The 64,337-nt window shown below is 42.4% G+C and overlaps 2 protein-coding genes across 3 annotated transcripts; one reads left to right on the forward strand and one right to left on the reverse strand.

The window, feature by feature from the left end:
- Positions 1–7,474: 7,474 nt before the first annotated feature.
- On the forward strand, positions 7,475–40,729 carry LOC133453122 (serine/threonine-protein kinase tousled-like 1-B). Of its 2 annotated transcripts, none has more exons than XM_061733000.1 (20): positions 7,475–7,925; positions 12,222–12,343; positions 14,250–14,318; positions 17,952–18,027; positions 18,117–18,160; positions 18,241–18,330; positions 22,022–22,102; positions 22,195–22,287; positions 22,417–22,527; positions 25,516–25,652; positions 25,749–25,940; positions 28,334–28,400; positions 30,349–30,446; positions 30,960–31,133; positions 32,894–32,983; positions 34,746–34,915; positions 36,069–36,204; positions 37,610–37,721; positions 37,827–37,934; positions 39,300–40,729. In XM_061733000.1, the coding sequence occupies exons 1-20, from the start codon at positions 7,790–7,792 to the stop codon at positions 39,447–39,449; spliced, it is 2,256 nt and encodes a 751-aa protein (XP_061588984.1). In that variant the 5' UTR covers positions 7,475–7,789; the 3' UTR covers positions 39,450–40,729. The 2 variants fall into 2 exon arrangements, with proteins under 2 accessions (XP_061588984.1, XP_061588985.1); XM_061733001.1 differs by having other exon boundaries at positions 18,247–18,330.
- Positions 40,730–43,522: 2,793 nt separating this feature from the next.
- Positions 43,523–59,286, reverse strand: LOC133453124 (Golgi reassembly-stacking protein 2-like). Its single transcript, XM_061733002.1, has 10 exons — positions 58,920–59,286; positions 55,906–55,986; positions 55,608–55,811; positions 54,556–54,642; positions 54,321–54,451; positions 53,053–53,185; positions 50,836–50,956; positions 50,652–50,756; positions 47,206–47,334; positions 43,523–44,682 (listed from the first exon to the last, which is right to left on the reverse strand). The coding sequence occupies exons 1-10, from the start codon at positions 58,980–58,982 to the stop codon at positions 44,405–44,407; spliced, it is 1,332 nt and encodes a 443-aa protein (XP_061588986.1). The 5' UTR covers positions 58,983–59,286; the 3' UTR covers positions 43,523–44,404.
- Between the last annotated feature and the right edge of the window lie 5,051 nt (positions 59,287–64,337).

Raw genomic sequence — 64,337 nt, forward strand, 5'->3', positions numbered from 1 at the left:
AGGTAATCACAGGTGTGGACATTGCAATCACTGTAACAATATGATAAATGCCAATTATTTTACTGATGTGACATCGGGTCATACATTTGACATAAATACATTTATTAATTGCAATACCTCTTATGTTATTTACAGACTTGAGTGCCCTTGTGGATGCTTCTACATTGGGAGAACAAAGCGTAAATTGAAGGCAAGATTGGCAGAACATAAACATGCCATTAGAACTGGTAATCCACAGTACCCCATGGCTGTTCACTACAAAGATGTAAGTCACGGTAGTTGTGACTCCTTAAAAATATCCGGCATAGAACACATTGAAGACTCTATCAGGGGAGGAGATAGACTCAAAAGACTCCTGCAAAGAGAGTCATTTTGGATTTACACATTAAAGGCCACTCATTATCCAGGGTTGAATGGAGAACTTGACTTTTCTCCTTTTCTGTGAGTGTATTACTTATTCTTTGACTATTAGTGTGTTTTGTTGGCCTTTAAGATTGACTCTGACGGTTCCTTAGTTTCTTTTTAGGCTCAATACCTATTTTGTATGCATTTTTGATTTATTTAATTGACTATAGGCAATGTTTAAATGTGCAATGTTGATTTATTTACTGTGATTTTGTTTTTTTCTTTCAGTACAGAGCCTCTCACCCTCTGCTTGTTATTGGCAGGTCTTGCTGTTCAGGTCATGTGACCTCCTACCTGCTCACACTGAGCAGCTGTTTGAAATCACCTATTTAATTGTGAATTGAGCTGTCTGACAAACATTTCTCTTTTGTCCTGACGAAGGCCAGTTTGGCTGAAACGCGTAGACACGCTTTTAAGAGACTAGCCATGCTATAATAAAGGCATTTTATTAACCTTACCCTCATGAGTGCCTCAGTTCTCTGTTTTCAACAATTTATGGATCTCCCTTGACTGAAGAGCACCTGAGGGATACTATTTTTGCTAATACCCAAGCAGCACTCCATGCACCGCGTTCCTGTCTATATAAATAATGATAATGTGATAATCCATGTATATATCACGACCTCGGATCCCCTTGACTTTGCATGGTACAATATCTGTGGTGCCCACACGGAATTATACCGCTTTCCGTGTTGGTACCACGGAAAATAGTGGTGAGAGGTCGTGGGCATTTCACGGATTTTTGTGAGATCAGGTTGCAAAAATAAGAACTTAATAGGGATTGGTCGTCTTGACGTCATCACCTGGCGGAGACGCCATATTAGATGCTAGCTTAGCAGCTCTTCGGACCACTGCGCACTGTGTACAGACATGCTCCCTCTTCGTTTTGTCTTAGCCTACCGGTACTTGTAATCGTTACTGTGAAGAACCAGAGCGGCCTCCCCACGTACAAGGGGACAAGGCAAAACTGGACCTGGGTGATGAGGTGTAAAAAAAACTTTGCAGATCGTAGAATGCCAAAAAAAATAAGGCTTTTTATTCCATGTAAAAAAAAAACCCCACAGACATACAGGCGGAGGGCAAAAATCAATATTCTTTAAAAAAAAAAAAGGCACAATGGGGCATAGCCTCTCAACAAGCTTCCTCCATTCAGCAGAGCCCTCTTCTGGTATGCAGCTGCTGTTTATAAACCAAGGCAGGGTGGAGAGGTTGATTGGACACAGGTGTGCCACAATCAGCAGAACCAGGCACACCTGTGTTCTGCTCCCCCGCAGACCACGCCCAATCCTCCACTCTGCCACACACATTAAAAAAAAAGTCTGGTGATGGTGAGAAGGGGAGGGGTTGCTCACTTTCTCACAGTTACTTTCCGTTATTCTGTAAACCATGGTATCCCGTTGCTGTGTTGTGGGGTGCAGCAGCTCCACACATAACAGATGTGGGGAAATGATCCCTAATGGTAAACATTCACACAGACCGGGGTCGGATCATTCACACGGGTTTTATTCCCACTTCTCCAGGTAAACTGCGTTTACCTGGAGAGTTTCTGAAGAGAGTTTCTGAAGAATATAAAAAAGTAAGAGTAATACAAAACATGTACTGTATATTGTACTATTATACTAATTTATTAGTGTTTTATTAGTATTTATTAATGGCTATCATAGCTCTCCTCTCTGGTGGTATATATATATATATATATATATATATATATATATATATATATATATATATATACATACACATATATATATATATATATATATATATATATATACACATATATATGTTTATGGTGCTGATTCAGAGATTCAGAGTCGTCGGTCACTGCAGAACTGCCACAGTCGTTTTCCCATCGGATAGACTGAAAATTAAAACTAAAATGACACTTGCTTCTTTGCTTAATTATACTGCCCTCGCACTCACGGCCACCGCCCCCCATAAGCATATCAGAAATGACACCACCCACGACTTCCTATGTACAACCATTCAAAAGTTATAGCAGAAAAAAGGGACAACCAATCAGAAGAAGGGGCGGGGCTAATTAAGGCCAAAGAAGCTCAAGGACTCATTACAGAGTCCCATGACACCACCCACGACTCTCTATGTCAAAACATTCAAATGTTATAGCAGGAAATAGGAACAACCAATCAGAAGAAGGGGCGGGGCTAATTTTCACCAATTATGGTCAAGGACTCAATACCGAGTCCGATGACACCACCCACGACTCTTTGGCCGCGTTCAGACTGCAGGCAAATCTGATTCATATCTGATTCCTTCTCATATCCGATTTTCAGGGCTGACTGTCCACACTGTTTTTAGCAAGTGTCCAAATCGGATCTGGCTCTGTTGTGAAGTCATGTAATTGCGACATCAAAAACAATAACAATATGGAGCAGGCTCACATGCTATTCCATACCTGTAAATCTGGGCATACACTGTGCAATATTTTAAATAGTTTGAGACTGCCCCATCTCACTCTAACCCTCCCGTCGGACCTCTGTGTACTGGAACTCGAGGCTGGTTTTGGGGCAGGGGAGGGCTGTGCTCCCCCAAACGTGCGTCCTGCCCACCCGATCAAAGGTTATGGGGATCCTTTATTTTTTTATAATTTTATTTTTTTAAATATATAAAAAAAATCCCAAAATATCTGTACCGTTTCTGATTGGGTCGGCACTGCGCATCATTTTTAGACATAACAATGAACGCATACAAAGTTGTGTCTCGGCGGAGGGACCCGACGTCCCAGCAAAATGAGAAACAGAGAAAAGTGTTCAGAACAAAACCACCAGCAAACTAACAAACCAACCAACAAAGCTCAGAGTTAACAAAACGAACCAGCAATGAACAACTGGCAGCCCCGCTCTTTAACCTCCTGATGAGCTGACGGGCTGCAGGTTCAGACTCACAGCGTGACTGAAGGCTGATTTATGGTTCCGTGTTACACCAACGCAGAGCCTACGGCGTAGGGTACCGCACCGTACGTGGAAATGCGGTCTTTTTTTCTGCTATTAAAACATGATTTGTAATGTGAATTTGCAGCACTTAAACTACAAATAATAGTTTTTGACGTGACATCAGAGATTGTACATGCTCTCTGTGAAAGGATGAGTAGCTCCACAACTGGAAATGGGCAGGTGGTTTGGAGCGTCTGGGACAGTCATATCCGATCTGAGTGTTTGGAGCTGTTCAGACTGCCTAAATGTGATATGAATGCGATATGAAACTACCTCCCGGAGGTGGTTTCGATCTGGTTTGCAAAAATCGGATCCCATGCGGTTTGGGACTCTTCAGACTTCAAAAGAGTCATCCAGTTTCAATCTGGATGGGCTAAAAATCAGATATTGGCTGGCAGTCTGAACGCGGCCTTTATGTCAAACCTTTCAAAAGTTATGGCAGAGAAAAGTATTCTAGAGGGCGCTGTTGAGCCGTTAGGCCACGCCCATTAATGCAAACCATGACATATCAAATTTATCGCCAGGCCTGGCTTAGGTGCAAAATTTGGTGACTTTTGGAGAACTATCAAATATGAACCAATCAGATGAAGGGGAGGCGCGCTTTTTGGTGTCTAGCGTCGCCACGGTAACACTTTTGAAAGAGAAAAGTAATGCGCGTAGTCACAGGATGGAGACGCACATTTTGATGTATAACACATCTGGGTTCACGATACGGTTCGGGCCGTATTCATTCTCGAAGGAATGGCATATATTGCTCCAAAATTACGCGATTAATTCAGAATGTTCAAAATGGCCGACTTCCTGTTCGGTTTCGGGCATGACGCCAATAGACTTTTCTTTAAGTTGCGACATGATACAGGTGTGTACCGCTTTTCGTGCATGTACGTCAAACCGTATCGTGGGGCTTGAGGCACAAAATTTTCAAGGGGGCGCTGTTGAGCCATTTTGCCACGCCCATTAATGCAAACCATTAAATATCAAATTTTTCGCCAGGCCTGGCTTGCGTGCAAAATTTGGTGACTTTTTGGCCACGTTTAGGGGGCAAAAAGGCCTTCCTTTTGTCAGAAGAATAATAATAATTAAAGCTGCAAGCAGCGATGAACGGGCCCTCGCACTCACGGCCACCGCCCCCATAAGCATATCAGAAATGACACCACCCACAACTTCCTATGTTAAACCATTCAAAAGTTATAGCAGAAAAAAGGGACAACCAATCAGAAGAAGAGCAGGGCTAATTCAGGCCAAAGAAGGTCAAGGACTCAATACAGCGTCCAATGACGCCACCCACGACTCTTTATGTCAAACCTTTCCAAAGTTATGGCAGAGAAAAGTATTCTAGGGGGCGCTGTTGAGCCGTTAGGCCACGCCCATTAATGCAAACCATGAAATATCAAATTTATCGCCAGGCCTGGCTTGCATGCAAAATTTGGTGACTTTTGGAGAACTATCAAATATGGACCAATCAGATGAAGGGGAGGCGCGCTTTTTGGCATCTAGCGTCGTCACGGTAACACTTTTGAAAGAGAAAAGTAATGCGCATAGTCGCAAGATGGAGACGCACATTTTGATGTATCACACCTGGGTGCACGTTACGGTTCGGGCCGTATTAATTGCCGAAGGAATGGCATAAATTGCGCCAAATTTACACAATTATTTCAAAATGGCTGACTTCCTGTTCGGTTTCGGCCATGGCGCCAAGAGACTTTTCTTAAGTTGCGACATGATACAGGTGTGTACCGATTTTTGTGCATGTACGTCAAACCGTATTATGGGGCTTGAGGCACAAAGTTTTCTGGGGGGCGCTGTTGAGCCATTTTGCCACGCCCATTAATACAAACCATGAAATATCAAATTTATCGCCAGGCCTGCCTTGCATGCAAAATTTGGTGACTTTTGGGGAACTATCAAATATGGACCAATCAGATGAAGGGTGCCGCGCTTTTTGGTGTCTAGCGTCGCCACGGTAACACTTTTGAAAGAGAAAAGTAATGCGCGTAGTCGCAGGATGGAGACGCACATTTTGATGTATAACACATCTGGTTTCACGATACGGTTCGGGCCGTATTAATTCTCGAAGGAATGGCATATATTGCTCCAAAATTACGTGATTAATTAAGAATGTTCAAAATGGCCGTCTTCCTGTTCGGTTTCGGCCATGGCGCCAAGAGACTTTTCTTTAAGTAGCGACATGATAAAGATGTGTACCGATTTTCGTTCATGTACGTCAAACCGTATTATGGGGCTTGAGGCGCAAAGTTTTTTCTGTCGGAACCAATCAGATGAAGGGTGGGCTGGCTTTTTGGCGTCTAGCGTCGCCACGGTAATGCTTTTGAAAGAGAAAAGTAATGCGTGGTGTCAGAGGATGGAGACGCACATTTTGATGTATAACACACCTGGGTGCACGTTACGGTTCGGGCCGTATTAACTGCCGAAGGAATGGCATAAATTTCGCCAAAATGACACGGCAAATTCAAAATGGCCGACATCCTGTTCGGTTTCGGGCATGACCCCAAGAGACATTTCTTTAAGTTGTCCCATGATACAGGTGTGTACCGATGTTCGTGCATGTACGTCAAACCGTATCGTGGGGCTTGAGGCACAAAGTTTTCAAGGGGGCGCTGTTGAGCCATTTTGCCACGCCCATTAATGCAAACCATTAAATATCAAATTTTTCGCCAGGCCTGACTTGCATGCAAAATTTGGTGACTTTTTGGGCACGTTTAGGGGGGCAAAAAGGCCTTCCTTTCGTCAGAAAAATAACGCGAAGAATTCCTACAGATACAATAGGGCCTTCGCACTGAAGGTGCTCGGGCCCTAAAAATTCCTACAGATACAATAGGGCCTTCGCACTGAAGGTGCTCGGGCCCTAAAAATGTCATACATTCTGGATTCATTACAAATCAAAATATTGCAAGCCTTTTATTATTTTAATATTGCTGATCATGGCTTACAGCTTAAGAAAACTCAAATACAGATGTGGGTAGTAACGAGTTCCATTTACTCCGTTACATTTACTTGAGTAAGTTTTGGGAAATGTTGTACTTTTAGGAGTAGTTTTGAATCACTATACTTTTTACTTTTACTTGAGTAGATTTGTGAAGAAGAAACTGTTACTCTTCCTCCGCTACATTAGGCTACGTTGAGCTGTTACTTTTCTTTTATCCCTTTTATCCGCGTACACGTCAATCTCATGACATCACTGAGTGATTCTTTGGGAAAAAATGTTTGTTTTTGCATGTTTTGTCACATTTACACAGACTCAAACACACACAGAGTTTCTATGAGTTCATGTTTGTTCTAGTTCTGCCTGGTTAAAAAAGAAAAGTACAAAGGCTTGAAATTTTGTGCTACTTGTGCTTAATTTATTTCTTTATTCTGTTATTATTTTATTTATTAAAGTACTTGAATTTACTTTAAGATTATTTTAATTTAAGCTATTTTTTATTAATTTTAATTTTAATTAATTGATTTATTATTTTATTGATTTAATTTGCCTGAAGATGATTATTTTGTACTTTTGTCTGTTTGAATGGTTGTGTTAAAAAAATAAATCAGACGTTACTCAACAGTTACTCAGTACTTGAGTAGTTTTTTCACCAAGTACTTTTTCACTTTTACTCAAGTGATTATTTGGATGACTACTTTTTACTTCTATTTGAGTCATATTATTCTGAAGTAACAGTACTTTTACTTGAGTACAATTTTTGGCTACTCTACCCACCTCGGCTCAAATATCCTATCTAGAAAAATTAGAATATTCTGGGAATCTTAATCTTAAACTGTAAGCCATAATCAGAAATATTAAAATAATAAAAGGCTTGCAATATTTCAGTTGATTTGTAATGAATCCAGAATGTATGACATTTTTGTTTTTTTAAATTGCATTACAGAAAACAAAGAACTTTATCACAATATTCTAATTTTCTGAGACAGTCCTGTATAGGTATACATATTTGCTTATGTGTTGTGAGCTTGTAATGTTTCAGATGCAAGCTTATGTTTCCTCAAAGGAATTTGTAAATTAAAATGTTAAATAAAGTTAAAAAAAGAAAAAAGGTAATGCGTGATCTTCCGCCAGCCCTCGCCGTAAGTCTCGCGAGAGCCTCACCTCCTCCACCAGTCAGAAGCTCCGCTCCGTGAACTGGATGCTGACAGTTCTCCGCGCGGCGGTGCGGTCACCATGCAAAGGTTAGCCGGGACCCGCTCTACGAGGCCGCCCCCCCTGCCCCTCCTGCCCCCCCGCCGCCCCAGCAGCAGCAGCAGAAGCAGCCGCAGCAGCGGCGGGAACAGCCGCCCGGAGCGGGTCTAGCAGCAGCAGGAAACACGGACTACTGGTCGTTCACTGGCTGCTCGCAGCGACGCAGGTGTCGGAGAGGATGGACTTGTTCCCGGGGGTCCCCTCTCCTCCCTCCCCGCGCTGAAGCGGCCCCATGAGCGTCCGCAGCAGCGGTGGAGGTGGAGGTGGAGGAGGAGGAGGCGGGAGCTCCGAGCCGCCATCTTGGTCGCAGCAGCAGCTCTCCTCGGCGCCCGCGGCCCCGCAGCTGCTCCCGGCCAGGGCCAAGGAAGGTACGGGGGAGGGAGGAGAGACCCGGGGACACCCGGGGGACGGGCTGGTGGTGGGGGGTCTGGGTCTGGGTCTGGGTCTGGGGGGGCTGGATCATTCAGGAAAAATGGATGTCGAGGTGACCGATGCCGATGGATCGGCAGCCCGACGTCAGCTGTCAGTTCCGCTGGAGCAGAGCAGAGAAACATGGAGGAACATGGAGGAGACTGGAGCACACTAGAGCAGACTGGAGCATACTAGATAAGAGAAACATGGAGGAGACTAGAGCAGAGAAATATGGAGGAACATGGAGCACACTAGAGCAGACTGGAGCATACTAGATAAGAGAAACATGGAGGAGACTAGAGCAGAGAAATATGGAGGAACATGGAGCATACTAGAGCATACTGGAGCATACTAGAGCAGACTGGAGGAGACTGAAGCATACTAGAGCATACTGGAGCAGACTGAAGCACACTACAGCATACTGGAGCATACTACAGCACACTGGAGCATACTACAGCACACTGGAGCATACTACAGCACACTGGAGCATACTACAGCATACTGGAGCATACTAGAGCACACTGGAGCATACTAGAGCACACTGGAGCAGACTGGAGGATATTAGAGCAGACTGGAGCATACTGGAGCAGACTGGAGCATACTAGAGTAGACTGGAGCATACTAGAGTAGACTGGAGCATACTAGAGCAGACTGGAGCATACTAGAGCAGACTGGAGCATACTAGAGCAGACTGGAGCATACTAGAGTAGACTGGAGCATACTAGAGTAGACTGGAGCATACTAGAGCAGACTGGAGCAGACTGGAGCATACTGGAGCAGACTGGAGCATACTGGAGCATACTAGAGCATACTGGAGCAGACTGGAGCATACTAGAGCAGACTGGAGCATACTAGAGCAGACTGGAGCATACTGGAGCAGACTGGAGCATACTGGAGCAGACTGGAGCATACTAGAGCAGACTGGAGCATACTAGAGCAGACTGGAGCATACTGGAGCATACTAGAGTAGACTGGGGCATACTGGAGCATACTAGAGCAGACTGGAGCATACTAGAGTAGACTGGAGCATACTAGGTAGACCGGAGCATACTAGAGCATACTAGAGCATACTGGAGCATACTAGAGCATACCAGATCAGACTGGAGCATACCGGAGCAGACTGGAGGATACTGGAGCAGACTGGAGCATACTAGAGCAGACTGGAGCATACTAGAGCATACTAGAGCATACTAGAGCAGACTGGAGCATACCAGAGCAGACTGGGGCATACCAGAGCAGACTGGGGCATACTAGAGCATACCAGATCAGACTGGAGCAGATTGGACTATACTAGAGCAGACTGGAGCATACTAGAGTAGACTGGGGCATACTGGAGCATACTAGAGCAGGCTGGAGCATACTAGAGTAGACTGGAGCATACTAGCGCATACTAGAGCATACTGGAGCATACTAGAGCATACCAGATCAGACTGGAGCATACCGGAGCAGACTGGAGCATACTGGAGCAGACTGGAGCATACTAGAGCAGACTAGAGCATACTAGAGCAGACTGGAGCATACTAGAGCATACTAGAGCAGACTGGAGCAGATTGGACTATACTAGAGCAGACTGGAGCATACCAGAGCAGACTGGAGCGTACTGGAGCATACTAGATCAGAGCATACTAGAGCATACTGGAGATGACTGGAGCAGAGCAGACTAGAGCAGACTAGAGCAGACTGCAGCATACTAGAGCATACCAGAGCATACTAGATCAGACTGTAGCATACTAGATCAGAGCATACTAGAGCAGGCTGGAGCCGTGGGGGCGAGGCGACTGCTACTGTGGGGTTGCTGAGTCCTCGCCGGCCGATCAGTGTTTCTGGGGCAGTCTGTCACCCTACTGTCCTCCAGGAGACCCACAGCGTAGCTGCGTTGCTATGCCGACACAACCCGCTGTTATAAACTTTTACACGCACCCCGGACTAGTTGGGATTCGTCTATTTGCTATTATTTTTCTGTGCATCCTTGTTGTTGACAAAGTCCTTTACACTGTACTAAATGCTGTGATATGTCGCAGCAGCTGGTTGGGATGTCCCTTCATAACATGTTAAAATACTCTGATCCAGATGAGGATGACACGTTGGTTAGTGAACCAGTCTCTCCTTTGTCCTAAGATAACCTCACTTGGATGCGGCCCCTTTTTGTTTTTTGAAGAAGGGTTTCATAATGTCCACTCTACCTTTTAAGGCCTGCCCCTGCGTCAGGAGCTGTGCACAGATGACAGCTAGGAAATGTCCAATAAGGAAACAAACACTTGCAGCGGCAGCAGGAGGGAGCAGAGGAACCCATGTTGGTTCTCCACCAGCCTCCCATCAGCCAGCTCAAATGAGGAATGTTGCACACTTGTAAGAGTCATGCATATTGTGGGCTTGATTTACAGCTGGAAGGTCTGCCAGCAGGGCCTCTGAAATATACTGGCACAATTTAAATGTAAAACAAGGCCCTTGCACGGCCGAGTGGCCTGTCTCAGAAGTGTAAGAGCCACCGGTGCACATGTGTAGCATTACAATTAGACACACTGTCCCTGAAAGCCTGAAAGGCCAGTCTTTCTTTCTTTCTTTTTCTTTTTTTGGCAGCATAATTTTAGTTTGGGGCAAAATGCCTTTTGTCCTTGTGAAGGTTTTATTGATCTCTGTCCTTGAGGTGTCTTCAGTCTTTTGATCTCACATAGTTTTGAGGCCTGCGTAGCGCCGCGCAGTGAGAGCAAAATAATGCTGCGGATGGGCTTGTTGAATATTCTTGTGTGGACAGACGGGTAGAGGATGGACTCCCTTTGCTCAGCCTGGCCTCTCCTCTTCCCCACTTCCCCGTGGTACCGTGCCCCGTCTGCTTAGTTTAGGAATGCTGTTACTAATCTGCTGTACCTTCACTCGTGGCTTGAACGCACGTCCGTTGACTAACCAACTCCTCTTCAGTACAGTGTATACATTTTTGTCATGTTTTTATATTTGTCACCCCATATAAGTAATGCTATATACTGTGCTATAGAGGGAATGTGCATGACGTCACAGAGGCGACTTCACAGCGGGTTAGACCCACTGAGTGTCAGAAAGACTGAGTGTCAGAAAGACTGAGTGTCAGAAAGACTGAGTGTCAGAAAGACTGAGTGTCAGAAAGACTGAGTGTCAGAAAGACTGAGTGTCAGAAAGACTGAGTGTCAGAAAGACTGAGTGTCAGAAAGACTGAGTGTCAGAAAGACTGAGTGTCAGAAAGACTGAGTGTCAGAAAGACTGAGTGTCAGCGTAAACCTTCAGTTAGAGCAACTGGAAAACATCTAAAATGGGAAAGAGCTGTTGTGTGATCGACTGTACTCATAGATTTAGCAAGAAATCGGAGTTATCGTTTTACAGACTGCTGAAAAATAAGCTTAAGAGAGACAAATGGATCGCTGCAATTCACAGAAACAACTGGATTCCAGGCACCGAAACGTGGATTTGTGGTTCCTATTTTGTATCAGGTCAAATCCGGTCAAATCATAAAGTTCGGTGTCCTCATCATTTTAATTTCTCCAACAAATCCTGCCTTGAAGTCGGACCAAGTGTCAACACTTTTGTAAGCCTTCAAGCTTTGCTCCGTGCATTTCCCCGGCGTAGAAATTAAGTACATATGAATATCAGGAAACTGGATTCGTGGCCAAATATTAATGTCCGTGGACCACTGGTTCTTGGTAACTGTACCAAATATTAATGTCCATGGACCACTGGTTCTTGGTAACTGTACCAAATATTAATGTCCATGGACCACTGGTTCTTGGTAACTGTACCAAATATTAATGTCCACGGACCACTGGTTCTTGGTAACTGTACCAAATATTAATGTCCATGGACCACTGGTTCTTGGTAACTGTACCAAATATTAATGTCCATGGACCACTGGTTCTTGGTAACTGTACCAAATATTAATGTCCATGGACCACTGGTTCTTGGTAACTGTACCAAATATTAATGTCCATGGACCACTGGTTCTTGGGGTAACTGTACGGGTCACTGTCAAGTCCAACTGACGCTAATTTAAGCCCATAATTGACTGTTATCCCGTCTTCTCCACTTTTTTCAGCCTTTTTTGCTGATGTTTTGCCACTCAGTGTGAGTAAGGGGGCTGGTCCAGTGGGGAAGTGACGTCAATGCAGACCCTCTACTTATTATTTTTTGCCACAGGAATCTCCTAGTTGTGGTTCCTTGACCTCGTGTAGCAGTTTGTGGTGTTAACCTGGGTATCTGACCGTACCAAACCTTTGTCCTGGTGTCAGGCCCCATGGAGGAGCTGCACAGCCTGGACCCCCGGAGACAGGAGCTGCTGGAGGCCAGGTTTACAGGAGCTGTCAGCGGCAACACAGGAGGCAGCACTGGCAGCACCAGCGGAGGTGCTAAGGTAACGGCAGCACGCAGGGAAAACTCAAGGGTCCATTTTGAGAAATGTCATGCACAGCCAACGCCAAAATGAGATAAAACATCTATTAATACCTTCATGTGATCTCATTGTTGAGGATTGAAACCCAAGATGTTAATCTGAAACTATGTCCCATCAAGACTAGAAACATCCAGTGCTTGAATACTCATGATCCGAAGCAGGCCGTAAGCCCTGTGAGCTACTCGTTACTTTTTAATCAGCACATGTCAGAACCAACCATGTCACAAGTAGAAGCTCCTCTGTGCCAAGAAATAAAAAACCAAACCCATGTTCCCGTGGTGGAACAGAAGGTTAAAAGTTCCCTTTTCCTAAAAAGGATCCAGAGTTCCTGGAAGTGTGCATGTGTTGGAAGAGGGCCAGGTGACACACCTCATGAGCGAGGACCTGCATTCCTGACAGACATGGCAGGCAGGAAGTTAAACCCCCAGTGCTGCTTTCACCGTTGTACGTGTTTCCGGAAGTCACGGAAGTGCCCGCACGGCGAACAATAATAGAGATGCATTGATTTAGTGTCTTCTCTCGTCCCGCAAGAGAAATGTCCCAGACAAATCTATCTGATTTAACATGATTATTGTGGAGCTTGATGAATGATTGACAGTTCATAGGCACCTGAGCTAAAGTCAGATTCAAATCCATCATTGTCATCACACAAGCTTTTTCTCCTTTCACATGCATCAATTATGATTGAGGTTATAGCAACGAGAGTAGCTGTGAGTGGCTCAAATAATAAATAACATGAAATAAACAAAGTTAACAAATGAAACAAATGAATTTAACAAATGAAAATAGGCTTACCAAGTCAAATCTTACCAAGGCGAGTCAGTTTCGTTCAACTGTCCGACGTGCTTTCTCTTCAAGAGCTCCTGCATTACCAACGTGCTCCCATGAAAAGCAAGGTCAGCTTTGCAAACCGTGCAAGTCATCTTTTTATTCACCGTATTGAGGCTAAAATGCTGCCAAACTTTTGAAGTTTTGTTACATGAAGCTGCTGTACAGGACGCCGTCATTTTGTTTACCCGCTACCGCTCGGAAGAGATGCTATCGTGCATGTGCGACTCTCGGCAGAGAATGTATTGACGCCTCACTCCGTTGGAAAAACACGTCTGGCGACAATTGTCGACAATGGAATTAATTCATCGTCAACAATTTTGATTATCGATTTTTGTCAACAACGTCGACGAATCGTTGCATCCCTAGTTTACATGGGAAGTTTAATTGCTCATTAATTCAGAATTAAAGTTAAATCTAGACCTAATTCCGCATGAAAATGGCCATTCCGAATTAAACTTAATTCCGAAGTAAGTGGCTGGTTTATTCTGATTTTAAATCCGAATAGAATAATTCCAGATCATGTTTACACTCATTCCTCTTTAAATTAATTCCGGTCTTTCTTTCTGCTCGTTCCCTCGCCCGTCTGTCTCCATGACGCTTATATTCCACGCTGGGCTGGTTTTCCAAACAAAGTTTCAAGATGGCAGCACGCAGTAAACGCTGGTCAAGAGCAGAGAACATTTATTTAATAAATAGCTTGGAGGACCTGGAAATAATTAAAAGAACAGATGGAAACAGGAAACATAAAAATTGTGAGCTTTTCAAAGTTGTAGCGGCTAAGTTTGTTTTTCTTCCGGTAGTCGTAACTTCCGGTCCGTCCCCCCTATCCAATCAGAACCTTCCCAACCCCCAGACCTGTAGAGGAATTGGAGAAAGACGATCAAAAGTGTTTTCCATGTAAACCTCAATTCAGAATTGCATGTAAACTCGAAGGAAAATAGTTTAATTCTGAATGATTTAATTCGGTAATTAATTCCAAATTAAAAAACATCATGTAACCGTGGTCATTAATATGTTTACATCCTGGTCTGTGCAGGGTCTGGCCAACGAGTCGTCCAACCACAGCTATGGAAGTCTGGGCTCATCAAGTGACAAGGAGTCGGAGGTAAAATACACACAGACCCGGCTGTTCGGTTATTCCTTACATGAGGACAGGACACATGCTGGTTTATCACACCAATAACTGCTGCAAGTTAGGGCTGGGCGATATATCGGGATTTTAATATATATCGATATATTTTCAAACGCGATATGTACGAGACAATATTGTTTATATCGATTAAAAAAAATAAATATATATATATATATATATATATATATTAGGGGTGTCACGGTACACACAAGTCGCGGTTCGGTACGTACCTCGGTTTAGGGGTCACGGTTCGGTACGGGTTCGGTACAACGGGAAAAAAAATACAAAAAGTCCCAAATGTATAAGACAGGTTTTTTCTTCCTTTATTTTGATCATAGCATTTGAAAGTTAAAGTTTGTTCAATTGGCTACAAAACTAAAAAGCATCTCTTATTAAAGTGTAAAATAAATAGAATAAAACATTTAACTTGTGCATTAGTGTTTTTAATTTTACCACGGACTGGTTTATGTGAGCACGGGATGGGACATTGTAACGAGGCTCGAGCACTTTTAATAAATACTTGAACCCGGGCTCCTCTACTGCTGCATATGGGCAGAGCCGTCTGGGGGCGGAGCATTCTCCATGGGCCTTATGATAGTCATTTTAATGTTCAACAACATCCTACCCTCAAACAACATTTATTCTCACTTTTATTGAGCCAAGCCTATAGGCCTATGCTGCAGAAAGCAGAGTAAAGTCACACAAACTTGTTCAGAAGAACACACACACACACACACACACACACACACACACACCCACACACACACACACATACGCAGATAGTCACGGACTGACTCAGTTCCATCTTTGATACAGCTTAAATACAAAAAAAACATAACTGGTCTTAATTACACAATCTATTTAGATATATAGACACAGCGGTCTATAACATCATTTCTGAGCTCTATAACAGAGAATAGACTCGGCGGTCTCGTTGACAACAAGACAAGCACATTAAAATAGGCAGCTGGTCGAGGCTACACAACATTCTGATAAATAAATAATTTAAGAAGGTTACACTGACTCACCAACGGTAGTTGACTCTTCCATAACCCAAAATAATCCAGGTAACGTGGAAAACGGGGTAACATTCAAAACTTTGTACAAATTTAGTCCTCTTTTAAACTTTAGCGCTAATTTCCTTCACGGCAAGTTGCTGTGACTGTTAAGGCTGATTTATGGTACCGCGTTACACCAACGCAGCGCCTACGGCGAAGGTTGCGCGTCGCCGCATAACCTCGCCGTAGACTGCGCCGTACCCTACGGCGTATGCTCTGCGTCGCAGAACGCAGAACCATAAATCAGGCTTTACACCCAATCCGCGTTGGCACACGGCCCTGATGCGTTCAGGACAGTTGTAAATTAAGAATTAGAACATTTTATCGTTATTACAGCCTACAATTTATGATGATATATGAATTGCACATATATTTATTGATATGCACAGACTAGCACACATTTAGGTCTGTAATGGAACGTGACTGTTGATATTTATAAGGGGAAAAAAAAACGATGATTGATTTTTTTTTTTTTTTTTTTTTTTTTTTTTTTTTTTAACTCAGTCAGACGTATTCGCCGTATGACTGCGTGCACCGAACCGTGACCCCCGTGACGGGACGGGACGAATACAAATACCGTTACACCCCTAATATATATATATATATATATATATATATATATATATATATATATATATATATATACCGTATTTTCGCGACCATAAGGCGCACATAAAATTATTATTATTTTTTTTCTTAAATGTGCCGGGCGCCTTATGAAACGGTGCGCCGTGTCTATTACCTGAATTACGGTAATGTAAGGCCGGCCACCATGAGGACGGTAAAAAGAGAAGGGGGCGGGTGAAGCCCCCGTGAGTTGCGACGTGAATGAGACCATCCACTGAGCTGTTTAATGCGGAAACAGATGATGAAGACTTTTAAGGATTTGCTTGATGTGTAAAGTGAAATAAAATACAGTCATTATATATAAGTCATTATAACGGCGGATGAAAAGGGGTGGCTGGATGAAGGGACGATGATCAAGTGGCTGAGACGGGTCTGGAAATTCGGACTGCGCCGGGGAAAGACAGGGTCCGCTCCGGGGAGAGACAGGGTCCGCTCCGGGGAGAGACGGGTTCCGCTCCGGGGAGAGACGGGTTCCGCTCCGGGGAGAGACGGGTTCCGCTCCGGGGAGAGACGGGTTCCGCTCCGGGGAGAGACGGGTTCCGCTCCGGGGAAAGACGGGATGCGCTCCGGGGAAAGACGGGATGCGCTCCGGGGAAAGACGGGATGCGCTCCGGGGAAAGACAGGATGCGCTCCGGGGAAAGACAGGATGCGCTCCGGGGAAAGACGGGATGCGCTCCGGGGAAAGACGGGATGCGCTCCGGAGCGCATCCTGTCTTTCCCCGGGGCGCATCCTGTCTTTCGCCGGGGAAAGACGGGTTCCGCTCCGGGGGAAGACGGGATCCGCGCCGGGGAGAGACGGGACTTTGAAGGGTTTGATTAATGTAAAAACTGAAATAAAATACAATCAAACTAAGTTTTGCTCCACTCTATTTTTAAATAAGCACGCTTGTGTGTGTGTTCTGCAGGGGGTGTGTGTGTTTTGCGGCGCGCGTGTGTGTTTTGCGGCGCGCGTGTGTGAAGCTCCGTGTCTGTAGACTGCGCCTTTTGGGTCGGTGCGCCGTATGTGTGTTTTAAATCCAAAAATGACACACAAAAATGAGGATGCGCCTTTCCACACGGTGCGCCGAATGGTCGCGAAAATACGGTATATATATATTTTTTTTTATTTATTTATTTTTTCATGATTTTGATATAGCTTATTTTGTGACAAATTGACTTGAATGTTTTATTTGAGATTTGCACAAATGTTTTGTTATTTGCACAACTGTCAACCTCAGTGGAAAAGTCTGCCTGTTACTGTCTACATTGTATTAATTGCACAGTGTATTTTAATTTAATTGTTATGCAGGAAAGGGATATTTGTTTTATTTTATTCAAGAAGCATTTTTATTCTATATATGCAGGCAGTTTATTTTTATTTCTTTTGTTTTATACATTTTGATATTGTGCCGACCTCTGTTAATAAATGTACCTGTGTGACATTTGGCACGAGGCTTTGTATTAAAACTGACTGTTTTTTTAAGGGTTTGCCTCAGAAAAAAATGAAGCTAACAGAGATGCTAACAGAGATGCTATGCTATAATGCTTTGAGGGAAACCCCAATTATGGCACAGAAAAAATATCGATATATATCGAGTATCGCCATTCAGCTAGAAAATATCAAGATATGACTTTTGGTCCATATCGCCCAGCCCTACTGCAAGTGTTGTTCCACTTACGTGCGTCTAGTCAGTACTTCCTCTTTGCAAAGCCCACTCTTGTGTCTGTCTCTCCCTCTGCCTCCTCCTCTTCCTCCCCCGGCTTCGTAGGGCTCTGATTTGAAAAAAGGGAGCTCCCCTGCCTACTCAGTACGTACTCTTTCTTCCTGCCCAACTGCAGCGCTGGTTTCTGCTCCGTTAGGTAAAACACGGGGGACTGATGCTCCTTTTTCTCTTCCTTTTTTCCCCTCCCTTCCTTCTCTTGTTTCAAATCGACTCACAGACCCCGGAGAAGAAGCACTCTGAATCGTCCAGGGGGAGGAAAAGGAAAGCCGATACCTATTCTGAGAGTAGTCAAGGTATGTTTGATGCCTGCGCTGAACCCGTGTGATTCAGGCTGATATAATTTGCTGTGGACTCACTCAGACGTTACTTCATGTTTTTGTAGGGAAGACTTCCATACGTGCTGCCAAAATCAGTGACTATTTTGACGTGAGTACCATTGCGATGGCCCTTTTGATGTTACTGTGTTCAAACTGAATCAGACTCTTAAATTTGAGCGCTCTGCAAAGTTCCAGGGTGGGAATGGTTCCAGTCCGGTCCGAGGCCTCCCGTCAGCTCGCCGCTCTCCGCAGAACTCACACTCCGCTCCAGGTTCAATCGTGAGTATTTCAGGGCAGGTGGAATCTAGAGATGCACCGATCAGGATTCTGATCACCGATCTCCAAAATCAGTATCTGCTGATCACCGATCACAGCGTGAAATCCATAGATTTGTCAATAGTGTTGTCTTATGTACAACACTGTCATTTTATTATTAGGTATAAAAATTAGGAGATGAGAAAGTATCATGAATTGACTAACTAATTATGTACAACATGTGCACCAACCAAGCCCTAAAAGTCGTGCGTTTTGTTTTTTGTCTTTGCTTCTTGTCTAGATACCTCTGTTACTTGTCCAATATATCCATTCTTTCTCAATGTTTGAATCTAAATTACTAGTTTTGTTTTGTATAAAACCTCCTGAGTCGAGGTTCATAAAAGGGTAAGCATAATAAGCCTTGGCTTCAGCCTATACCTTTTCGGTGCCATTTAAAATATTGGACTATTTTTATGTTGTATTATGTTGTATCCAAATGGACCGAAATAAAAACTCAAAATCAAAAAAAAAAAAATCAATCATCAACACAGACAACAGCAGACATGTCACTCTCTAAAAGTTGATACAAGTTGTAAACTATAAACCTTAGTTTTCTTGTGGAAAGAGGAATTAAATCTTAAAATAAAAATGAATTATGAATTAAGGTTTGCTAAAGCGGATGTTATCGTCAGGGCCGTTGCTAGGAATTCTGGGCCCCCTTAAAGAATATTGCCGTGGGCCCCTTTTTTTTTATTGCTGTAACAACAACAGATCTAACAAAACTTGTTTTGTTGTTTTTGGCTACTCAAATGTCGCACTAACACATCTTTACAAGACCACATTGAATACATCATGATAACGTAACGGACGTTCGTTTGATGCTCATAATTACTGATTAGGCTAAAAAAATAATTACTGATTAGGCTTGAATGCGTCATAATACAATCCACTGCAGACAGAGACAGTCACTGTAGTAGCAACGTTATTAGTAACGTTCAGTTAGTGACTTTTTTTATTCATGACTGGTCCAGTCCTGAGTGTAGCCCAGCCGGATGAGCTAGTTAGCTGCAGCTGCGGCTCATCAAGGTAAGATAATAGTTTCAACCAGGGCCGGTTCTAGTAAATGATGACTAAGCTGCATCTCAGATCAGAGGGGGTGCACATGCCTGGCACCTTATTCAACACTAAATTATGCATTTTCCCATAATTTCAAGCGGAATGATAATAGCAAAACAAGAATATTTAAAGTGTATTTTAAATGCTATATTCCAGCAATATTGCTGCAGAACAAAGAAAATGCTACATTTAGTCTGGGCTACCTCACCCATCAGACAATCTAGCAACAGTTGTTTCTCACCCTGAAAATAAAACATAGAAATTCAAACTAATTTTATCTATACAGCTCAAAACCATCACTAAACATGACAGTCATTTCAAGTAGAATGATACCAGTCAAACAATAATATTTAAAGTGTCTTTCGAGTGCATTTTTGCAGCAATATTGCTGCAGAACAAAGAAAATGGTACATTTAGTCTGGGCTACCTCACCCATCAGACAATCTAGCAACAGAAAATAAAACATAGCAACACAAATAAATATAACCATAAATATACAGGACTGTCTCAGAAAATTAGAATATTGTGATAAAGTCCTTTATTTTCTGTAATGCAAAAATGTCATACATTCTGGATTCATTACAAATCAACTGAAATATTCCAAGCCTTTTATTATTTTAATATTGCTGATCATGGTTTACAGCTTAAGAAAACTCAAATATCCTATCTCAAAAAATTAATATAGCCTGGGAATCTTAATCTTAAACTGTAAGCCATAATCAGCAATATTTAAATAATAAAAGGCTTGCAATATTTCAGTTGATTTGTAATGAATTCAGAATGTATTTTTGTTTTTTTAATTGCATTACAGAAAATAAAGGACTTTATCACAATATTCTAATTTTTTGAGACAGTCCTGTAAACTTGCTGGCGTGGTTGTGCTTGAACCACTTCTGAATATCCATGGTTACTTTGTTAACGGAGCAGCAGAGAGCAGCGTCTTGCTGCTGGAGGTAACTGCTGGAAGCAAATGAGTGGCGGACACTGGCAGATTTATGGTTCCGCGTTGCACCAACGCAGAACATACGGCGCAGGGACGCGAACGTACAGTGCGCGTCGCCGCGTACCTTACGCCGTTCTTTTCGTCTTTTCAACTGAGCATGCAGACAAACACATAAACTGAAGAACAGTTTTATGTCCTGGGCCCCTGCTCTGCTGCTCTTATTTCGGGCCTCCTTTTCTAACCTTTTCTGGTTCCCGGATTTGTGCTTTTTGGGGGGCATGATAACTTTCCACCATCCAGCTGTCTACACATCTAGTCCAGTCTCACGTTCGCGCAGCGCGCTGCTCACTCGCACAGAGCTGGGTGGACCAAACCATTTTTAAGAAGGGAAGGGGGAAAGGGAATTATTGAAGTGATTTAAATTAGAGAATATTGTGTGACTGGTGGCTCTGTTTGAATTTAGATTAATTAGTATGCGTATATATTGTGTATTATGTATGCATAATCATTTTTTCATAGGTTACTGGGGGGCCCTGTGTGGGCCCTTGTGGGCTGTGGGCCCTTATAATTGTCACCACCTTTCCCCCCTATACGACGGCGCTGGTTATCGTTAGCGATAACATCCGCTGCGTGTGAGGAAACTCTTGTGAGTGAAACAAAACTTTTCACACTAAAACTCCACGTCACTCGTGAAGCGACTGACACGACTGTCGTCCTACATGAGGCTTTGGACTGTATATATTCTGGTAAAACTCCAGCAGGATTTCATCAGTGAAATATTTTTTACAACCCGGCAGCATGTACCGGGATCCAAGCAGTAGGGGTGGGTTAAAAATATCGATATATCGATATTTTATCGATATGCATGTGTAGGAACGATTATCGATTCATAAATCCAAGTATCAATTTAAATTTTTTTTTTTTTTTTTTTTTTTTTAAATCCCGATTTTTTTTACCCCCCAGTGCTCCTACCTAAGTCAGTCCTGGGCATTGCTCCATCTACCAACCCCGGGAGGCCCTGCACTGAGCTCAAGTCTCCTCCTTACTTGAGGAGTGAGCAGGCTGCTTCTTTTCACCAGGCAGGGTGGGGTTTCTCTGGCAGGACGTGGCGCGTGGAAGGATCATGTTATTCCCTTATTGTAACCAGAATATCGATATCGAATCGTATCGCATCGGAAATCGTATCGTCTTGGGACCTAGTGTATCGGAATCGTATCGGGAGGTCAGTGATGATACCCAGCTCTACCAAGCAGCTAACGACGTGTTTAAACCCGACGTCTTCTACAAGAGAAAGCGGCTGATGATCAAAGCTTATGAATTCATTACCTTATGATGTAGTTCTTTATTTTTCTTGCTGTCGTTTCTAGGTCTCTGTTACGTTCAGCTGAGTTAGCGGCGTTGCTCCTTTTCTGTCTCTGCCTTAGCGGCAACTTTGGCAACTCAATAAACTCCTTCGTGTGAAAAACGTTCAAATGTCTTATCAGCTTCGTTGTGTTGAAATTATTTTGTAACATTCCTCCTCTGAGTTTATTTTCCGATCTCCGATCAAAACCGATCGGTGCATCTCTAGTTGAATCTTCCTCTGTGGTTTCCGGGGGGCAGGCCAAAGCCTGTGTGTGTGTAATAACAATGTAGACATTTTGTCTTTGTCCATAGATTCGTCAGAACAGCTCGTCTCCCACCAGTCTGTGTTTCGTGGAGCACAACCTCAAAGCCTCCTGCAGCAAATCTATCCAGGTACACCATCATACAGAGGAATGAAACCAACGTAACGGTAAGTTCACGACTGCTCATCTCACCAGTACCCCTCTCTGCTCCGGCCGTTCTAGACGGAGCTGACGGGCCTGAAACTGGCTGATCTGGAGAGCAACAAGAGTCTGGACCTGGAAAAGAAAGAAGGTCGGATAGACGACCTGCTCAGGGTCAGTTCCACCGTCTAAACTGTTAGCTGTTGTGCAGGTCATCACGTTGGCTTTAGGTTATGTTTCTAACTATTTTGTTTCATGCTGTTGTTGATGTTATCTTCATTTATTTATTTTATTTTTAAACAGGCTAACTGTGACTTGCGGCGACAGATTGACGAACAGCAAAAACTCTTAGAAAAATACAAGGAGAGACTAAACAAGTGCATCACAATGAGCAAGAAACTTCTGATAGAGAAGGTAAGCGTCTCAGATTTATAAATCACGCAAATGCTTGGGGTTCTTTCATCGTAGATCATCCGCTCTGGTCCCAATACATTGGTGGCTTGTAAATTTGCAGCATTTTGCACCTTTGGTTCAGTGACTACGTTTACATGCAGTCAAAATTCGGGTTATTGCTAATATTCCGGTTACTGAAACATTCAGAATATTCCGTTTACATGGTAATTAATCATTCGGGATATCTGGATCAAACCAGCGACGCGCGGAGAACATCATGAAGCAATTCCCGTCATTTCCGCTTCTTCTTCCTGTATCCAAATTCAAAACAAATGCTGCTTCGCGCAACTTTTCTCTCACCTTCTTGTAAATCTTCTATACCGGTACTTCCTACCGTCTACAAATGCAGAAATGTTCTTCATTACATTTATGAAGTGATTAGTCTCCTCCTGGTCTTGGTTTCTCCGTGTTTATAAGAAGTTCCTGGACTCAAAAGACCAGGATTCCTTGTGGACAGAACATGTGCAGAAAACAAATTCCTGTTCCGTTTGATGGGGATATTCTGTTTGGTGTTTACATGACCCAATATTCGTGTTTTAAAAGGAGTAACCCAGGGGTCATATTGGGGTTTTTAAAAACCAGAATATGAGCAAATTCTGGTTATTCAAATGGGTTATTGGTGTTTACATGGTCGTGACAATTCGCCATTATTATTATTGTTATTGCCAATATTCGGGTTTTAAAAGAGTTATTGATGCATGGAAACGAAATAACAGCCCACCGTTCCTAATTGTTAACTTCTGACAAAGCAGGAACATCCCCATCACTTCCTGGTCTGATGTGGGAGCAAAAGATGTAAAAATGGGAAAAAGATGCTGCGTGTTTGGAATATACTGGTCAGGGTTGGTGAACCCATGTGGACAAGCTGTTGCCCTGGAGGTTAGAGCTGGGGATCCATTAGAATGTCAAGAATCGATCCCATTTTTAAGATTCAGAATCGATTATCAAGATTCGATTTGATTCCGATATTGATTTGGGTTAGTGTTATTAAAACAGTTTTTTGAGCTATTGCATGAATTATATGACCAATTAAATATTAAAATCAAATTCAGTCCTGTGGCCCATTTTTCTATTTCGTATTTTTGATCTGTGCCTAAAATTGAAATATGAAAAACCAGACGTTTTTCCGTTTTTTGTGTTATAATAAAAAACAAATAACAAAATAACCAGTCACTTTTTCATGTTTTGGTTTTTGATTGCCAATTGAAAATGGAAAGAACGAATGATACACGGATTTTATTTTTTCCTTCATTCCGTTGTAATTTTTTCCATTTTTGTTCTATTTCGGTTTTTAATTTTTTTAGAATTTGGTTTTTAGCATTTTATGCAAACGTAACCCTAAGACACTATATAAAGTAATAAAATATAAACAATTTAAGCAATTCTAACTGAAAACTTTAATGTTTTCAAACATATTTAAAGGCAAAAACATGGCACTAGTTATTCTTGTGTCCAACAAAACATTCCTTTTTTGGGCATAAACAAAAAAATACCAAAAGTTGTAATGTAATGATGAAAATATATCGATCTTTAGACATACAAATCGATTTTTAGGAATTGATATGAGAATCAATTTAGAATCAGAAAATTTATTTATTTTTTTTTTTTTTTCAACACAGGCCTAGTTTGAAGTCAGCAAGGCTGTGTCTCACTGCTGTGTCATCGTAAATGAGTCATGTGATCTGCATGTGCCAGCGTGTTAGTCGACTCCAGTGGGTTAAAGAAACGCGTCACAAATTTAAAGCTTCAATATCCCGTAGCAGCTTATCAGTATGATGCAGCTCATTTCCTAGCGTGCACACTCCATTCATTAAGTAGCAAAGGTCAGGCAACAGAAATGTGCATCTCTTTTCAGTAACAGCTCCAGTGTTTTGGGGTATTTTTAACTCTGGTTTGGCACACAGCTGCTGAGAGAGAGAAGATCAGTCTCAACTGGTGATGGCGGGTTTGAGTGGACCAGAAACCTACTGGATTCTGTCATATTAAACTAGGCCTGTGTTGAAAAAATCGATTTTCCGATTCTAAATCGATTTTCATATTAATTCCTAAAAATCAATTCATATGTCTAAAGATCGATTTAAAAAAAAAAAAAAAAAAAAAAAAAAAAAAAAATTCTCCCCGTCATTACTTACTTAGTATTTTTGGTTTATGCCCAAAAAAGGAATGTTTTGTTGGACACTGGTGCCATGTTTTTACATTTAAATATGTTTAAAGGTATGAAAACATTAAAGTTTTCAGTTATAATTGCATAAATTGTCTACATTTCATTACTTTATAAACTGTCTTGGGGTTACATTTTCATAAAATGCTATAAACCAAATTCTCAAAAATTAAAAACCAAAGTAGACCGAAAATGGAAAAAATGAAAACGGAATGTGGGAAAAAATAAAAGCGATTTCATCCGTCTCTGTTTCCTCCCTGGATCTGTTTGGTAATTCTGCCCCACGATGTTTCTGAAAGCAGTTCTATCAGCATTCTGGGAGCCGATTGGTCCTTACAGCATCATTAGCTGCAATACTTGCTGTTGAATCTCAATATAATACTAGTATTAATATGTTGCATAACCACAGTCATATAATTCATGCAACAGATCAAAAAACAGTTTTAATAACCCTAACCCAAATCAATATTGGAATCGGATCGAATCAAATACTGATAATCGATTCTGAATCTTAAGAATCAGAATCAAATCAATTCTTGACATTTGATTGGATCCCCAGCTCTATATTAAACTTCATATAAATTGTACTTAATGCCATTGTTGGACATCATTTTTATTATATAGGTTAGGACTTGTCACATGAGGTGGTTTTTATGGGGGGACTGCTAGATATGAAATACTCTTCTCTAGAAAAGAAAGGGAAGAATAAAGCTGTTTTTTCTTCTTGGGTCAGACTATTGAGACCCTTCCAGTGAGCCTGACCTGTCCCTGTCCCCGTTCTACCTCAGAGCAACCAGGAGAAGCAGTCATGTCGGGAGAAAAGCATGCAAGATCGTCTCCGTCTCGGGCATTTCACCACCGTCAGACACGGCGCCTCCTACACGGAGCAGTGGACTGACGGATATGCATTCCAGAACCTGATCAAGTGAGAACTCGGAGAACTTCTCCGTGAAAAACCAGTTCAGATCGGAGCTTCAGCATTGGTCATCTATCTGCTCAACGTTTGTTTCCCGCCCTGCAGGCAACAGGAGAGCATCAACCAGCAGAGGGAGGACATAGAGAGACAGAGGAAGCTGCTGGCCAAGAGGAAGCCGCCCAACCCCGCCTCTCCTGCCCTCTCTGTGGCCTCCACATCGGAACCAAAGCAGCGCAAAACCAAGGTCGTCAACGGCAACGATTCTGACCCCTTCGTCAAGCCATCCCTGCCCCAGCTGTGAGTAAATAACTGTAATGCTGGAAGCGGGGAGACTGAAGCACTCCAGGATTTGTGCTGGATTCACACTGAAAGCGGCACATATTGCCTGTGGAGGCTCGGGACGCCTGCAACGCTGCTGGCCAAAGAGTGTGTGTGTGTGTGTGTGTGTGTGTGTGTGTGTGTGTGTGTGTGTGTGTGTGTGTGTGTGTGTGTGTGTGTGTGTGTGTGTGTGTGTGTGTGTGTGTGTGTGTGTGTGTGTGTGTGTGTGTGTGTGTGTGTGTGTGTGTGTGTGTGTGTGTGTACATATAGAATGTTTTTACCTGCCATTGTTTATGTAATAACTGCTCGGGGGTTTATGTTCTGGATCTCTGGAAAGCGTCTAGAGACAACCTTTGTTGTATTAGATGCTATATACCGTATTGTCCCGAATATAAGACGACCCCGATTATAAGACGACCCCCTCTTTTTCAAAACTGAAGTCTGAAGAAAGACTTTTTGAACACCAAATTCAATTTTTATACAGAAAATAATTACAGTACATCTGAAACAAATGATTATAACAATATATTCGAGAGAGAAAAAGCTTGTTATTTTGCCTCATTGAAATCATTATCTTGAAGTTTGCATCATAACTTCTCCTCAGCTGCCGGTTTACCTGCCGAACTTCCACCCACTTTTCTCCAGATTGTCGCTACGTTTCTCCACTTTCTGTTATCTCTTCTCTTATTTTCTTCTCTTTTCTTTCTTATACTATTTTTTATTTTTCTTCTTCGTGACAGGGGTTCGCTTTGGCCTGGGGAGTTAAGTTCAGCATTCGCTTTAAAGATATATGGCGCCATCTAGCGTTGTGAATGGGTATAACGTCTAGACCCCGAATGTAAGACGACGCCCACTTTTTCAGTCTTATTTCAATGCAAAAAACACCGTCTTATATTCAGGCCAATACGGTAATATATAAATTTAATTGAATGTGCAAAATAACCGTCAGGGCGGCTAATGTAGAAAAACGGCTATTTTGCAAAGTAGCCGGTCAATGTGTAAATTAGCCGGCTAATAAAACACATCCGCGCTCTCGCAGCCTGCCCCATGCAATATTCTGTGGACTGCCTATGGCTTGGCATATGATATGAGTGCATAATTAATGCTGTGGATGTGTCAGACCCGACACTTTTTCGGGGAGTGTAACGTTAGGATTCAGCCATAAACAGCCTTGACAAGCATGTGCAGCATATGGGCTTCTTCCATTGGCTGCTGCACCAACTGCACTGATTGGCGACTGTAAGTGACCGGTTTGAAGCGCGAATTTCATCCATTCAACTGAACTGTAGGCTATTCTGTAGTGTAGTAACTGGACTCTATCTACCAAATGAATAACGTTTGCTTAGTTTGTTTTGGTTTCATCAATTTGTGCAAATGGAGGAGGAGGAAAAACCTCATCTCATCATGATTGGGGTTTAGGAGCTTCACCTTCCATGAGAGAGACGCAACAACTGTTTGTCTGTTTTGGAGGTGCAAAGAGAAGGTGGAATAGATCTTTCCTCACAAACACTGTCCCACCGGATATTTGCGAGATCATTTCCCAGACCTATAAGGCTGGTAGAGTTGTGCCCAAATTCAGAGCGCACTCCACTCCACTCCACATCCTGACGGTTATTTTGGTTATTTTGCACATTAGCCGGCTATTTTACACATTCACCGCCCTGCCGCCTAATTTACACATTGACGGTCCTGGATCAACATTAACCGTCAGAGCCGTTGGTCCCGGTGAAGCTGCAGTCTGTCTGAGTGAACACTGACACACCGGGTCCCAGCGGATTTGGTCATGATGTTTAAACTGTGTTTTGTGATTAATAAGCACGATTTTTTTAAATTATTTTTCGTTGGATCAATGTAGCAAATAAAATGGTTGGGACCATCCAGCTCCTCAACCATCAGTTACTGTTTCACATGAGCAGTTCAGGTAAAAACAGCAGTCAAACCAGCAAAAATGTCAGTTTGCTGGATGAAATATATTAATTCCTGATAAAATAAGTGTGTTAGTGACAGCTCTGCTCCTGTACGCATGTGAATGAGTGAACGTTTGTTTGTACATGAAAGTACAATCTGCATTGAGGCTTCTTGCTTCAGGAATCCCGGTCTGTGATTGGACGCTGCCTCGGCGTCACCGCTGCTCATTTGCATAAAGTTGAGATTTTTCAACTTCAAATTGACGCTCTGGACGCCTCCGTGACCTCAAACGCCTCAGACACCGAGCTTTCATAGGAAATGAATGGCAGCCGGACGCCTATGACGCCTGTGCTGCTTTCAGTGTGAATCCAGGGAACGGGGCAGCTGAATGTCTCTTAATTATGAACATAAATGGATCTGAGGTTTTACGCTTTAAGGAGAATTTGATTTCCATCTTTTAAAAGGCTGACCCTCGCTGAGTACCACGAACAGGAAGAAATATTCAAGCTTCGCCTCGGACACCTGAAGAAGGTCAGTGAGTGAGAGCATGAACCTGGAAACAAACCAAACACATGTTTGGAACCAAACTGTCAACTAGTGACGCTGTCAAACTCCTCAGATATACTTATGTACTCTGATTAAGACCAGATGTACATTCTTTTTTATTTTTTTTATTTTATCTTTTATTTGGAAAAGCCTTGATTTCACAGATGCAGATTTACGTAATGTCAAAATCCCTTCAAGTAGGTTAACATAACATTTGCCTGACATTTTGTAGAACTTCTCATGTCCAATTTGCCTCCTGGCTCTTGCAGAATTTACTTTATAAAATATTTACATGGAACATGGAAAGCTTCTCATCTTAAATATTACACAGAAAATTACACACAAAGTGATGAGTGAGTAAAGATGAATGAGTAAAGATCGTGCTGTAGATTATATCAATATATAATTTTTATCAAGTTAGCAAAAGTCAGGCCTAATTTTATTTTTTATGTACTCAGTCCACTTAGACCAGATCTAGTAAAATTTCTCCTCCATTTTTAGAGAGAATGCCAACTTTTCCATTATATATATTTCATACATTATCCATTCCTCTATAGACGAATCCGGCGAAACCCGGAAGTCGAGCGGCCGCCATTACTGCGGTGGCGGCTCCGCTCCTCCGCTCCAGCCCATAGACATATATACGTATGGATCTATTACTCCGCTCCCTGCCAGGCTCTCTTAATGTATTTGTATCATCGGAAAACTCCTGTCCCGTCACGTGCATTTGTTTTGATAGTGAATGAAGACGGGAGGGACTTTCAAAACTACTTTTCTGTTTCACCAAGTGAACAGACGGAACGCAAAAAAAGATGTTAAACTGCTGGAAAGGAACTGGAATTTACCTGGATACCTTAAACAAGGAAGCCAGGGAGCGGTATATGGAGAAAATAATGATTATTAACGATCTGGATCCATATGAAATCACTACTAAAGAATGGAGCTGCGATGAGGATTTACTGCCGCAGTTCTGCAGAACCACCGTCTTACTACCTTGTTTAGTGTTTGGCAGCTGCTTTGGTAAATGTTTGACTCGCCATGTGTTTCAATAAATTAGTATAATATAACAACATACAGTACATCTTTTTTATTACTCTTACTTCTCTTTTCTTTTTGTTTATGCTGAAGAGGCTCCGATGGCGTGAGCAATATTTTTCTTTTCCTCGTGAGATTATTTTTTTCTTCTGCAGCTACAAATAAGAGTTAATATTTTTTCCTCAACAAACTAGTTTTATCTGCAGATTGGGGTTATGTATGTATGTATTCTGTATCATCCGGAGCTGAGATAGTTCTGCCCTTCAATTAGAGACCTGTAATTGCGTTTTTTTTTCGTCATCGGACGCCAGGCGATCAATAAAATATTCTTGGATACCTAAAATAAAACAAAACATAAACAGGTAATATTTAATTGTGCAGACGTGCCTCGTAAGGAGAGGAGGTGGAGAGAGCTATATTACAGTGTTTAATCATACACTCCCTTATCTCCCTATTCCTCTATTCTTTCCTGCTTATCGCTCAAACAAATCATTATTTATAAATTAACATCAGCATTAATTTAAGATACCTTCATTATTTATGGAAGGCCACTGTCTAACATCATCAATCCAGCTATAATGATGCTGTAGAGCGTCAGGTTACAATAACAGCGCTGCGGTGGCATTGACACCTGCCACCGCAGCGATGGCGCCGCCGCAAGATGGCGGCACACACAAACCGGTCGCCGGATTCGTGTATAGTGGGGGGTTCAGGTTTTAACCACCACCTTCTTACAGCTTTTTTCTGTAGCAGTTTCTTATCTTTGTTATTCCAGCCCTCACATTGGAGAGATATACATTCTTATGCGTTGGTGGTTTTAAATGACTGATTGAAGTGTTGACCTCCTACAGGAAGTCTGTTACTGAATGCTGACATTTTTCAATTCCACGTGTTGCAGGAGGAAGCAGAGATCCAGGCAGAGCTGGAGCGGCTGGAGCGGGTGAGGAACCTGCACATCAGAGAGCTCAAGAGGATAAACAACGAGGACAGCTCGGCGTAAGTTCACTCAGTCACCGGCAGACAAGAGTCCAAAAGACCCAAATGGAAAAAATTAAAACGGAAAGTGGGAAAAAATAAACGTGATTTCATCCGTCTCTGTTTCCTCCCTGGATCTGTTTGGTAATTCTGCCCCACGATGTTTCTGAAAGCAGTTCTATCAGCATTCTGGGAGCTGATTGGTCCTTACAGCATCATTAGCTGCAATACTTGCTGTTGAATCTCAGTATAATACTAGTATTAATATGTTGCAGAACTACAGTCATATAATTCATGCACCAGCTCAAAACAGTTTTAATAACACTAACCCAAATCAATATCGGAATCGAATTGGATCGAATCAAATCTTGATAATCGATTTTGAATCTTAAGAATTGGAATGGATTCTTGACATTTGAATGGATCCCCAGCCCTACAACCCCGGGGTGAATCTGTGAATCTGCTGGAGATCGTGTCTATATCAGGATCAGCTCCAACAGTTGAAAGTTTGCTTATCAAATGTGTCTCTCTCAGTTTCAAAGACCACCCGACCCTGAATGAGCGGTACCTGCTGCTGCACCTGCTGGGCCGGGGAGGCTTCAGCGAGGTCTACAAGGCTTTCGACCTGTTTGAGCAGCGCTACGCCGCCGTTAAAATCCACCAGCTCAACAAGAACTGGAGAGAGGAGAAGAAGGAGAACTACCACAAGTACGTCTCGTCTGCATGTTCTGTTGTTTCTGTTCCCCCGGGTCGACAGTGGCTCAAAGTTTGAATCAAACGCTAACCAGGACGCAGTGCAACCGCTCCACTTTGAGCAGGTTTGAATTAGGGCTGCAACTAACGACTATTTTAATAGTCGACTAGTCACCGACTATTGAAACGATTAGTCGACTAATTGGATAATTAGTCTTTTTTTTTTTTTTTTATTTAGTATGAGGTTGCTTTAATTACGTGGCAAATGATAATAAACACAAGAAAGATGGTACTATGGGTGGGGTTGGCGAAAGGACCTTTCTGTGTGGAGTTTGCATGTTCTCCCCGTGTTCCCTTGGGTAGCTAATGTTCTCTACCCTCACAAAAACATGCACACAGTCCTGGGCTACACATGCCCCCTCTGGCCAACCGGGGAACAGATGGGGTGGGGAGGATCCGGCCGGAATAACGTGATCCTTCCACGCGCTACGTCCGGCCGGAGAAACCCCACCCTGTCTGGTGAAAAGATGCTGCTGTTAACTCCTCAGGTTAAGGAGGAGACCTGAGCTCAGTGCAGGAACTCCCGGGGTTGGTAGAGGATGGCAATGCCCAGGACTGTTAGGTAGGAGCACTGGGTGATAAAATGGGGAAAAAAACCGGGATAAAAATATTAAAAAAAAAAAAAAGAAAGAAAGATGGCACTAGAGTCCTGATATAGCGGGACTGTTTTCTTCATCCTGCTCCCGCAAAACTCTGAGAATTCATGCCCGCACGAGCACGATAATAGAGATGCATTGATTTAGTGTCTTCTCCCGTCCCACAAGAGAAATGTCCAGACAAATCTATCTGATTTAACATGATCATTGTGGAGTTTGATGGATAATTGACAGTTCATAGGCACCTGACTGAAAGTTAGATGCAAATCCATTATTGTCATCACATAAGCTTTTTCGCCTTTCACGCAGCATCAATTATGATTGAGGTTATAGCAACGAGAGTAGCTGTGAGTGGCTCAAATAATAAATAACATGAAATAAACAAAGTTAACAAATGAAACGAATCAATTTAACAAATGAAAATAGGCTTAATATCTTACCAAGGCGAGTCCGTTTCGTTCAACACTCCGACGTGCTTTCTCTTCAAGAGCTCCTGCATTACCGACGTGCTCCCATGATAACCAAGTTCGGCTTTGCAAACCTTGCAAGTCATCTTTTTATTCACCGTATTGAGGCTAAAATGCTCCCAAACTTTTGAAGTTTTATCACCTGAAGCTGCAGAGACGCTATCGCGCATGCACGACTCTCAGCAGAGATTGTATTGAAGTGAGATGCCTCACTCCGATGGAAAAACACGTCTGGCGAAACAATTGTCGACAATGGAATTCATTGTTGACAATTTTGATTATCGATTTTTGTCAACAACGTCGACGAATCGTTGCAGCCCTATTTGAACGGCTCTGTTGACGGCTCCCGGGTTTAGTCGGCCACCCCCTCTTCAGCAGGGTGGGCCTTTTTTAAAAACACCGGGATATTAAAATAATAAAAGGCTTGCAATATTTCAGTTGATTTGTAATGAATCCAGAATGTATGACATTTTTGTTTTTGTAATTGCATTACAGAAAATCACAATATTCTAATTTTCTGAGACAGTCCTGTATATTACTTTAAAGTTTTGGGTGCTTAAGTCAAGCCCTCAGGTCTCTGCCAGGTCTAAAGAGACAAAAAGACGAGTGGTTCCCCCTTACCACATGGTGCTGACGACTCTCTCCCTTCCAGGCATGCATGCAGAGAGTACCGGATACACAAGCAGCTGGACCATCCCAGAATAGTCAAACTGTACGACTATTTCTCCCTGGACACTGACACGTGAGTTCCTGACCTCTGGTCCTCTCACAGCACTCCCTTTACCCACAAAACACTTTATCTTTACTGGAGTTACAGCAGCTCAGGACAGTCGGTGTGAGAGCTTTCAGAGACCCAGCCCAGGGAATGTTTAAACACGGACGTGTTCGTGTGCTACTTGGAGGATTCTTATCAGATTTAGGGGAAAGGTAAAAATGTGTGACTCAGCATTGGCATGTCCTGACAATAGTCGTGTTAATCCATGTCGCCCAGTTCCCTCACATACTGACATCATCGGGACAATCAGTGCGTTTACATGGGAAGTTTAATTCAGAATTAAAGTTAAATCAGATTTAAAATGAGTAAAAATTACCATGTAAACACCTAATTCCGAATGAAAATGGCCATTCTGAATTAAACTTAATTCCGAAGTAAGTGGCTGGTTTATTCTGATTTTAAATCTGAATAGAATAATTCCAGATCATGTTTACACTCATTCCTCTTTAAATTAATCCCAGTCTTTCTTTCTGCTCGTTCCCTCGCCCGTCTGTCTCCATGATCTTATATTCCACACTGGGCTGGTTTTCTAACAAAGTTTCAAGATGCAGCAGCAGTAAACGCTGGTCAAGAGCAGAAACATTTATTTAAGAAATAGCTTGGAGTTATCTCCTTCCTCCACAGCACACGGAAGAAAATCATGGACATGATGTTGTCGTGCTGCTGCTTCAAAAATAAAATCAAAACAAATCCAAAAACGATGCTAATAATGTGTTCCTCCATGTTGTTGCTAATTGAGTAAGTTAGTTTTTCTTCCGGTAGTTTAACTTCCGGTCTGCCCCCCCCTATCCAATCAGAACCTTCCCAGCCCCCAGACCTGGAGAGGAATTGGAGAAAGCAAAATCAAATGTTGGTTGGGGATCAGGATAATTAATGCCTTAGTCCATTTAAAAAAAAATAGAAGGGAAAAAAAAGAATACATTTCCTCCATATTATTTACTGCAAAGTGCCACTGTTCAAACATCCCCAGATTCTTCCAGCACACTTGACAAATCTGTTCTTAATACGTAATAAATGAAAGGGTCGCAGATTGAATGAAAATGATGTTGTTGGTGTTGTATGGTGTAGGTAATTTTCTCCTAAGGGAGAGTTGTGGAAAGCTCAGACAACCACCTGCTCATACTTGGTCTTTGGTGTTTTTCCATGATAGAACTATTACTCCTTTTGCCATTAACACACACAAGTCTACAAATATTAATTGATTCTTTTTAAGCTTCAGATGATCTGGATGTAAACCTAATATAAACATCTGTGGAATTAAGGGTACTTGAATCTGTAAAATATTTTGAATACATTGTTTCACTTTTTTGCCAGAATTTTTGTATTTCTGTACATCGCAAAGTACAATGGGGGAAAAAAAGTACCTTTTTCCTTCTCACACTTAACACAAACATCAGCTATAGCGCTGTTATATCGGTTTAGCTTTTCTGGAGTTAAATACATTCGCATCAACCAGTTGTATTGTAGTAATTTCAGGTGGGTGTTAGTAGTTGTCATCGTGATTTAGTGCATTCCTCCTCCCACTTTTCTATTGGGATCTTCACTTTTCCCTTTGACCTGCACACGGGGGAGGGGAAGGGAAATGTCGGCTATATTCTCTCCTGTTTTCTAAAGACGGCTGCAATGACTTGTGTGTTTTGCAAATACCATTGGACTCAGTTTCAGCTTTCAGTTCCTGAATTTCCCTCTGGACTCCATCTTGAACTGTGCTGGTGTGTGTCGTCTCCAGGTTCTGTACGGTCCTGGAGTTCTGCGAAGGCAACGACCTGGACTTTTACCTGAAGCAAAACAAGCTCATGTCAGAGAAGGAGGCCCGCTCCATCGTCATGCAGATCGTCAGCGCCCTGCGCTACCTCAACGAAATCAAACCTCCCATCATCCACTACGACCTCAAACCAGGTGATCCCCACGTTTTTGAGGAGAAGTAGCTTAAGGTCCGGTCCCAATCCCCCCCTAGTCCTATTTTTCAGCTCTACCCCTAAATTTTGCGCGTTCCCGTGAGGGTAAGGGTGTCCCAATTCCTCTTTGCATGTAGGGCTAGTGGACATAACGAGGGCTAGTGGACATAACGAGGGCTAGTGGACATAACGAGGGCTAGTGGACATAACGAGGGCTAGTGGACATAACGAGGGCTAGTGGACATAACGAGGGCTAGTGGACATAACGAGGGCTAGTGGACATAACGAGGGCTAGTGGACATAACGAGGGCTAGTGGACATAACGAGGGCTAGTGTGTATGAATCTAGCCCTTCACAGTGAGGGATTTCAGATTCTGACTCACCGACCGAGGGACAGAAACATTTCCCAGAATGCTTTACGTCATCATTTGCAGACTGAATCAAACAAAAAAAAACATGGCGGACATTTGTCATTTTTTAGTGAATAAAATCAATATTTTGAGTTAGTTTCTGCATAAAAATGCGTTTTGATTACATTTCTAGCGAGAAATATATATTTTACTTTCATAATATTCACTCAGTGAATGTACATAATCACTCGCTTGCTCGTTGTTGCGTTGTATCTTCAGATCTCGCCAGAATAAAGACTGATTTATGGTTCCGCGTTAAACCAACGCAGAGCCTACGGCGTAGGCTCTGCGTTGGTTTAACGCGGAACCATAAATCGCCGACGGCGAAAACATCAGAACTAATTTCTTAACAGGCGTTATTTGGATAAACTGAGCTCAGGTTGGGGATCTTAACGGTTACTTTTAGGCCTGAAAAAGTATTAAAACTTAATAAAGTGGCATATTAACAGCGCTACAGCTGAAATTAAAACAGCTTTTATCTCTGGGCTTCCTGATATGGTGTGACGTTTGTGCAAACGTAACTACACAGTCGTTTACGTACCCGAATATAAACCACACAGTGACGTAGCAAGTGGTGTCCCAATCCCTAGGGAACATTACAAGGGCCCTACGGTTGTGGCTTCATTTTTAGGGCTAGTGGTAGAAAGTAGGGTGAACATTGGGATTGGCCCTTACAGTTAATTCCTGAGAGCCGAGGGCTCTGACGTCAGGCACTCGCTGAGTTTCCCTCTCCGTTTCTGACAGGTAACATCTTATTGGTGGACGGTACAGCATGTGGAGAAATCAAGATCACAGACTTCGGCCTGTCCAAGATAATGGACGACGACAACTACGGCGTGGACGGGATGGATCTCACGTCCCAGGGGGCGGGAACCTACTGGTGAGACCGCACACGTGCAGCCGTCACTCCCACGCCAGCGCTTCCCCATCACGATCTTTTTAGATCCCGATCACTTGAGTTTCAGTATCCGCCATCCCGATTTTTCCCGAATCGATCACTTTTTTTGGCACCCGATACAATTCCAATACTTTTTCTTGATCAGATACATTTTGGCAATGAATTAAGTAAAAAAAAAAAAAGAAAGGAGGACTAAAACTCAAATTGTCCCGAGTTTCTTTTATTGTCTATTCTCTCCAACATGGACATATATTTATTTTCACTGACTGCATCATTGGATCAAAACTAGGGGTGTAACGATACACTAATGTAACGATACGATTCACCATATTGAGGTCACGATACGATATTATAGCAGTATTTTTTTAACAACCTTGAATGAGGAACATATGACTGGAAAAAAATGGTCTTTTATTTGAAAGACATAAAATACAAAACAATACTGTGCGTGTGTGTGTATTGTTACAGTTTGTAATCAGAATCAGCTTTATTGGCCAGGTTCGAACATTGTCCAACAAGGAATTTGACTCCGGTTATTTCGCTCTTTGGTAGTAAAAATAAACAATAAACAAATAAACAATAAACAAGTGTGGTATTTCTATGTGGTATTTCTATCTACAGTATAAACATTATAAACATTTTAAGGTGCAGCAGTTTGAGGTATTGAGAAGGACAGTTCTGAATAAAAATAAGAATAAGTATAAGTATAATCTATTTACAATTTTAACAGACAAATTATACAAAAAATACCAAAAAATATACAAAGGAAATACAAAAGTGAGAGGTGCAGCAGAGTGAGGCAGACATGATTATTAAAGAGGGTGCTGGATGATTTTTATTGCACGTGTTTGGTTACTCTGAGACTGTTAGTTGTGAGAGTTCATCAGAGCAACCGCTTGCGGGAAGAAACTGTCCCTGTGTCTGGAGGTTTTGGCGTACAGAGCTCTGTAGCGCCGTCCAGAGGGGAGGAGTTTGAACAGGCGGTGTCCCGGGTTTGAGGGGTCAGCAGAGATTCGACCTGCCCGTTTCCTGGTCCTGGACCGGTACAGGTCCTGGATAGATGGGAGGTTAGTCCCAACTATCCTCTCTGCAGTCCTGATGGTCCGTTGCAGTCTGTGCCTGTCCAGTTTGGTGGCTGATCCAAACCAGACAGTGATGGAAGAATGCTTTATAACTGTTTAAGTTTTAAAGAGAAAGCCAGGCAAACCATTTTCCACAAACTGAACTAAAAGTAAATGTCAGGTTTGCATTATGGATCTTCAGTTTCATACAAGTACAGTGAGATGAGTGTCTGGTTCCACCCCTACTGTCTCCTATGTTGTGTCCTGGATTGAAGTGTGTGTGTTTCTGCCAGGTATCTGGATTGAAGTGTGTGTGTTTCTGCCAGGTATCTCCCCCCGGAGTGTTTTGTGGTGGGAAAGGAACCACCCAAGATCTCCAACAAGGTGGACGTCTGGTCTGTGGGGGTGATCTTCTTCCAATGCCTCTACGGACGCAAGGTAAGACCCCGACCCCGGCACTGGACACGCCGCTCCTCCCGCGTCCAGGGGAGGGCTTGGGAGGGACGTCTAACCAAGAACGCTACTGTGTGTGTTTATTTTCAGCCTTTTGGACACAATCAGTCGCAGCAGGACATCCTCCAGGAAAACACCATCCTAAAAGCCACAGAGGTTCAGTTTCCAGCAAAACCACAGGCCAGCACAGAGGCCAAGGTAACGCACACGGCACGCAAACCAAACAGAAAAATCATGCTTTGCTTTGCTGTTTTGCCCCAGAAAAAGATGAGTGCAGGTAAAGGGATAACTGGAAGTGAGTCCTGGGTTTGAGCAGTGGAGCTTCATATCCGGGGGAGTGTGCAGACGGGTGTTATCTCACCGCTCTCACCCTCGCTTTGCCTTTTGCTGTAGACTCGTACCCGTTTGATTCATGTGTTAGTTTCTGGAAGTGTTTTTCACTTTGTCATCTGGTGACATGTTTGTTATTACAGATCAGCTGAAGCTCAAAACTAGACCTGTGTTGAAAAAATAGATTTTCTGATTCTACAGGACTGTCTGAGAAAATTAGAATATTGTGATAAAGTTCTTTATTTTCTGTAATGCAATTACAAAAACAAAAATGTCATCCATTCTGGATTCATTACAAATCAACTGAAATATTGCAAGCCTTTTATTATTTTAATATTGCTGATTATGGCTTACAGTTTAAGATTAAGATTCCCAGAATATTCAAATTTTTTGAGATAGGATATTTGAGTTTTCTTAATCTGTAAGCCATGATCAGCAATATTAAAATAATAAAAGGCTTGCAATATTTCAGTTGATTTGTAATGAATCCAGAATGTATGACATTTTTGTTTTTGTAATTGCATTACAGAAAATCACAATATTCTAATTTTCTGAGACAGTCCTGTAAATCAATTCTCATATTAATTCCTAAAAATCAATTCGTATGTCTAAAGATCGATTTTTTTTTTTTTTTTCATCATTACATTACAACATTAGGTATTTTTTGTTGGACACCAGAATAACTGGTGCCATTTTTTTGCCTTTAAATATGTTTAAAGGTATGAAAACATTAAAGTTTTCACTTAAAATTGCATAAATTGTCTATATTTCTTTGCTTTATATACCGTCTTGGGGTTACATTTGCATAAAATGCTAAAAACCAAATTCTCAAAAATTAAAAACTGAAATAGACCGAAAATGGAACAAATTAAAACGGAATGTTTCCTCCCTGGATCTGTTTGGTAATTCTGCCCCATGATGTTTCTGAAAGCAGTTCTATCAGCATTCTGGGAGCTGATTGGTCCTTACAGCATCATTAGCTGCAATACTTGCTGTTGAATCTCAATATAATACTAGTATTAATATGTTGCAGAACTACAGTCATATAATTCATGCAACAGCTGAAAAAACTGTTTCGGAAAGAATCAAATCTTGATAATCGATTCTGAATCAAAAGGATTCTTGACATTTGAACCGATCCCCAGCCCTGGTATCAAACTGTGCCAGATCTCTCGTGTGTTGTGTAGTTTTTCCTGTGAGTTCCCACGTTAACAAACTTGTCCGGTCCTGCAGGCGTTCATCCGGCGCTGTCTGGCCTACCGTAAGGAGGACCGGTTCGACGTCCACCAGCTGTGCTCGGACTCCTACCTCCTCCCTCACATCCGCCGCTCCAACTCCTCCGGCTCCCTGCAGTCCAGCACGGCGGCGCTGCCCGCATTCTGACCCACACACCACACCCTCAGGGCCGGCTCAGGCAGGACCGCTGGGACCGGAGGAGAACACCGGGGGAGCAACGTCTTTCTCTCCTTTTTTTGAGTTGTTACCAGGATGGATAAATAAGCAACAGAAGAAAATAAAAAGGAAAACGTGAGAAGGTAAATAGAGAAAACGGAAGGACAAGAAGCCCTTGGACTCAGAGAGAGAGAGAGAGAGAGAGAGGGCAGTAAAGCGAATAATAGAGATGAGTGACGTGAGGGAAATAGAAGAGGGCCAGCTCTGTCTGGACGGAGATAAAGGAAAGTGAGTGTTGCTTCTGGACTAAATGAAGCGGCGTCTGGAAGCTCCTCCATGCACTAGAGACCCACGTCTTGTAGCTCCACACGCATCCCCACAAACATCCAACTATAGCAGAACTTTTCCAGGAAACCAAGACTGGTGTCGACATTAATCCACCGTTTCACGGCAGCGGAGAGCGACCGGCGGAGCGGGTCGGGGGCTCAGAGGAGAATCGTGTCCATCTTAACTTACTCGCATTTTCATTTTCATGGAGTCACGAAATAGATGCATCACAGCGGCTTCACTCTGCTTTTCATTTAAAAGTGGTGACAGAACCTGGACGGGACTTCCAGCCCAGTTTGTCCACAGGTCCACCGTCTCTACGTAATCAAATCAGAAGCATTTTAAGTGTGCAGAAAAATGCAAATCTGTCTTAACCCTTTCCTGTCATTCAGGTAACAGCCAGCGTGTTGCAACACGAGCTGGACGAGAGTCGGACTCAACACCGGGTTCTCCCAGCTGTTACCGTCGTCGCAGCACACTTTATTGTACATTTCATGTTCAGGAGACATTACTCTAACAAATATCTAATAGTCAGGTTTTTTCTTGCTTCCTGTTGTCTGTTTGCTCCATTTTTCTTTTAATTTCCTTTTCCTTCTCAAAGCTGTTCTCAGTTTGCTGCTATAAATGTTGCTTTTAGTTTGTAACGTGAATGATTTTCACCTTGCATACTTGAACCGTTTGAAGAGGAAATCTCCGGAGCCCGTGCCGTTTTGAGGGAACGCCTCACACTTTTAAAATGTCTACTTGCATTTTTTTTTTTTTTTTTTTTTTTTTTTTTGTTAAAGTGTAAAAGCTTAACAGACATTAAAAGCGAGTCCCGGTAATGCTTCTGTGGTGGAGAACGGCCACACCAGGTCATCTGAGTCGCTCCGTCTTTAACTTCAGCTGAGATTTAAGTTGTTATAATATGTTGTCATTGTGTAAATTAAAACAAAAGGAAACAACCTACCGGTGTGATATTGTGGTGCTTGAAGGAGCGGGAAGTCACGAGTTAACGTGAAACTGCCGGGAGACGGTGCACCCGCTCAGACGTCCTCTAGACTCTGAGAAAACGGACGCTTGTGGGCAGTACTCGAGTTGTAAAAAGAAATCAGGGGGGATGGTGGATTTGATCATATGGGGACAGATAATTTGTGCTGATTACAAATAATATAATATCTTACAAATAATAGCAGTGACCAAAACACCTGCAGAAATACTGCAGGAATGACATAGCAGCAGTTAAATGCAGCCTTCTGTAAGCTTTAAATATCCACTGGGCTTACATCAAATACATCAAAACACAACAATAAAAAACACTTTTCTGAACTTATCAATATGACTCTGTCCTTCACAGGATAAGTAACATGGATCACTGCAAAAACTCACAATCTTAACAAGAATATTTGTCTTATTTCTAGTTAAAATGTCTCATTTTAGTAAAATAAATCTGATTACACTTAAAACAAGACTCATCACTGGAAAAAAAAAACAATTTTCACCTGTTTCAAGTAGATTTTCACTTGAAATAAGTAGAAAAATCTGCCAGTGGAACAAGATTTTTTTGCTTGTAATGAGAAGATAAATCTTGTCCCACTGGCAGATTTTTCTACTTATTTTAAGTGAAAATTTACTTGAAACAGGTGAAAATTGTCAAATAAGTTATTTTTCTGGTGTTATTCTTCTGGTGATGAATCTAAATGTTTAAATAGCAGTAAAACCACATTCATTGATGAAATAACATAAGGGATGGAAAGGAGGGATGGCAGTTTTACAGGGGGGATGATTTGGACCGTTTTTCCTCATCCCCCCTCAACTCCAGTACTGCTTGTGTGAAATACACACGGCCTCATGTGCACACGCAGAAACGTGGCCTCACAAGCAGAGCCGGCCCAAGGCATAAGTGAACTCAGCAGCTGCTTAGAGCCCTGTGACCACTAGGGGGCGCCCAAGAGTAAAGAAAAATAAAGTAGATAACGTGTTTACAGTAAATGGTTTATAAATGATCTATTTGATTATTTTGTTTCTTTTAGATGGCCTACACTGTAGATGACACTCAGTATCACTTAGTACTATATCACTTTAAATATTAAGTGTAAATCAACCCCAGGCTGCTCTTGTAGCTGAATTTGCTCCATTTCAGATTAAAAACCATAGATGGTAAAAACCTGCCAGGCTGACAGTAGGATGATGGAAACAACTCTGCTGCAACTGTGCAGCTCTCTGACCTTTGACCTGTTGCTTCTCTGTGTGGCCAGTAGGGGACGTTGCTGACTTTATAAATATTAATAGAAAGATTTTTCTGCAAATTTGTTAATCTGTTGTTCTGCTTCCATGGTCTTAATCACTGTGGATTACAATCTAACTACAACAAAAAGTTCTTACATCTAGTTTTACAAGTGTATTTGTAACGACAGGGAAGAACATGAAATAAGTTTATAGTGGGTGTGTGAATGATCAATAATCAGTATTATTGGCAGTAATAGAATGATCAATAATCAGTATTATTGGCAGTAATAGAGGGCCCCATGGAGGCTTGGTGTGTCGTGTCTTGTGTAACCTTCACTTCCTGTGGACGCTTGTGCAACAACCGACTGAACGTGGACAGAGACGGTGAAGCTTCCGTGACTCGTCCCAGTGAGACCTGAGCTCCTCTGTGGCCCCTGACCCCTGAAGGAGGATTTAATCAGGGCTCCGCAGCATTTATTATCAACAGACATTTTTCCCCCACTTCTACAAAAAAAAAAAAAAAATGTCGGGAGCCGCAAGAAATAAGAGATTTTAAAAGTTTTCATCTTTTATTTATTTTAGCTTTATTTTTTTTAGCCCCTAAATATAACAGAAGTGCAGTGTGCATTTGTTGGCGTACTTTGACATAAATTAAACTGAACTGTAGGACTATTTCAGTCTATATTTGTGCAAAAGTTTAAAAAAAAAACTACCCCACTTTAGTATAAATAAAAAGGTTTAGCTGCAGCTTAGCAGCTTTAAAAATAAATAGAAATATAGAAATTAAAAATTGTTCTTTTAAAATTAGATGACAACTCCAAGATAACTGCCCAACAAAATAAACTAATAAAAATATAATTCAGAAATATTTACAGGACTGTCTCAGAAAATTAGAATATTGTGATAAAGTCCTTTATTTTCTGTAATGCAAAAATGTCATACATTCTGGATTCATTACAAATCAACTGAAATATTGCAAACCTTTTATTATTTTAATATTGCTGATCATGGCTTACAGTTTAAGAAAACTCAAATATCCTATCTCAAAAAATTACAATATTCTGGGAATCTTAATCTTAAACTGTAAACCATAATCAGCAATATTAAAATAATAAAAGGCTTGCAATATTTCAGTTGATTTGTAATGAATCCAGAATTTATGACATTTAAATTTTTTTTAATTGCATTACAGAAAATAAAGAACTTTATCACAATATTCTAATTTTCTAAGACAGTCCTGTATGTATCTATTTTTTTCCAAGGCCAAAGGGAGCCGCTACAATGAGAATAAAAGGCCGCAGGTTGCAGAGCCCTGGATTAAATCCCCTCCAGACGATGTTAATGGGCAGGGTTTTGCACCGACGACTCTTATTGAGGGCAGCTGATCGTCTCGTGTTGCTCCTGCACCGTCCTGCATGCACTTTAGTGTAATGTGATTTCATAATCCAACCAAAGCCTGACTATTAACCATCTTTAATATTGCATTCCAAGAGTAGAGGGGAGGAAAAAGCGCACACTGAAACAAGGTGTAAAAGTCATTTGGCTTTATTGCTGCCTTGCATTCGGTCGGTTTCAGAGAGCTTGAACAGAAACAATCTGTGGTCGTACTGCGACTCCGCCACACACTTGGCTCTGGCCGAGAGGCTGCGCTGCATCACCAACGTTTCACCAACGGCACGTCAGCCCCGTCCCCGTCCCCGTCCTGCACTAACTAGTCCTGCACTCACACGGGACACAAAGGAACCACCAGTTTTTAACGCAAAAGTGGTGCAAAATAATGCAGATTAATTCCAGAAAGGTGGAAGCAGAAAGAGATCTGAATAAAATTGTACGTGTGGGAACTAAAGCTACTGATCGGGGGACGTATTAACCAATAATAAAGGTTGGAGCTTCGTGTTCATATACGTCTTTAATACAGCAGTGCAGAATTTCTCTTGACTTTTCTTGGGTCACTGTGATTTGAGCGACTTGGCATCAACCTTTCATCATCCAGTCCCTTTAACATAAACTGACTATACATTTTCTTAAAAAAAAGAAAAAAAAGAAACAAGATCAGAAAAAGGACAACCCTGGAGAGTTTGATCTGTTTTTGACTTTGACGTGCGATGCGAGCTACGAGCCGAAGACGAGCCGTCGTCTTCCTCCCGGCAGCTCAGGGAGCTGCGCTGGTACGAGTTCCTCTGCTTTGGGACAATCTGGCAACACAGACCTTTTTCTACAGCCGTCACTTCTATCCTTCATGGCTCCAGCAGCTTCCTCACCGGCTCTGCTGCTGCGTCTGCCTGCTCTCTCTCGGCCAAATAAATAGAAAAAAACAACACGGGAAGACAGACGGGGGGGGGGGGGGGGGGGGGGGAAGAGAGAAACTGGTGTGTTAAAGTTTGCCGGCGAGAGGAAGCGTCCTCTCCAGGTTATGATGCTGTCTGTGCCAGGGCCGGGGCGGGGGCTGCGGGGGCCACGGGGGCCGGTGTGTGCTCGGCGTCTGTGGGGGCCGGGGTTGTGGCGGGCAGGGCCGACGGCGTGACGGTGGGGGGCAGGAGGGGGGGCCCGCCTTGGGGCAGGAGGGGGGGCCCGCCCTGGGGCAGCAGCGGGGGCAGCTGGGAGGGCAGCATGGTGGGCAGGGTGGGCAGGGGGGGCAGCGACGCCAGACCCGGCAGGTTCAGGGGCGGCAGGCCGGCCAGACCTGGGACTGGACACAAAACATCCAACTTTACTTTCTGCACAGCTCATCTTGCAACACATGAGGTTCATAGAAGAGACGATCAGGAGCCTCATTTATAAAAAAGTGTAGGATTCATACTAAAAGTGCACGTGCGCTCAAAAGCCGAAAATGCCGGGCGCACAAAAAAATCCGGATTTATAAAACCGTGTGCACGCACACTTGCATGCAATGTTCTCTTTCTAAATCACAGTCCAGCTGGAAGGTTGCGCAGGTGAATTCGCCTCATACCCCGCCCTCTACACGCCCACTTCATACCATAAATGGTCAATGCAAAGTAGTTCATGACTGTATTTGCATATGAATGAGCCTGCTGAGCATGCGCAGCGCCTTCCTGCAGTCCGTTTGTGCGTCAGGATGAATGAGACATGTGACGAGCCGGTGTCCTACCTCGTCGAGGTGTCCTACCTCGGCAGAACATATGATCCCCGTTTTTTTTTTTTTCCAAAGGCTTTTTCATGCAAATAGACAATTTGTGTGTCTATGTGTACGATGCTTCGGCGGAAGAAAAAAACCGTCAGATCACGCTTCCACATAGATCACGCTTCCACATAGACATCAACATTTATCTATGTGGAAGCGTGATCTGACGGGGTATTTTCATCTGTCAAATCATCCTACCTGCATTTATCTATGTGCAAACGTGATTTGACGGGTTTTTTTCTTCCGCCAAAGCGTCGTACACATAGATCTATGTGAAGCACTTTCTGACTTCCTGCTGTTAAATCGTCTATTTGCATGAAAAAGCCTTTGAAAAAAAAAGAAACTGAGATAAAGAAACGGGGATCGTACGGTAGTATTTTCTGCTGAGGTTGGACACCTCAGCAGAACACCGGCTTGGGTGTACATGGATCTATAAGTCTGATATGTGATGACATTAAAAGTATTCACCACCTCACCGCCTGCGTCACCAGTTCCCCATATCTTCAGACTGTTCCTACGGGAGGGTCAGGGTTGGCGTAGAGATACACAAATTTTTCCGTTAGTTTTTTCTTTTTAAATCCCAACCTTTGCGTAGAAGATGGATTGCGCATCTTTCAAGCCCTGTTTTGTGCGCAAGCAAGCTTTATAAATGAGGCCCCAGATTGTGAGAAATGTATCCATATCAAAAACCCTGCAACTTCCATACAAAAAAATTATGTTACAGTTCAGAAAATCAGAGCTACAGCACAAGACATGCTCTCAGAGGTAATTATTTACTGCCAAAAATAAAGCCAAACTCTGGTAAAAGAACGGTGATGTACAGAGCTACTGTACGTCTGCATGGAACCCACTTCCCAACACTTTAAGCAAATTATTAACATAAAAGAATTCAAATTGTTAGTAAAGAAACATCTCTTGAATAGATACATATAAAACTTATTTAATTATTATTAAATAAATAAATAATGTAGATAGTATGTGGGTATCTGTACACACACACACACACATATACATACATATACATATATATATATATATATATATATATATATATATATATATATATATATTAGTGGTGGGACTTGATTAAAAAAATTTAAATTAAAAAAATTATTCTAGTATTAGAATAATATCTTCAGTATTACAGGTAACTTATACCGGGAACTCGTGCAAGGAGAAATGTTCCGCACTGTTTGGAGTGCAAAAGTAAATTGTGATTAAATGCGTTATTTTGTTTTTGTCACGTTATTTTTCTGTAATTAATTAATCAATCGTAATTAACGCGATAAAGTCCCAGCCCTAATATATATATATATATATTATATATGTATAAAAATACAAATAAATGATTATTTATTGAAAATGGTTATTGGTGCAAACTATGATAACTATACATCAGAGGTTTTCAACTGGTCCACCAGAGGGTCGCGGACCACCGGTTGACAATCCCTGCTATACATGGTTTGAATTTGTTGATGTTATAAAATGTATCAAATCATTTCTGAAAACTCCGGCCCAAGTGGAGATTTACAAAAACTGTCTTCACGTTTGCTTGTAAACAGAGGGAAACAGAGATTTAGGCTTCAGAACGTCACATTATATGACAGGAACGTCACCAGCGTTATGAGTGCGACCTGTGTTTACAAATTGTTTGGCCACCGTCAATATTTTCTTGTATTTTACTTGTTTTATATTCTAATGTCACATTTAAAAGTAACTCCACTTCTCTGTCACTCCAAACCAAAGACTCTCGTTCATCTTGGAAGTAACTGGAAGTTACTCGTGTCATTTGTTGATGTTTTTTTCCAGGATTCTGATTGGCTAGCATGACTTTATCTTCTCGTTACACTGCCCCCTGTAGGTTTGGCTGCTCATAGCACCTTAACAGATATTTATGCGGGTTCCTGGAAATGATGGTATTTTTCAAAACGTAGAGGGGGAAATATCTGTTTATGTAAATACCCGGCTATGTGGAAACGTGGCCTAAGTGAATCATTGAAGCTCCAGTGTGCTGGGCGTTGGCCTCCTGCCAATGGCAGGAATGCTGGTGTCCTGCGTGTGTTTGCTCACCTGTGGCTCCGGCTGCTGCTGGTAATGACCCGGGTCCTGCTAGTGACACGGCGCTGAGGTCCGGGAGGGGCAGGTTGAGGTTGGGCAGGTTGGGGAGGGGAGGGAGTCCCCCTGGGAGGTGCATCAGGCCTGGGGAGGAGACACACACCACAGTCACTCATCTGGAGAGAGCTGCTCTCTTTAAATCCTGTTAGCCAGGGGACAGTCTGGTTGGAAACAACACGCCTCCCACAGCCACGAACCGTTCAGGAATACCCTCCCTTTATTAATACGCCAAATGTTTGGCCTTTGCAAACCAGCTCAGCAACTCAGAAAACTGGTTCTGGGGACTAAAGAGAACTAAAGAAATCCTGCAGCAGCAGCAGGGCCTGACCGGACTAACCGGAGCAGAGTCTGACCAGCACTGAGACAGCTGGACCAAGGAGGAGTAGGAGTAGGAGTAGTAATAAATTAAGGGGGTAGTACTACTACTACTACTACTACTACTACTACTACTACTACCACCTTAGTTTATTACTACTGTAGTAATAAATTAAGGTGGTAGTAGTAGTAGTAGTAATAAATGACAGTGGTGATAGTAGCAGTAGCAGTAGTAATTAATTAAGGTGGTAGTACTATTAGTACTACTAATACTAGTAGTACTACTAATACTAGTAGTATTAGTAGTAGTAGTAGTAGTAATAAATTAAGGTGGTGATAGTAGCAGTAGTAGAAGTAGTAGTAGTAGTAGTAATAAATGACGGTAGTAGTAGTAATAAATTAAGGCGGTAGTAGTAGTAGTAGTAATAAATTAAGGTGGTAGTAGTAGTAGTATTGTGGATCTGGAGAAGGCATTTGACCGTGTCCCCCGTGTCATTCTGTGGGTGCTGAGTGAGTATGGAGTCCGGGGCCCTCTACTAAGGGCTGTCCGGTCTCTGTATGATCGGAGCAGGAGTCTGGTTCTCATTGCCGGCAGTAGATAAGACTTGTTCCCGGTGCATGTTGGACTCCGGCAGGGCTGCCCTTTGTCACCGGTCCTGTTCATTATTTTTATGGACAGGATTTCTAGGCGCAGCCAGGGGCCGGAGGGGATCCGGTTTGGGAACCTCAGGATTTCATCTCTGCTTTTTGCAGATGATGTTGTCCTGTTGGCTTCATCGGACCGGGACCTTCAGCATGCGCTGGGGCGGTTTGCGGCCGAGTGCGACGCGGCAGGGATGAGAATCAGCACCTCCAAGACCGAGGCCATTGTTCTCCACCGGGAAAGGCTGGTGTTCCTTCTCCGGGTGGGTGGAGAAGTCCTGCCTCAGGTGGAGGAGTTCAAGTATCTCGGGGTCTTGTTCACGAGTGAGGGAACGATGGAGCGGGAGATTGACAGGCGGATCGGTGCAGCGTCCGCAGTTATGCGGTCGATGTACTGGACCGTCGTGGTGAAGAAGGAGCTGAGTCGAAAGGCAAACCTCTCGATTTACCGGTCAATCTACGCCCCTACCCTCACCTATGGTCATGAACTTTGGGTAGTGACCGAAAGGACAAGATCGCGGATACAAGCGGCCGAGATGAGTTTCCTCCGCAGGGTGGCTGGACGCTCCCTTAGAGATAGGGTGAGGAGTTCGGTCACCCGGGAGGAGCTCGGAGTCGAGCCGCTGCTCCTTCACATTGAGAGGAGTCAGCTGAGGTGGCTTGGGCATCTGTACCGGATCCTCCTGGACGCCTCCCTAGGGAGGTGTTCCAGGCATGTCCCTCCTCCCTAGGGAGGTGTTCCAGGCATGTCCCTCCTCCCTAGGGAGGTGTTCCAGGCATGTCCCACCGGGAGGAGACCCCGGGGCAGACCCAGGACACGCTGGAGAGACTATAGGCCCTTTCACACAGCCAGTTCGAGGCGGGAACGTTGCGCCTTTAAGCCGCCTCGCTGTTCTGTGTGAAAGTCACGGAGGCGGAATGGGGGGGCCAAGTGGCCCCACCAATAAGCCGGCAGCGGAGGTAGTCACAGAGCCGTCACAGAGACGAAACGGGGTCTGTGTGAATGACACAGCCGGCATGCCGCTGACATGACGGTCGGACTGACGCTGTCGTCACGCCTCTGATTGCGGAACGCCGGCATGCTGTGTGAATTTACAGACGGGAGCGGCGTTATGCCGGCGTTGTATGGTTCTGTGTGAACCAACAAAGGCGGCGTATTGGCAGGACTTCTTTACACCAATATTGCGGAATCTCTGTGTGAAAGGGGCTTATGTCTCTCGGCTGGCCTGGGAACGCCTCGGACTCCCCCCGGGGGAGCTGGAGGAAGTGTCTGAGGTGAGGGAAGTCTGGGCATCTCTGCTGAGACTGCTGCCCCGCCCGCGACCCGGGAACGGATAAAGCGGTGGACGATGGATGGATGGATGGATAGTAGTAGTAATAAATTAAGGCGGTATTAGTAGTAGTAGTAATAAATTAAGGCGGTAGTAGTAGTAGTAATAAATTAAGGCGGTATTAGTAGTAGTAGTAATAAATTAAGGCGGTAGTAGTAGTAGTAATAAATTAAGGCGGTAGTAGTAGTAGTAATAAATTAAGGTGGTAGTAGTAGTAGTAATAATAAATTAAGGCGGTAGTAGTAGTAGTAATAAATTAAGGCGGTAGTAGTAGTAGTAATAATAAATTAAGGCGGTAGTAGTAGTAGTAATAATAAATTAAGGCGGTAGTAGTAGTAGTAATAATAAATTAAGGCGGTAGTAGTAGTAGTAATAATAAATTAAGGCGGTAGTAGTAGTAGTAATAAATTAAGGCGGTAGTAGTAGTAGTAGTAATAAATTAAGGCGGTAGTAGTAGTAGTAATAATAAATTAAGGCGGTAGTAGTAGTAGTAATAAATTAAGGTGGTAGTAGTAGTAGTAATAAATTAAGGCGGTAGTAGTAGTAGTAATAATAAATTAAGGCGGTAGTAGTAGTAGTAATAAATTAAGGCGGTAGTAGTAGTAGTAATAAATTAAGGTGGTAGTAGTAGTAGTAGTAATAAATTAAGGTGGTAGTAGTAGTAGTAATAAATTAAGGTGGTAGTAGTAGTAGTAGTAATAAATTAAGGTGGTAGTAGTAGTAGTAATATATGAAGGTGGTAGTAGTAGTAGTAATATATGAAGGTGGTAGTAGTAGTAGTAATAAATTAAGGCGGTAGTAGTAGTAGTAATAAATAACGGTGGTGGTAGTAGTAGTAATAAATTAAGTTGGTGATAGTAGCAGTAGTAGAAGTAGTAGTAGTAGTAATAAATAACGGTGGTAGTAGTAGTAATAAATAACGGTGGTAGTAGTAGTAATAAATTAAGGCGATGGTGGTAGTAGCAGTAGTAGTAGTACTAATATATGACGGTGGTAGCAGTAGTAGTAGTAATATATGAAGGTGGTGGTAGTAAATGTAAATGGCACTGAAGCCGATCACGTGTTCTATTTTTGTAAGTACAACTAAACTAAAGTAAATGAGTGTAAAAGTACCTGGTAGCGTGGAGCCAGGGCTGAAACTGGAGGCTGCAGGGTTGAGGGGGGAGAGGGGGGTGAGGGAGGAGCTGCTGGAGGGCAGGAGGGGCACCGTGGGCACACCTGGAACACAAAACACAGAGATGAAACAGGAAACCCACACCCCGGCCACAGGACCCGGTCGTCATGACGACAGACCTACCTGTCTGCAGCTCGCTGGGCATGGGGGGCGGGGCTGAGCTGATTGACAGGCCGGAGAGGGAAGTTTCCAGGCTGGAGGACACGGGGGCGGAGGAGGGAGGACTCACCGCTGACAGCTGGACCTGAGGAGGAGCAGGGAGAAAACACGGCTTCATCCAAGCTCCTCTTACTAGAACATTCAATTCAATTCAATTTTATTTGTATAGCGTCTAATACAACAGATGTTGTCTCTAGACGCTTTCCAGAGACCCAGAACATAAACATAAACCCCCGAGCAATTATTACATAAACAATGGCAGGTAAAAACTCCCCTAGTGGGAGAAAAACCTTAAGCCAAACAATGGCCATTGTTGTCATTACTGTTTTACAAATGTGTTATTTGTGTGCAGTTACATAGACAAACATTGAGTGCGTTTACATGGGAAGTTTAATTCCTCTTTAATTCAGAATTAAAATTAAATCCGATTTAAAATGAGTAAAAATTTCCATGTAAACACCTAATTCCGAATGAAAATGGCCATTCTGAATTAAACTTAATTCCGAAGTAAGTGGCTGGTTTATTCTGATTTTAAATCCGAATAGAATAATTCCAGATCATGTAAACACTCATTCCTCTTTAAATTAATTCTGGTCTTTCTTTCTGTTCGTTCCCTCGCCCGTCTGTCTCCATGATGCTAATATTCTGCTCAGGGTTTGTTTTCCAAACAAAGTTTCAAGATGCAGCACGCAGTAAACGCTGGTCAAGAGCAGAGACCATTTATTTAATAAATAGCTTGGAGGACCTGGACATAATTAAAAGAACTGATGGAAACAGGAAACATCAAAATTGTGAGCTTTTCAAAGTTGTAGCGGCTAAGTTAGTTTTTCTTCCGGTAGACGTAACTTCCTTAATTGGAGAAAGCCGATCAAACGTGTTTTCCATGTAAACCTCAATTTGGAATTACTATTTCCATGTAAACTCGAAGGAAAATAGTTTAATTCGGAATAATTAATTCCGAATTAAAAAACATCATGTAACCGTGGCCATTTAACATGCAACATTCTCTAGCAACTTGGAAAGTAGAGATGCACCGATCGATCGGCAACCGATCGGTATCGGCCGATAATGCCCCTATCGGTTTGGATCGGCGTTCTCAAAATAATAGTTCAAAGCAGCCGATCCGATGACGTTTACAACAACAAACCGCCGCCAGGGCGTGTGTTCCCACATCTCAGACCCAGGTGTCCTGAGGGGGCGTCGGCCTCGCCGGTATGGGAGTTTTACAGTGTCAGAATAGGACAACACATTTGCAGTTTACAAAGTGTGTGCAAAGGAAATACCCAGAGGAGGAATGTTATAAAATAATTTTATACGAAGCTGATAAGACATTTGAAAGTTTCTCAAGTCAAGGACTATATAAAGAACAGGAGCAACGCCGCTAACTCACCTGCAACAGAGACCTATAAACGACAGCAGCAACAGCAGGAAAAATAAAGAACTACATCGTAAGGTAATGGATTCATAAGCCTTGATCATCAGCCACTTTCTGTTGTAGAAGACGTCAGGTTTAAACACGTCGTTAGCTGCTTGGATCCCGGTTCCCGCTGCTGCGTCGTAAATATTTCACTGATGAAATCCTGTCGGAGTTTTACCATATTACAGTCCAAAGACTCATGCAGGACGACAGTCATGTCAGTCGCTTCACCAGTGACACGTGGAGTTTTAGTGTGAAGAGTTTCCTCACACGCGGCGGATGCTATCACTAAAGCTTTAGCAAACCTTAATAATTCATAATTAATTTTTATTTTAAGATTTATTCCTTTTTCCTCAGGAAAACTAAGGTTTATAGTTTACAACTTGTATCAACGTTTAGAGAGTGACACGTCTGTTGTGTGTGTTGTGGTACTGCACGTTGTGTTGTACACATTTATTACCACAGGAAAGCTTAAATTAATAAGCTACATGAGTCTAAATCGTCTCTAAGAATCTCTAGAGTGAAATATTACATATTGCCTCATACTTTCTCATTTCCTAATTTTTTATACCTAATAATACAATGTCAGTGTTGTACATGAGACAACACTATTGACGAATGTATGGATTTCACGCTGTGATCGGTGATTGGCAATATCGGGATCGGCAGATACTGATTTTGGTGATTGGCCCTCAAAATCCTGATCGGTGCATCTCTATTGGAAAGATTTGTGAGCAGAGAAGAGTGTGTGTGAGGAGTCTGACCTCGGTGAAGCCGTCCTTCAGCGGACTGGCTGGTTCGCTCGTAGAGTTCCCAGGGAAGCTGATCTTCTTCCCTTCCTCAAAAGGCCGGGTGGGGATTCTGTGCAGGTACCCGTACCCGATCCCACAGCCCAGGCTGGGAGGAAGAGAACATCATGTCAAGATCATCAGAAGTAACAGCAACACAACATCAATACCTTGGTTTATTTTGTGAGTATAAGAACGCTGTATCTAAATACAGTGCTGAGGATCCATTCAAATGTCAAGAATCAACTCGATTCTGATTCTTAAGATTCCGAATTGATGATCAAGATTTGGTTCGATCCGATTCCGATATCAATTTGGGTTAGTGTTATTAAAACTTTTTTTGAGCTGTTGCATGAATGATATGACTGTAGTTCTGCAACATATTAATACTAGTATTATATTGAGATTAAACAGCAAGTATTGCAGCTAATGATGCTGTAAGGACCAATCAGCTCCCAGAATGCTGATAGAACTGCTTTCAGAAACATCGTGGGTCAGAATTACCAAACAGATCCAGGGAGGAAACAGAGACGGATGAAATCGGTTTTATTTTTTCCATTTTCAGTTTTTAATTTTTGAGAATTTGGTTTTTAGCATTTTATGCAAATTTAACCCCAAGACGGTACATAACGCAAAGAAATATAGATAATTTATGCAATTTTAACTGAAAACTTTAATGTTTTCATACCTTTAAACAAAATCAAAAACATGGCACTAGTTATTCTGGTGTCCAACAAAACATCTTTTTTTGAGCATATACAAAAAAATACCAAATGTTGTAATGTAATGATGAAAAAAAAAAATTTGATCTTTAGACATACGAATTGATTTTTAGATATTAATATGAGAATCGATTTAGTATCAGAAAATCAATTTTTTCAACACAGGCTAGTTTTGAGCTTCAGCTGATCTGTAATAAACAAACATGTCACCAGATGAAAAACACTTCCAGAAACTAACACATGAATCTAACGGGTACGAGTCTACAGCAAACGGCAAAGCGAGGGTTAGAGCGGTGAGATAACACCTGTTTTCCCACATTCCCTTTAAATTTTTTCCATTTTCGCTCTTTTTCTGGTTTTTAAGTTTTGAGAATTTGCTTTCGATGGTTTCGATTTTTAGGAATTAATATGAGAATCGATTTAGAACCGGAAAATCGATTTTTTTTTTCCAACACAGGCCTATCCTAATACCCCACTAACATGTAATGTGGATGCAGCGGGTGGTTCAGATGTGTGCATTACCTGCCCTCTCCCCCCCAGGCGCTGTTGGGTGTAATGACCACCTCTCGACAGTTGTCTGTGTCTGTGTTGTACACGTAGAGCTTCAGGCCCTTCCCCTCGTGGCTCTCGATCAGAGAGAACAGGTCCTCCGACTGCAGGTGGGCACAAGTTGGAAAAAGATGAGAAACACGACGAGATGCAGAAGTGCAGCAGCCAGGAGAGATGGAAGCGTCGGCTTGAAGTGCTGATAACTCACTTCATTCATGACGGTGTCGGCGCCGATGATGTAGTCAGTGTGCGGCCGCAGGCCGGCCAGGGCTGCTGGGGAGTTGGGCTCCACTTCCTGTTGGGAACAAGAAACAATGTTCTTTTGTATCGGGTCAACGGTGACGTGCAGATGGGTCTCTGCCTCCATAGACATATAAACGTAGACGCCCCATCGAGTGCTGAGCCGTACGTCAACGTCGCCGCCATATTGGATGTTCAAGACTGCTCTGGAAACTAATACAAGTAAATTGACTTATTTTCATAAAGCACCTTTCTACAAAGAAATGTACGTTTTACGTCTCATTTATTCATTCACACACGCACTAATATACTTGGGAAACAGTTAGGCCCCAAATATAATATATTTAATTTTATCAGATGGCAAAAATAAGAACTTTATTGATCCCACATAGGAGTAATTCATAACAAGGTAGTGCCGAAAAACAATATATATCCCTCTTCACAAAAATAAGAAAAATAAAGAAACATATTTTCTCATCAACAAAGCATATTTTACATAAACATATTTAAAAATTTTCAAGTAACAAAATAACATATTTGAACCATTTTTCAGATTTTTTTCAGTTCTTTTATTGTCTGAAAAATGGTTCAAATGTTATTTTATTGTCTGAAAAATGGTTCAAATATGTTATTTTGTTATTTGAAAAATTTTTAAATTTGTTTTGTTGATGAGAAAATATATTTCTCTATTTTTCTTATTTTTGTGAGGGGGGATATATATTGTTTTTCGGCACTACCTTGTTCTCTATAGCTGATATAACATGAATTACTCCTATGTGGGATCAATAAAGTTCTTATTTTTGCCATCTGAGAAAATTAAATATATTATATTTGGTGCCTAACTGTTTCTCAAGTATATTAGTGCGTGTGTGAATGAATAAATGAGACGTAAAACGAATGTCTACATTTCTTTGCAGTCTTGCCACATCCAATACGGCGGCGACGTTGACGTATCGCAGCAGCGGACAAAACCCCTCGATGGGGCATCTACGTATATAATGTCTGTCTGCCGCTACCTACCAGCACATGCCAAACATTCTCATTGGCTCCTTCGAAACTGCAGAAACGAATGGATACACCGAGCAAGCCCTGTCCTCCCCACAGGTTGCTGGGGGTCACCGTGGCCTCGCGCAGATCCAGGGTCTTGGAGGAGTAAACCAGCATCTTGATCGGCTTCTCTACGCTGGCTTTGAGCAAGTCCTTCAACGTATCGTTGTCCTTGTTCTGACGGAATCAAAGGACACAAAAACAACCTTGAATGAAGCATTCCTGGTAGCTGGTGTTTAGTTCTGGGCGTTACAAATGACTCATTTCTTACTAGTCTTGTGTTATTGATGGAGACGATGAAGTCGAAGAAAGGCTCCAGTCCTGCCCGGTGTCCAGGCGAGTTCTCCTGGACCTGCACAAAGACCAGAGACAACCTGAGCTGCTGGACGGCAACACACTGACATGCAAACAAGGACCGAGGAAGGACTGAGGTAGGACTGAGGAAGGAGGACTGAGGTAGGACTGAGGAAGGACTGAGGAAGGACTGAGGAAGGACTGAGGAAGGACTGAGGAAGGACTGAGGAAGGACTGAGGAAGGAGGACTGAGGAAGGAGGACTGAGGAAGGAGGACTGAGGAAGGACTGAGGAAGGAGGACTGAGGTAGGACTGAGGAAGGACTGAGGAAGGACTGAGGAAGGACTGAGGTAGGGCTGAGGAAGGACTGAGGTAGGACTGAGGAAGGACTGAGGTAGGACTGAGGTAGGACTGAGGAAGGACTGAGGAACTGAGGTAGGACTGAGGAAGGACTGAGGTAGGACTGAGGAAGGACTGAGGAAGGACTGAGGAAGAACTGAGGTAGGACTGAGGTAGGACTGAGGTAGGACTGAGGAAGGACTGAGGTAGGACTGAGGTAGGACTGAGGTAGGACTGAGGAAGGACTGAGGTAGGACTGAGGAAGGACTGAGGAAGGACTGAGGAAGGAGGACTGAGGAAGGACTGAGGTAGGACTGAGGTAGGACTGAGGAAGGACTGAGGAAGGAAGACTGAGGAAGGACTGAGGTAGGACTGAGGAAGGACTGAGGAAGGACTGAGGAAGGACTGAGGTAGGACTGAGGAAGGACTGAGGTAGGACTGAGGTAGAACTGAGGAAGGAGGACTGAGGAAGGACTGAGGTAGGACTGAGGAAGGACTGAGGAAGGAGGACTGAGGAAGGACTGAGGAAGGAGGACTGAGGAAGGAATGAGGTAGGACTGAGGAAGGAGGACTGAGGTAGGACTGGGCGATTTTGGACAAAAATAAAATCCCGATTTTTTTCTTTGAAAACCCGATTTTCGATTTCGATTTTTTTGGTAAAACTACAAAAGACAATGGAATAAATTGTTTCAAATATTTTATCTTTATTTTTAAAGAAAAATAGCAAACAAATTTCCCTATTGGGAATGAAGTGCAATTGAAAGATACTGTAAATCCTCCTTGAGTTTAGTAAAGTGACAACATTTACAATCTTCTTGACCAAACAAAGATGACTAGACGAGCTCTGTCTGTAATGCAGCCAGCTGCAAAAAAGGAAAATCGATTTTCCGATTTTCCTTTTTTTAACATCAATTTTGATTAATAAATCCGATTTAGATTTAAAATCGATTAATCGCCCAACCCTAGGTAGGACTGGGGTAGGACTGAGGTTGGACTGGGGTAGGACTGGGGTAGGACTGGGGTAGGACTGGGGTAGGACTGAGGTAGGACTGGGGTAGGACTGGGGTAGGACTGGGGTAGGACTGGGGTAGGACTGAGGTAGGACTGGGGTAGGACTGAGGTAGGACTGGGGTAGGACTGGGGTAGGACTGGGGTAGGACTGGGGTAGGACTGGGGTAGGACTGGGGTAGGACTGGGGTAGAGCCGAGGTAAGACTCTAGCTGGTGTTGGTAAATCTCTAGGTAGTGTAAACTCTAGTGTGTTAGAGTCAGTAGTCATAGTTGCAGCTATAGAACTAGACTATAATAGTTAGTCTCAAACATAACTTGGTGGTAGATATGCTGCTATAGGCCTATGCTGCAGGGGGGCACCGACATGATCCGCTGGGCGGTGCCTCTCACCCTTCTTCTCCTCTTTCCTTCCTCTCTTCTCCATTTCCATTTTTATTTATTATAAGTATATCATGTCCATCGCTCCTGTAGTTTCTTGTGCTGGCCCCCCTTTTTTCTCTTTTGTGCATGTTTGCAGGCCGGAGCTTCAGGAGCTGCGTGCTGTCCCGGTCCCCCCCGCCCACCCCCGGTCATCCCGCTGCTGCTTCCACCTGCCTGCTGTGTGCTGTTGACGTCCCCGACCCCCCATCCTGGCCCTCGGCAGGAGGGTCCCCGCTTATGATCCAGGTCCTGGTCCAGGTTTCTTCCCTCCTAAAGGGGAGTTTTTCTTGCCACTGTTTGGTTTAAGGCTTTTCTCCCACTAGCAGAGTTTTTACCTGCCATTGTTTATGTAATAATTGCTTGGGGGTTTATGTTTATGTTCATGTTATGGGTCTCTGGAAAGCGTCTAGAGACAACATCTGTTGTATTAGATGCTATACAAATAAAATTGAATTGTAGGACTGAGGTAGGACTGAGGTAGGACTGAGGTAGGACTGAGGTAGGACTGAGGTAGGAGGACTGAGGAAGGAGGACTGAGGTAGGACTGAGGTAGGGATAGAAGTGCATACACCAGTGTTTCTCAATCCTGGTCCTCGTACAGCCCTGTCCTGCATGTTTTACATGTTTCCCTGTACCAACACATCGGATTCTAATGAATGGTCCTCATCAGCTTGTCATCCAGGTCTGCACAGCTCTGATGACACAGGTACTGGTATCACGGGATGCTGAAGCAGAGTAACATCTAAAACATGCAGGACAGTGGCCCAGAGGACCAGGGATGAGAAACACTGATCTAAAACATGCAGGACAGTGGCCCAGAGGACCAGGGATGAGAAACACTGATCTAAAACATGCAGCCAGGACAGGGGCCCAGAGGACCAGGGATGAGAAACACTGCCATAGAAGCCCCTCTGTGCTCGTTGTTCAGCCTGGATGACTGGATGACGGTTCAGAGTGTGCTGACAGGACTGAGGTGTAACAGCTGGCAGGTTCCCATTACACCCAGTACTCTGTGCAGCAGGGACACGCCGGGATCCGCACCAGCGACCCTGCAGCTTCTCCTGCAGCTTCTCCCGCAGCTTCTCCTGCCACGGCGGAGGGTTCTCAGCCCAGTCCGGGGAGGAGTGCTGCGGCCTCCGCAGCACTCCTCCCCGGACTGGGCTGAGAACCCTCCGCCGACCTAAACACTTCAAAATCAGGCTGTTAGGGGCTCGAAACTCACCCGCAGGACGTGGTAGCCCTCCGAGCCTCCCCCCGGGATCTCCACGCTCTGTGCGCCTCCCATGGTTTGACTCTGGCGGGTGTTTTGTAAAGGTTTCCAGCAGGTTTAGCCGGCGGAGCTAAACGTAGCAGAGCGCAGACCGGTACACGTAGCCACAGCACCAGCGCTGTCCTGCGCATGCGCCGTTACGTGGCAGGAAATGTTCAAATTCCTGATTTCTGTCGATTTTCTCTAAAGCTGCGTCCGAAATCCCATACGTACGCCCTAATGAGTTGCAAAAACACTACGTGAGATTTTTTAGTGCGTCCGAAACATTAGTACGTACATAATAGTATGCGCTATCCATACTCGTTCTGGAGAAATGTATTGTTTTGATGGACACTTCCTAAGCAGAAACTTCCCACAATGCAATGCAGCGGTGTTTGGGTGCGCGCAAATACGTATATTTCATAAGTATAATATTATTATTATTATATCATATTAATATTATAATATTCGTATATAATAATATTATATAATGTAATCTTGTTTGGGCCAGGATAAACGGAAAGAGCGGAGCGGTGCTGCTACTGCGGCTGTGACAGGAGTTGTTACCATGGTAACAACTCCCCCTCCCAGGGTCGCCACCGTCCCTTAAAATACGGATTTGGGAATTAAAAGTTGCGTTCCGTATTGAACCAATACGGACATATATTATGCTTTTATTTATTGATGTCATAATATACAGGTGAAGGTCGGAAAATTGGAATATATTGCAAAACTATATTCGTAATAAATTCAACTAAAGGTGAAACAAATATATTATTTCCCACTACATTCAAAGTGAGATATTTCAAGCCTTTATTTGTTATGATTTTGATGATTATGTCTCACAGTTTATGAAAACCCCAAATAAAAAATCTAAAAAAATTAGAATATTTGATGAAATCAATAAACAATTCAATCATCAAAATTATGACAAATAAAGGTTTAGCACATCTTGCTTTGCATGTAATAAGACTATGTAATATATTAGTTTCACCTTTTAAGTTGAATTATTGAAATAAATGAACTTTTACACCATATTCTTCACCTGTAATTTTATTCTACACCCTGGCTGATGTGGACGTACAAGCATAGGAGGATATTTCAGTTACTAGTCTGGTTGTCTGTCTGCACAGTCATGCAAGTTCAAAGCTATTAAAGCACTTTAAACTTTAAATCAAAGCATTTTGTTTTTTCATATGAAGTAAATACATTTCTATGCAGTTTAGAAGTTTTGGGGATGTCCCTTTTTTTTGGTGCCTGGGCTGCTGAAATTGGGGCGTCCCTTATTTCTATTTCTTAAAGGTGACGACCCTACCCCCTCCCAACGGCAGGTTTCTACCCCCTTATGATCCAGGTCCTGGTCCAGGTTTCTACCCCCTTATGATCCAGGTCCTGGTCCAGGTTTCTCCTTATGATCCAGGTCCTGGTCCAGGTTTCTCCTTATGATCCAGGTCCTGGTCCAGGTTTCTCCTTATGATCCAGGTCCTGGTCCAGGTTTCTACCCCCTTATGATCCAGGTCCTGGTCCAGGTTTCTACCCCCTTATGATCCAGGTCCTGGTCCAGGTTTCTCCTTATGATCCAGGTCCTGGTCCAGGTTTCTACCCCCTTATGATCCAGGTCCTGGTCCAGGTTTCTCCTTATGATCCAGGTCCTGGTCCAGGTTTCTACCCCCTTATGATCCAGGTCCTGGTCCAGGTTTCTCCTTATGATCCAGGTCCTGGTCCAGGTTTCTACCCCCTTATGATCCAGGTCCTGGTCCAGGTTTCTTCCTCCTAAAGGGGAGTTTTTCTTGCCACTGTTTGGTTTAAGGTTTTTCTCCCACTAGGGGAGTTTTTACCTGCCATTGTTTATGTAATAATTGCTCGGGGGTTTATGTTTATGTTTATGTTTATGTTCTTGTTCTGGATCTCTGGAAAGCGTCTAGAGACAACATCTGTTGTATTAGGCGCTATATAAATAAAATTGAATTGAATTTGAATTGAAATTATAAAACACAAAAAAAGATGCTTTCCAGGATTTATTTACAGTTTTATCATTTACCCAGATATCATGCACGAACAGAGCTTGTATCCACAGTAACTACATCCATATAACATCACTGACAACTATGAAGTATTATACTATCAGTATGTTTCAGTTATGAGAGCTGATAGACACACACACACACGCACGCACACACACACACACACACACACACACACACACACACACACACACACACACACACACACACACACACACACACACACACACACACACACACACACACACACACACACACCACAACGGTGCTCCTCTTTTCCTTCAACTCCTGGCTGCTCTTTGTCAAACCATTTGCCTGCAGCTCATTCTTTTGCGTTAATAAACCCGTCATATGTTGTTGTAACATCATCTTTTTTCTATTCATTTCAAAAAGATGCATTTGGAGGATGGACAATCACTTTTGAGATATGAAAGATATTGAGATCTGTTTTTAATGTAAAGCATGAAATCAGTAGGTTTGCTGCACTGCAAAAACAGCCCCTCTAAAAGGCCTAATGTTCACTAAATCTGGTCTAATTTTTAATAAAAAAAAAGATTTGCCATTGAGGTCAGAACAGTTTTCATGGATAAAAGTTATAAAAACCAGCAAAAAAGTCTGAAATAGTCTTCAAATGTTCTTGAAACAAGGGTTTAAAAAAAAAACTTTTTTAGAAATAAGGTTTTTGCAGTGTGGAAGGTAAATTAGATTATGACACACATTTTAATAGCATAATCGCATTCTGAGCTGGGACACACAGCCCGTAACCTCCTCTCTGCCCTGGCCCCTGGCCCCTGGCCCCTGGCCCCTGGCCCCTGGCCACTGGCCCTAGAGCCAGTAGCCAGTGGTTCTAGAATTTTTCTGAAACTGGGGCCATTATGGGGCCAAATTAATGTAACCTTCAGGGGCCAACATTATTACCACCACTTTCATCCAGAAATAGCGCTGCTTGACTGAACATCAATTGGCGACGATGCAATAATCACATTATCCAGCAGGTGGCGGTAAAACACGTTGACTGACTGAAATACCGGAAACATGCATCAAGATGACTGACCCTGCTAAAAGGCTGTGACTCCAGTGTTTTATATGGCTGGAGTGTCCATCAACTATACACCAGGTTACATCCCTGAATACTTGATTAATAATAATAATAATAATAATAATAATAATAATAATAATAATAATAATAATAATAATGATAATAATAATAATAATAATAATAATAATAATAATAATAATAATAATAATAATGTTAATAATAATAATAATAATAATAATAATAATAATAATAATAATAATAATAATAATAATAATAATAATAATAATAATAATAATAATAATGTTAATAATAATAATAATAATAATAATAATAATAATAATAATAATAATAATAATAATAATAATAATAATAATAATAAATAACTGTATTTATCCGTTAGGAACTTCATTTGTGTAAAAGCATCAGCATCAGTGCGTGTACAGATAACATATGCAACAGGACAGTACAGAAACAAACCAAACAATCAATATAAAGCAACATACATTGGGCAATCACAAGTACTGCTGGACTTAGATGCTGTAAACCATAGCATAGATAAAATACGAGAGAACAAAGATATAAAAATAAGTCCCCCATTAAGTGCGTAATAAATACAATGATTTTAAAACTATGTTTAAAAGCGGGTACAAAAATAAATAGGTAAAATCAGCTGTTAATGAGTGTGATTGATGAGGGCACGAAGCTTGACATGGCTCTGTTTGTCCTGAATGTTAGTATCTGTATCTGTGACCTGATGGAGGAGCTAATACTGACTGTAGAGTGAGTGTGTGATGTCTATTTGTTGTCCCTTTGGTTTAGTCCTTCTGTTATAGATGCCCATCAGTGATTCCTGCTTCTGTCCAATTGTTTTGCTGCTCAATGTAATAATTTATTTAATGGATTACGGTGAATGTTAGATAAGGATCCGAACCAAGCTGTTATGTTGAAAGTTAAAACTGATTCAATGAAACACTTATAAAATGCTGTCAGGACTGATTGGTGGACTTGAAGTTTACAGAGTTTTCTAAGAAAAAAGAGGCGTTTTTGGCACTTGGATTCAGTGTTAGGTTGGAAGGTGAGCTTGTGGTCGATTACTGTCCCCAGATTCCCTGCCATTGAGCATCTCCTGGACTATGAAACAGCACTCTGGTCTGTGGAATTAGTGTGAAATTACTGTGGACTGTGTGCCACAAGGATGGGACTCATTCTTCAACCAATTTGATTCCCATGATAGTCTGACTAAATGTATTTACCCATTTTTCTATTCAAAATGCATATGACCGTACCAATTTGGCCCCTGGCCCCTGGCGGTTATTGTCATTAGAATAAGCACCTTGAGTTTGACATTTCTCACGAGCATTTCCCCCCCAGCATTACTCATAGTGATGAGCTCTTAAAACCATTAAAACCATAGCTCCATTTCACCTGAATGTCGTGCTGATGCTGCGTGATGAGCAAATAACAGATGGAGTAAAGTCCAGCAGCACAGAGTCACCACCAGGTGGCGGTAGCAGCACATTCTCAGTTGGATGACAATGAAACATGCTTGACTTTTAACAAATACAGGACTGTCTCAGAAAATTAGAATATTGTGATGAAGTCCTTTATTTTCTGTAATGCAAAAATGTCATACATTCTGGATTCATTACAAATCAACTGAAATATTGCAAGCCTTTTATTATTTTAATATTAATGATCATGGTTTACAGCTTAAGAAAACTCAAATATCCTATCTCAAAAAATTAGAATATTCTGGGAATCTTAATTTTTAACTGTAAACCATAATCAGCAATATTAAAATAATAAAAGGCTTGCAATATTTCAGTTGATTTGTAATGAATTCAGAATGTATGACATTTTTGTTTTTTTAATTGCATTACAGAAAATAAAGAACTTTATCACAATATTCAATTTTTTTGAGACAGTCCTGTATTTAAATTCTATATAAGTGGGGAGATAAACATTAATCTTTTATGAAAGTATATCTTTAAGCAAGATATTTTAAATAATGGTGAATTTTGGCGCATCATGCCTGTATCCTCTGGAAATATGTTTTACATTTTTATGATACATCCTTTAGTTTTAACAAATACATTTCTCTCTTCGTGTGAGATCACTCCAGACTTCAATTCAATTCAATTAAATTTTATTTGTATAGCGTCTAATACAACAAATGTTGTCTCTAGGCGTTTTCCAGAGACCCAGAACATGAACATAAACCCCCGAGCAATTAATACATAAACAAGGGCAGGTTCCCTGCTGCTCTGCTGATATTCATGCTCATCATTCCAAGACCATGAAACATTGAAACCAACGACTTTATGTCTC

Source organism: Cololabis saira, chromosome 10 (genome assembly GCF_033807715.1).
Source record: "Cololabis saira isolate AMF1-May2022 chromosome 10, fColSai1.1, whole genome shotgun sequence".
NCBI lineage: Eukaryota > Metazoa > Chordata > Actinopteri > Beloniformes > Belonidae > Cololabis > Cololabis saira.

Excerpts from the sequence above, each read along its gene's own strand:
- LOC133453122 (XM_061733000.1), top strand. The coding sequence starts at position 7,790 with ATGAGCGTCCGCAGCAGCGGTGGAGGTGGAGGTGGAGGAGGAGGAGGC. Across the intron at positions 12,344-14,249 it reads GCACCAGCGGAGGTGCTAAG|GGTCTGGCCAACGAGTCGTC; the intron begins GTAACGGCAGCA and ends TGGTCTGTGCAG. Across the intron at positions 25,653-25,748 it reads GCATTCCAGAACCTGATCAA|GCAACAGGAGAGCATCAACC; the intron begins GTGAGAACTCGG and ends CCCGCCCTGCAG.
- LOC133453124 (XM_061733002.1), bottom strand. The coding sequence starts at position 58,982 with ATGGGAGGCGCACAGAGCGTGGAGATCCCGGGGGGAGGCTCGGAGGGC. Across the intron at positions 50,757-50,835 it reads GCCCAGCGAGCTGCAGACAG|GTGTGCCCACGGTGCCCCTC; the intron begins GTAGGTCTGTCG and ends TTTGTGTTCCAG. Across the intron at positions 47,335-50,651 it reads CCCTGGCTCCACGCTACCAG|GCCTGATGCACCTCCCAGGG; the intron begins GTACTTTTACAC and ends TCTCCTCCCCAG.